Genomic DNA, 72,089 nt, shown 5'->3' with positions numbered 1-72,089 from the left:
CCTGGGAATGGTGGTAGGCTCCCATGATGTTGGAGAGGGCCTCGTGGAGAGTGGGTTCCCTGGGCCTGTCCTCCCCCTGTCGCACAGCAGCCCTCCCAGTTCCCCTGTGTTGCTGGGCCTCTGTCCCCTGAACCGTGTGCCCATTGCCACTGCCCCCAGGTCCCTGTTGTTGTTGGGGTGGTGGTTTAGCCTGGGTTCCCTGAAGTGGTGGACACACTGCTGATTGACGTGTCCTGGGGACAGAGGTATGGCCCCACTGGGTGGGTGCTGTGCTGGTGTTTCCAGAGGGGGGAAGCTCTGTAGTGGCTTGTGCCAGTGTGAGGGGAACTGACTTTTCCGAGGTCCCAGATGGGCCGTGCTGGTCGTCTAGACCCAGTTGGACAGAGCTGCTGTCATCACTGTGGGCCTCTTCTGTGGGTGGAGTGGACATGTCTGGACCCTTCTGTCCGGTGACGTTGGGTAGGGGTCCTGCAGGGGTGCAAAAGCATGATTATTGCATTTGTGTGTGCCATAGTGTGCAATGGGTGGGTGACCGTGTACCCCAGTGCTTGCATTCCTGTGTAGGACCTTGTGTGATGATGGTTTAGGGGGGTGTATGGGTATGTGCAGTGGCCATGCTTTGGTAATGGGTGTCCATGCTTTGGTGTTGCATGCAGGGCTTGGGTTTGGGATATGTGGTTTGTGATATTGGGACATGTGTGAGGAGTTGGAGTGATGGGGGTGAGGGCGAGGGTGGGGGTATGTGATGGCATGCAGGTAGGGTGGGGGATGTAATAGTTAAGATTTGACTTACCAGAGTCCATTCCTCCAGCTACTCCTGCGAGGCCCTCTGGATGCAGTATAGCCAAGACCTGCTCCTCCCATGTTGTTAGCTGTGGGGGAGGAGGTGGGGGTCCGACACCAGTCCTCTGTACCGCGATGTGGTGTCTTGAGACCACAGAACGCACCTTCCCCCGTAGGCCGTTCCACCTCTTCCTGATGTCATCCCTATTTCTTGGATGCTGTCCCACTGTGTTGACCATGTCCACGATTCTGAGCCATAGCTCCATCTTCCTAGCTATGGAGGTGTGCTGCACCTGTGTTCCGAATAGCTGTGGCTCTACCCAGATGATTTCCTCCACCATGACCCTGAGCTCCTCCTCAGAGAACCTGGGGTGTCTTTGCGGGCCATGAGGTGGTGTGGGTGATGAGTGGGGTAGTGTGTGTTGTGATGTGTGAGGTGATATTTAGAGGTGTGTTGTGTGAGGTGCGTGGATGTTATGTGAGTGATAGTGTTGAGTGCCTGTGGATGCTAGTGTTGTTTCTGGTGGTGTCTCTCTCTGGCCTTCAGTCGCAATTGTGGTGGTAGGGGTTTGTGGGTGATGTGGGTGTGTGTTTTATATTGCATTGGATGTGTGGGAGTGGTGTGTGTATGTGTATCAGGTGTGTATTTTTTGGATTGTCCAATGTGGTTGTGTTTTGTAAATGTGTGTGTATTTTGAGTGCGGCGGTGTGTACCGCCAATGGAATACCGGGGTTGAAAGACCGCCGCGTGGATTCGTGGGTCGTGATAATGTGGGTATATTCCTGTTGCCGTGACGGTGGAGGTTTTGTTATCGCCAGTATATCACTGACCTTTGGTGTGGCTGACTTGTGTGGGTGTCTAAATTTTGGGGGATTTCGGGCTTTGGGTCATAATGACTGTGGCAGAATTCCGCGTCCACAGCGGTGTGTTGGCGTTCTTCTGCACGGCGGTAAGCGGATTTTACCGCCAATGTTGTAATGACCCCCTATGTCTGCTTGTCAGGAGAATTACAATTAAATACATTCGATAACGGTTTGAGGTCCAAGGCTGGAAGTTGTTGTCATAAACAGGATTTCATCCTGAAAGACTGATATCAAATGTTCACGACAGCAGGAAAATATAACTACATTCATAAAATGCAGTGAAATGGCACAAATAGATTGTGATAGCTGGCCCCGGGGAATGGCAGACCATAAACATTGACCACACCGTAAATACTTCTCGGCCCTTTTCATGAGTCAAGCAGAGCGGAATTCTCCTGGGTCAAGCCTTGTCCCCGTGCCTGACAGTTTTCATTTGGCAAGGGGAGCATACAATGCTCCACCTTGCCAGAAGTATTGTTCTCCTTCTTTCCCCTGCGCTCCTAATCACGCTTCTCCCACCCTGCCCCAAAGGGAAGCCACTGTGCACCACCAGTTCTAAGCAGGTGGTTAATTGAAACATTAATGCCATGTAGAACTCCACACCCTCACGTGCTTTTGTCATTCCATGGATCTAACTCATAATTGGTGGAATCCCATGTGAAAATACTGCTAGCTGGTAGCAGTAAGTCTAGCTGCTGGCACATCTAGCTTGTAATCAGGACATTAATCAGCTTCCAGATGTATGTCACTTTTTCAACATAATTTCCTACGTCAGCAGATCTGCTGCCATAATGTCCTCCCATACATTCCTCTTGTCTGAATTGAGTTCTTCCCCATCCATAGGCATCTCTGCCTGGCATGCTTTATGGGATGTTAATTTTGACTCTTGAGTGCCTGCTGAACGATGAAAGTATTATCTTCAGAAGAGATGATACCCTAAATAAATTAGGAATTATTTAGGAAAACGTGTGATGATCATGACTGGAGGTTTAAATTCGATTAAAAGCAGTACACCGTGATGCATCTAATCTATAAAAGGGAGAGCAATTTGAAATTGGAGTACAAGATGCAAAATTTCACAATCAGAAAAATGTCCAAGATGTTCAGATTTTCCTAAGATGCAATAGTGTGAATTGGGGAGAAGAAAACTGCAACCTACTGGCATAGATTCTTCCAGAAGGAAAATATCATGCCATGATAAAGACATTAGGACCCCGAGAGATGGAACCATCCAAGGTCCAGAGTCAAGACTTTGAACCCTTTCTTCTATCTTGTGAATGAACAGGAAGCGTGGTGAGGCCCAGGGCATTTCAGATTAAGATAGCCCAGGGATAAAGTAGGCGAAAACAAGCTCCACCAACCGTAGAACATCAACTTGGCAAGGAGGGAATCCAAAATAAAGAATCTATTTAGCACAATACCACTGTGTGTGTCATAATTCACACACTACACGGACACAACAGAAAGGTGTTTGTAATGCCTAATGCATAGTGCTCTTTTTCAGGGAAACATTGCTTTGAGCAAGTCTTGGATGGAGCTAGCAGGCTAGAGGCTGGCTGGACTGAGGAACAAAAATAATGGATCGAACGTAGGCATATCCTCACTGATAAGTTAAAGAAGTGGTCATGACACAATGCAAATGCATATATTATCAAAGATAGGAAACTGGAATATAATAAGGGCAGACTACTACATTTTGGCACAAGTATGATATTTCCCAGTACAAATATTCGAAAACGCTGAATAAGCAGCACCTTTACCTGTAGAATGTTATCCTCTATTGTATTCTTCGTACAGAAATTTTAGAAATAATCAGCAGAAACACAGAAATTCTGAAAGCTTGCCCTGGCAGCAAAAGGCTGCTGAGATATGTCTTACATTAACGGGTGAGGCGTGGTATTACTGTGTCATCACTCAGGGTAACTACTTCCTCTCCTGGCAATAAAGGAGATGTTTTCGTAATGGTGTGGAAAAGAAAAAATATCTAGTAACTTCACTATTCATGCTCTGCGTAGTTACTGGTAGGTATTTAAGGGATGTTCTCGTAGGAAGACACAAAGCAGGAGGATTAGGTTATGGAAATGCAACGTAAATGTAAATGGTTCTCAATTATGGAACAGAAAAAGATAAGAATAATAGGATGAAGTCATAATACATGCCAAACGTAAAGCCAACAACTATGAAATCCTGAAATTTATGGAAGAGAGTCAGACCTGAAAGGTTTATGCATACATTAAAGGCTCACTTTAAAACTTAGATGGAGAAAATGTTGACGTCTATGCTATACAAACATTTTTACCTCTTTTACGCTGCCAAGCCTTTGGTAACAGCAGAGATCCCGCTGGAAAAAATGTCATCATTGGCATCAAATTGCCCAGATAGGACTGCCACGTGATAGAGCGAACCGTAGTAATAATTTACCTGTGTTCGGACGCTCTTTAGGCCGATGAATCTTTTGACTAAGTGGGAACTCTTATATCGATCAGTCGCATCAAATCAATAATCAATAACGAACATAAGCAATACCTTGATCAACATAACACTTAACAATTAATCCAGAATACATTTCGGCGAACCCTGACCTTTCAGTCAGGAATAACCACACCAGTTTATTGCAAAGTTAGTGAATTTATTTCCCTATATTAACAAAGCTAGCACAATATATATGTGTCTCAACACCAAATGATAAACATAAATGAACATTAATAGCTGTCCATAACGGCGAAACAAGTGTAATCTATGTAGCATTTGAATCACAAGGCATTCGATAATGGCAATGCAAATCACTAATACGATAATCTGTAATGAGCTAATTGCGTACATTTAGTCAGCAGAACAAGATCTCAAATTGCATCGTGCGACATATGGAATCCTCGTCTAACCTCAAATTAGCATCGGCATGTGGGACTTCATGCAAAAACAATTTAGCAACATAAATTTAGAAAACTCCTAGCTAGGGCTCTTATCAAAATCAGCAGTTGGTTACCTAAAGGAAACACAATGCAATTGTACAATTTCCTTTCATATTTACCAATTACAATCAGCATTCAAGGAAGTCTTCGTCTCACAGGTACCGTTTCTCGATCAGCATGGGACGGGGCAAAGGGGCAGGGGTGGACGGGGCAATTGCCTCACGGCGGCAAGGTAAAACTACTACTTCATGCAAAGGGCATTTCAAAGTTAAAGTCTCTAGGGCAAGAATCATTTAAAGTCTCTTTCTCTCGATTAGAGAAAGCATCAAAGTATCTCTCAAAATGGCGTCGCAGCAAGATGGGCCATAATAGCTACGAAATGACGCAATGTCGGGCAATAGCTGGTAATGGCTGATAATAGCTACTTTCTTCTCGTGCACCTGGGTTTTATAGACAACAGTTCAAATCCAGTAGGGTCTTCCATTGGAGGGTTCATAGGTTAGCTTCAAATTGTCCAATCAAAAACGACAGTTCTCAAGCTTTTATTTAAGCATACATTATCCTTGGAGATGGGTACGCACGTTGCAACATTGTATACCAATTAGTTCACTTTCAGAGCCTCCATTGTCCGCACCTGCAAATCGACCTTGGAGTAAAGAGAAAATATGCCAGGCTGGCACGAAACTTTAAGATAAGCATGTGAACGGTCTCAGTGGAAAATTTTCGTACAGCTTCAAGCAAAAATACACGTTTAATAGCACATTGGAAAAAATACGAGCATCTAAACCGTGAGACCAGGCAACTAGGCCAAAGCCTCCATTAAAGTAATGCTAAGCTAAAGCATTTCATACAAGCAAATCGTAGCACACGTTTATGATTATGTCGGATTAGTGCAATTCTAATACACCACGTTATATAAAGCGCGCTTATAAATGTTGGCAAACTACTCTAAGGGCACATTTTGTCCCCGTACAATCTTTATTAGTTCGGTTAAAGTCACACATGATTATTTCACACTACGTTTATGCGTTAATAAATCAAAACCTTCATTTTCTGCTTCATCAATCCCTCCTCTGATGACTACTGGTCATCACACAAATTAAGCCCACAAATTTTATTCCATTAAAATTCTGTCAGTTCTCTTTTCCTTTTAGTTCCCCTAGTTTGCGCTTTGTATTCTTCTGCCATTCTTTTAATAATTTTCTCCTCCTTTCTTCTTTTAATTCTTTCCATAATCATTATTATTCCCCTTTTTATTCCCCAAATTCCAAATACACAAATTATCACTATTAAAATTCCCTCTATTATTTTTAACAATATTCCATTCCAAATTCCCCCAATCCAATGTCCCACTGAAGCAAGTCCTTTTCCAACCTTCTCCCACACTCCTGGTTCTTTCAGTTCCTTCAAATCTGCACTCTCTTTTGTTAGATTAGCAAGCATAGTTTTAATTTTCACACTATTGTCAGGGATATATGTACAACAGTGTCGTGCACCAAGCATTTTGCAAACGCCACCATCCTTTGCTAAAAGAATGTCTAAAGCAAGCCTATTTTGAAGAGTCATAGCTCTTTCCGCTGCAAGTTCAGCATCTATCAGGATTATAGCACCTGAAAACTTTGTCAACATGTTATCCACTATAGTAGACAACTTTCTTATCTTGATGGAATTCAGCACAACTCCCAATGAAGGAATCATGGCTCCAAATATATCTCCTACCACAGCAGCTGCGGTCTCTCTTTTCTGGATACGATGGGATCCAGATGTCTTTTGAATCATCGATAGGTCATCCAGTTGATAAACCTTTGGGAACACTATACCCAAATAACATCTCCCCCACCATCCCTTTGGAAGACGATAATAGGCATTATACCCACAAATGTAATATACACCTGGAATGACAGGGTCAAGTCCATCCATCATGAATGTCCATTTGGCCTTAAAGATAAACGTGTGTTTACACTCACTCGCTCCTACAAAAATGTTGTCATAATAAGATTCACCTCGATATATACAAAACTTCCCTACATGCCAAGCATCTAAAGCAATTTTCCCTTGTGTCTTTATTGCAGCAAAATCATAATTATCTACTGAAGTCCTCTTATGTAACTCCTTTTCTAATTTCGCCTTCATTTGTGCCCTTCTATCATCTGTGCGATCTAAAAAGCTTATCTCTACTGCAGAGAGCGAGCAGGTAAGATTTTCCCTATGAGCGTGAGCCGTTTCAAAAGGTAGCATTGGCTCGAAAAATTCCCTCATTATCTTAGCATCCCAATCTTTAGCAATCTGGCTTAGCTGCGCTATTATAGGAACATAAGCAAAGGTAACATCATAATTTGAGTAAAAATACTGTATGTTAGTTTGACCATAAAACCTAGACATTACTATACTACATGTAATCCCGTATGTAAGAGGCATGTGGTGATATGTCACCCCTTCCTTCACTGATGTCGGTATCTGTGTACACACATAACAATCTTTCGCATCCATTGTCTCAACATATTCTGTTAGCAAGCGATAGAAAACATTATACGAAAGCTCTTTCTTATCGTGCAAGAGTCTCTCATCCAATGCTAGCCTCTTCAATGTGGTTAGTTCAGTGACAGTAACAGGAGCAAAAGTAGAAGCATCAATTCTCTCATTCTCACCCTTTCCATGCATTGCAAGCACTATTGCCATTATTATTAATACACATGCAATTACCAAGCCTATACACACATATTTACAATATTTCTTTCTATTGTTTTGCGTCATGATCTGTATAGAATCAGAGAGCTAGAAGCACCTATAAATGAAACTATTTAGCAATTCAGTTACAAAGCTGAACGAGCGCAATGTTCACACAGTTTTCTTCAGGAGGCCAGTCACTTATCGGTTAGCAGCATTTGTCTCAATTCGGCAATAACTCAGTCTTTATCGGTTTAGCAAAGTCTCAGCTGGTTGTTTGTTTCACTTTAGATTGTAGCAAGCAATGACATTCATCACCCTTTCAATCAACACTGTCCATAAAACTTTTCTTTTCTATTGGTATCTCTTCTTCTTCTTCGTTCTCGATGCTTAGAGATACAAACTCGTCAGTCCAATCGTCATTGACTGCATATGCCCATTCAGGACCGGAATACCTTCTGTTCGGTATCCTTTTCCTTTTCAATTTTGCTTCTCTTTTCGATTCTGCCTCGCTGGTACTTTCCTCTTTTGTCAAGTCTTTTTCTTCACTCGAGGTTGGTACCACGACAGACACTTCTTTTCTTTTCTCTTTTACTTTTGGCCTTTCTCCGTCGTTCAAACCTTCTCCAGTCCTTTGTTTTACTGGTGATATACTTAGTCTCCTCTTTGCACCGTGTCCATTCGATGGACCTGCGACCTTTTCTGTAGAAGTTTGAACCTTTTCGCTCTGTTCTGCCTTGTCCCCTCCCTCTGGGGAATCGATCACGTTCTCTTTTTCTTTTTCTGTATCGTCTGTTTCTGGGAAAGCCCTCCTCTGATCAGGCTCTCCTGCTTTTTCACCTTTTTCGAGCCCTTCTTCACCGTTACTTTCGTCAGGCTCTGTATCACTTTCAGCTGCTTCAGGTTCTTTGTCACCTTCAGCTGCTTCAGGCTTTTTGCTACCCTCAGCTGCTTCAGGCTCTTTGTGACCTTCAGCTTCTTCGTCGCTGTCTGAACTTTCTCCTTGGTCTTCCCCAAGTGAGTCGGACTCTTCGTTCTCCAATAATATCTCTCTCTCTCCTGCTTCTGCCTGTCAGCTTTCAGTTCGGTTTTGTTCTGTCTCAGCACTCGGCACTGTTTTATCAGGCACTGGCAGTTTCAGCGCTTCAACTTCCTCATCTGTGGGACACAACACCTTCTTTGTGTGACTGGCGTGAATCCAGTTGGGAACCCCCGCACACTTCACAGCGGTAGTTGTCGTCAGGATCACTTGGAAAGGGCCTTTCCAACGGGGTTCCAGACACGACTTTCTCACGTGCTTCTTTACCACAACCCAGTCACCTGCTTTCAGTGCGTGTCCTGGACCTTGGATCGGTGGCAAGGTGGTCGCTTCCACCTGGTGAGAGAAAGAGCGAACCACGTCAGCCAGTCCTTTGCAGTAGTCTAACACCATATCATCTGTAATATTCAAAAGCGCGTTTGCGGGAACTGCAGGAAGTCTCATAGCCCTGCCCATGAGAATTTCGTGCGGAGACAATCCAGTCTTTCTATCAGGGGTATTTCTCATTGACATTAGCGCTAAGGGCAATGCGTCAGGCCATTTCAAATTTGTCGATGCACATATTTTCGCCATTCTTGATTTCAGTGTACCATTCATCTGCTCCACCAGTCCTGATGCTTCAGGGCGATAGCTACAATGCAGTTTCTGCTCAATGTTCAGCGCTTCGCAAAGTAACTTTATCACCTCGTTATTGAAGTGACTTCCCCTATCTGATTCTAAAGAGATCGGGAATCCGAAACGTGGTATTAACTCTCTCAACAATAACTTTGCAACTGTAAGGCTGTCATTTCTACGTGTGGGGTATGCTTCAATCCAGTGACTAAAAATGCACACAATCACCAACACATACTTCAGACCTCCATGCATAGGCATCTCAATGAAATCTATCTGCATACGACTAAAAGGCCCGCTTGCCCTACCAATGTGGCTCGCGTTCACAACTGTTCCCTTTCCTGGGTTCATCTGCTGGCAAGTGACACATCGATGGCAAACTGCTTCTGCAGCTTGACGAAATCTGGGGTTAAACCAATCAGTTTTGAACAATCTTATCATGGCATCTCTCCCTAGGTGAGCTTGCCCATGATAGAACCGCGCAAGCTGTGATAAGAGACTGTTTGGCAAAACAAATTTTCCCTCATTTGAAACCCATAACTCGTCTGGTCTCTTTATACACTGTGATTTAATCCAGGAATCTCTTTCATCCTCCCTGACGTTATTCTGCAATGCTTTTAATTCATCTATCGTATCTACGACCTTCAAGGCAAATGCTTCAGCTGGTTCTAGTTCTGGCTCACTTATTGAATTCCATTAATCTCTGAGTAATATACAGTTCAAGGCACAAAATCTTGCGACTTGATCCGCATATGCATTTCCCAGAGAAACATAGTCCTGTCCTTTCGTGTGAGCACTGCACTTTACCACTGCAACTTCAGCTGGCACTTGAATGGCGTGTAACAATTCCCTTATCCTTTCCCCATTCTTCACTGGGGATCCTGAAGAAGTCAGGAAACCTCTCTGTGACCATAGTTGTCCAAAGTCATGCACAATCCCAAACCCATATTGACTATCAGTGTAAATGGTGACTTTCATCAATGCAGACAGTTGACATGCTCTGGTAAGGGCTACAAGTTCTGCTACTTGTGCAGAATAGACTCCTTGGAGCCATCCCGCTTCCAAGACACCTGTTATAGTACATACAGCGTATCCTGCTTTCAAAATCCCCATCCCGTCTCTTAGACATGAACCATCAACAAAAAGAATTTGGTCATTTTCATCAAGCTTAGTATCCATAATGTCCGGTCGGGGTTTTGTGCAAAATTCAGTCACCTGAAGGCAGTCATGCTCGACGTCTTCAGCGTTCTCAATTTCAGCATTTTCTCCAGGAAGCAAGGTTGCTGGATTCAACGTAGTGCACCTTTTCAGCTGCACATTCGGTGAGCCCAGAATAATCGTTTCATACCTTGTGAGTCTTGCTCCAGGCATGTGTTGCGTTCGGGAGCGGGTCAAAAGTATCTCAACTGAGTGAGGGACCATGACTGTTACTGGGTGTCCCATCACTATTCCTTCACTCTGAGTGAGGCTGATACCAACTGCTGCTACGACGCGCAAACACCCTGGGAGTGCTGCTGCGACCGGATCCAAAGTAGCTGAAAAATACGCTACTGGTCTGTTTACGCCACCATGGGCTTGAGTCAAGACAGACAAAGAACATGCATCACGTTCATGGCAGAACAATGTGAAAGGCTTTGTGTAATCAGGCATACCTAAAGCTGGAGCCCTGCACATGCACTCTTTCAATTCAATAAAAGCATCCATCTCATCTCCTTTCAGCTCAATTTGATCCAAAGCATCCTTCTGGGTCAGTTTCAGTAGAGGCTTTGCTAGAGTCGAGAAGTTGGGAATCCACTGGCGACAATAGCCCACCATTCCCAAAAACTTCCTCACCTCCCTCCTTGTCTTTGGTGGACTCATTTGAAGTACGCTTGTTATTCTTTCCTTCATTATTTTCCATGACCCCTTCTCTATCTGGTGACCCAAGTATTTCACTTTCTCCTGACAGAACTGCAATTTGGCAGGAGACACCTTGTGTCCATTCCTTCCCAAATGGTTCAACAGAGCAATGGTATCGGCTGTGCAGCCACTTTCTGTCTTTGATGCAACCAGTAAGTCGTCAATGTATTGTACTAGGGTTGACTCGAATGGCAATTCTAACTCTTCCAAGTCTTTCTTTAGAATCTGATTGAAGATTGACGGCGACTCAGAAAACCCTTGAGGAATTCGACACCAACTGTACACTCTGTCTAGGAATTTGAAACAAAAGAGGAATTGGCTGTCCTCATGAAGAGGCACCGAGAAGAACGCTTGTGACAAATCGATGACTGAGAACCATTCGGCATCGCAAGGGACTTGAAACATTATCACAGATGGATTTGGTACGACAGGGCAGCATTTGACTATGATGTCATTTATTTTCCTCAAGTCCTGCACGAGTCGGACCTTTCCACTTGGCTTTATTAGTCCCATTATTGGTGAATTACATGGACTGCTTAACACTTCTTTCAGTACTCCCTGTTTTACAAATTCGTCAATGAGTTGGGCAACTTTCATGAGGGTGTCTTGTGCCATGTGGTATTGTGGGGTCTGGGGAAAGATTGCATTGGGCTTTACAGTCACTTTCACTGGTTCCACTCCTTTCATCAATCCCACCTCTTTCCCTGTCATGTCCCACACTTCCTTTCCGACTGTTTCCCGTAATTCAGCTGGAATATCTTCTTCAGTTATCATCGGGAAAAGACAAATCAGAGGATACTCTTCATCTACCGTTTCCATCTCATCCCCCTCTACACTGTCCTCTTCTTCCCCATCACTGCTCGTTTGGATTGTTATTCCTTCGTTCGAACACATGATCGAACATCCCAATTTGCACAATAGGTCTCTCCCTAACAGTGCTATTGGGCTTGAGTCACATATTACAAACTGATGCACCCCTTGATAGTTACCGATGCTGACTGGTACCGGATCTGTTATTGGGTTCGTCAGGTGCCTGTTTGCTACTCCCACCACTTGGACTGTCCTCCCTGAGAGTGGCAAATTTGGTACTTCACTGCTCTTAACAGTTGAACGTGTGGCTCCCGTGTCAACCAAGAACGAGACACAATGACCCATTACTCTTCCCTCTACGTACGGACCCTTTTGATCAACTTCCAAGGATGCTGCAAGCACACAATCTCCTTCTTCTTCTGAGCTTTCACTCTCCCATACATTGTTTATTCCACTCTCACTGTGTAATGGGAACTGTTGTACGGTGCCATTTGTACTCATTACCTGACCCGAGACCTGTGGAGGAACCATCACATGCTGCTGACTCATTGGTGCCAAAGGTATTTGCATTTGCTGATTAGGTACCATGGGTAACTGCTGTTGCATCAGCTGCATTTGCGTCATCTGCATACGGGGCATCTGCATCTGCTGCGGCTGCATAGGTTGTAATCCCTGCAACTGATTTATGGTCTGAAAATTTGGGTTTGGACCTCTCATTTTCGGTCCCCTCATTGTCTGAAATGCATTGACATCATTGTTTTGCTGACCAACACCTACACCTGCACCTGCACCTTCCTGCACCACCATCGGGCACTCGCGTTTCCAATGACCGACAATTCCGCACACGTGACACGGCATCACCTTCTTCATTGCCTGCACACCCGTCACAACAGTGTTCAAATCCGGACCATTATTCACAAAACCTCCTCTGCCTCTGCCTCTGGCCTGTGGCTGAAACGCCATATTTCCCTGCAACTGCGGCTGCGGTTGCGGTACCTGCTGTTGGAACCCTTGCATCCCTTGCAAACCTTGCAGACCTGTCTGAGCTGCCTTAAGTTGCATCATCATCACCTTCTCTTTCAACTTTTTCTGTTTCACTTCAATTTCGTCGCTACAGTATTTCGCATAATTCAACACCTCATCAATCGGTTTCGACTGCCAACAAATCAAATGCGACTTTATCATCTGACTTATCTCTGGCCTCAGCCCTTCCACAAATCTGAAAACAAAATGAAGCATGTCCTTCGCCTCTATTGTTTCCGTGCCACTGTAGTTCTTGAACGCCTTCAACAACCTCTCATAGTAACTATGAATCGACTCTTTAGCCTCTTGGGCCGTTCGATCGATCTTCTGCCAATCCACATTTTTCGCGGCAACCTTCGTCTTCAAATGCTCAACCACCTTGTAGTACAAACTCATCACCATAGGTGATGGTGCACCCGTCTCCCTGTCTCTTTCTGGTTCACTTGTCGGCCAACCTACAGCTCTTTTGCAATCCTCCCACAAATCTGCTGGAACTACAATCTCGAAGAGAGTGTTCAGGTCTTCCCAGAGACATTTTGCAAGCTTCACAAACCTATCGGTCTGTTGATACCATTCAATCGGTTTCTCTCTCAGTTTGGGAAAATCATCCGTAAAAGACTGAATATCGCTTCTGTGCCATGGTACATGTATTAATTTTCCCCCTGGTGTCTCCCTCATTGGTAACATGGTTACTGTCTCTCTGCTTTGTGGTCTTTTCTCATTATGCTCTGTAGCACTGTCCCTCCTCTTTTCCTTTCTCTTTACCCACCTGCTTTCCCACTTGTCTAAGCACCTCCATACTTGTGCACTCTGCAGCAATTCTCTAAGGTGCGCCTTTGTGCCTGCTGACCTCATATGTTCAAAATCTGTGGCCCCAAAATCCAACCTGTAGCTTCTGCTCAAGTGTTTCATCTTGTCTATGTCAATCCCGTTTCTGTCAGCTACTTCCTGCAAACTTTTATGTACCTTGTTCACTTCTTTCGTAATCTTTGGACATAGGTATCTCAACTCTTCTTCCGTGTAGGACTCTAACCTATTCACACCCATAGTCCCTTCCACCAATTCTTGTGCTTCCATGTTCAGCCTCATCCTATTCAGGTAATCTTCTCCTTTCCCACTGTCTGAACTTTGTGTGGAATTCAAACTGTTGAACCACTGTGTCAGCTGTTGCGCATTTACCCCCATCAGTGTAGCATTCACATCGACTGCCATTGATGGTTGCGGCAACTTTTCAGTGTTCGATGTTAGAGGTATTATCAGTGGGGGGCTCGACCTCACCAGTGTTGACTGAGCACATATGGAACTAACTCCATCAAGGACCCAGACCCATTTGGCTGAGCCGCTATAGGAGTTATCCCTGGAGTGTTTTCTATGCACCTCCTCTCTGTCCCATTCTGCAGCATTGATCCCTGACTGCTCATACCTAAGTTAGGCTGACTATACAAAGGTACCGGTGGACCTACAGTAATGGGTAGGGATATCGCATCTGGGTTCTGTCCATTTCCCATGTTCTGAGGCATGTTCATTCCCACACCATGGGTCATCATTGCCGGCATGCCCATCTGACTCCCCGTCATTTGAGCATGTGCGTTTCCCCCCTGCATCTGCTTCTGAGGCATCAAAAACTGAGTTGATTCAGCTTGTGTCATTGTTGGATTGTGACCATTCTGTACTCCCCTTACGGTTGGATCTAGAATCATTCCTGCACCGTTGTCACTGCTGTAGTACCCTGGCATTTGCGGCTGATAATTTTCTGCTGGTTTCAGCATGGGCACATCTGGGTATATTCTCCTAACCTGCGGTATCTGCGGGGTGAACAGTAAACTCGGGTCTTTAGATCCCGATGATGCTCCTGAACTCTGGGTTTCACTGTTCCGTACCGGTGCCGGAGGGGCAGAACTGGTACTTGGACCTTGTCCATTCTCCGCATAAGGTGGTGGACGGTCGTTCAGCAATTGCATTATTAACTCCTCATCCTCTAACTCCTCTTCTCTTCTCAACTTTTCCTCGTCCTCTCTATCCTTGGAACACTTCCTGTCTGTCTTACAGGTAGCTTTCTTGCCTGTCTCTTCTTCTTCCTTAGTAATTGCGGGAAACAGTTTTATTCCCTGCAGTACATCTGACCTCCACACCTTCTGTGCATGATCCCACCTAGCGTCCGCTAGTGTCTTTTCTACCTTCCTTATCCTGTTCTCGAACTTATTTTGCTGTTGCTGTCTGGCCATTAGTTCCCAAATCGCTAGAGCCTCAAACTGTGCTGGCCTTGGAGGCACCTTCATGTCGTACATCGTGAATCTCAAGTTCTCTAGGATCCTTATATTGAATGTCCCATGTATCGGGAACGCTACGCTCCCATGTTTCTCTGTCAGTTTGTGCCATTGCTTTAGCCAAAGACACGGAGCTACCCCCTTCTCTTCCATTACAATGTAAGCTGGTGTACCCTCGGGTGGCGTCTCCTCTCCTACGCTCGCTTTAATGTAAGACTCCCCCTTCATCGCGCTTCTGAATGCTTTAAAGAATTTCATTTTCTCGTCTTTTATTTCACAAAGTTTGTAATCAATAGGTGACTTTAATTCCCGGAATACTCTTCGCCTGCCTTGCCCCTTCCAATCGAGCCCCACGGACTGCGTCCAATCCGTGCGCGACCCTTCTCTACAACCAACCTATCCCAGCGCGGCTCCAAGTGACGTCACACTCACACACACTGCGGCTGACAAAGCCTCGCGGCTAGTCCTCCTTCACCCACCTCTTTTCGTAACAACTTTTTGCATATATTGCGAGCTACCAAAAATAAAACAGATCTGTCGGTTTACTACAGGAAGGGTAACACAGTCGCTTCAGGACCTTAGGGACCTTTCACTAGCCTCGGCCGCTATTCCGTCTTTCTCGGTCCCCACGTTCGCAAGCAAATCTGACCCGCAGACCTACTCTCAACTTGTCAATGATCTGTTCTAGTGCACTTAGAATCTTGTCAAAGCCTGAAGTCGAAGTTCCTTTCACTCCCTCGACACCCGTACCGACTCGTTGACCACGCCCGATCAACCTACTAAACCGCCCAGACCACAACATGGATCAACATACTCCGGAGTCTCTTGACCTCGCAGGGCCCGTCTCAACAACAACAACCACGTGGACCTTTTTATGCACAAAGCGCCACACGCACATGAAGTTCGACGACTTCCCTACTCTCACACTCGGAGCCGCACCTCCGCTATTTCTATGAAGTTCGACGACTTCACTACTTCTACACTCGGAGTCGCACCTCCGCTATCCTCTAAAAAAAAAAAAAAAGATTCCTCGCAACCTTTTCATACACCCTGCGGCAATAAGCTGTGCAAGCGCAAAACCCTAACTTCACTCATACCATCACTAGTACCGCCAACGCCGAATCCACACCTCCATTCTCTCCATTCGCAAGCTCCGAGATCCCGGGAAAGTCGCGGTGGACCTAGCCCATCATCATTCTGTCAATCAGTTTTATCCAAGAAAAATCTAATTCAACTTCTCGAGTGGGGTCTCAAAATGCGTAACCGTTAATTCAGCACCATGTACTTTAAGAGTACAGGGTCCCAAAAGACGAAACCGTCTTCTGCTACCATCTACTGATAGAGCGAACCGTAGTAATAATTTACCTGTGTTCGGACGCTCTTTAGGCCGATGAATCTTTTGACTAAGTGGGAACTCTCCGTACTCTTATATCGATCAGTCGCATCAAATCAATAATCAATAACGAACATAAGCAATACCTTGATCAACATAACACTTAACAATTAATCCAGAATACATTTCGGCGAACCCTGACCTTTCAGTCAGGAATAACCACACCAGTTTATTGCAAAGTTAGTGAATTTATTTCCCTATATTAACAAAGCTAGCACAATATATATGTGTCTCAACACCAAATGATAAACATAAATGAACATTAATAGCTGTCCATAACGGCGAAACAAGTGTAATCTATGTAGCATTTGAATCACAAGGCATTCGATAATGGCAATGCAAATCACTAATACGATAATCTGTAATGAGCTAATTGCGTACATTTAGTCAGCAGAACAAGATCTCAAATTGCATCGTGCGACATATGGAATCCTCGTCTAACCTCAAATTAGCATCGGCATGTGGGACTTCATGCAAAAACAATTTAGCAACATAAATTTAGAAAACTCCTAGCTAGGGCTCTTATCAAAATCAGCAGTTGGTTACCTAAAGGAAACACAATGCAATTGTACAATTTCCTTTCATATTTACCAATTACAATCAGCATTCAAGGAAGTCTTCGTCTCACAGGTACCGTTTCTCGATCAGCATGGGACGGGGCAAAGGGGCAGGGGTGGACGGGGCAATTGCCTCACGGCGGCAAGGTAAAACTACTACTTCATGCAAAGGGCATTTCAAAGTTAAAGTCTCTAGGGCAAGAATCATTTAAAGTCTCTTTCTCTCGATTAGAGAAAGCATCAAAGTATCTCTCAAAATGGCGTCGCAGCAAGATGGGCCATAATAGCTACGAAATGACGCAATGTCGGGCAATAGCTGGTAATGGCTGATAATAGCTACTTTCTTCTCGTGCACCTGGGTTTTATAGACAACAGTTCAAATCCAGTAGGGTCTTCCATTGGAGGGTTCATAGGTTAGCTTCAAATTGTCCAATCAAAAACGACAGTTCTCAAGCTTTTACTTAAGCATACATTATCCTTGGAGATGGGTACGCACGTTGCAACATTGTATACCAATTAGTTCACTTTCAGAGCCTCCATTGTCCGCACCTGCAAATCGACCTTGGAGTAAAGAGAAAATATGCCAGGCTGGCACGAAACTTTAAGATAAGCAAGTGAACGGTCTCAGTGGAAAAGTACAGCTTCAAGCAAAAATACACGTTTAATAGCACATTGGAAAAAATACGAGCATCTAAACCGTGAGACCAGGCAACTAGGCCAAAGCCTCCATTAAAGTAATGCTAAGCTAAAGCATTTCAAACAAGCAAATCGTAGCACACGTTTATGATTATGTTGGATTAGTGCAATTCTAATACACCACGTTATATAAAGCGCGCTTATAAATGTTGGCAAACTACTCTAAGGGCACATTTTGTCCCCGTACAATCTTTATTAGTTCGGTTAAAGTCACACATGATTATTTCACACTACGTTTATGCGTTAATAAATCAAAACCTTCATTTTCTGCTTCATCACACGTGCCAGTTTTTTATCAACATTGCTGGTTCATTTGTTTGACGGCCGGTAAAAGAAATTGGGAAAAACAGCAAAACGGATAATTTTCCACTTTGAATTATAAACCTAAAAAACTCTATCTGAAGAAATCACTTCAACAGTTTGTCAGAGATGCTTATACTATTTCTTAATGATTCTGAAAGCAAGCAGAGGCATAACCACTCTGTCAAAAACAGAAAGCAGAGTATTTTAAACGAATTCATTGTCAACTTCCATTGTCTGACTGCTCTAGAATCTCAAAACATGAACACATTGGTGATGTTCATCTATGAAAAAGGTGTTAACACTATAACCATCACAAGTCAGTCCCACATCGAAGGCTGTGCTGGTTTAAAAAAGAGCTTTATGTACAAGTATTCTACCGCTTTGGAGCTGTGTAACTTCTGCCGGTGAAAAATCCACAATGGCAATTCCTTGGCCTCTATAGTAGAAAAGGTCCCAGGGTAGAGAAAGTATTTTAAAATTATCAATAATCAAATTATATTTTTCCTCTAAAGTGACACTGTTCAGGTACCTTGGTCAAGGAGAGGGGTGCCGAATTGCTCACAGGCGCCGGGAAGAGCAGGTCATTCTGGCTGCACTATAGAAACTGACTATTCAGTGTTGCAGCACATGTATGATTTAATAAAATCAACATCAGACTGAAATTCGGGTTGAGTGTTGGAGGGCCCGCTTAGCCACCAAACACCTGCAAGGGACCTTGAAAAATGTGTCTAGAACCTGCAGTGAAATACATCAAAAGCTTAATGCTATTGAAGAGAGGATGGCAGCACTGGATGGTGACCTTGGTGCCCTTCAAGGTCAGGTGGAAACACATACAGAGCAGTTATCTGACATTATGGGAAAAATGGAGGACTTTGAGAATCACCATTGGCATAATAACCTCTGGGTCAAAGAAGGGGTCGAAGGCAGTGATATAAGGGCATTCATGATCAATCTGCTCAAATGGGCCTTTCTATATTTGGCTACCTGGGACAGGGAATTTGAAATCCAGCGGGTGAACAGGTTTCCGCTAATGCAGAAAAAACAAAACTACTCGGAAGTGGCAAATGCGAGGCATCCTAGAGCTGTTTTGGAATTTTTTGGCAATTTCATCTTAAGACAGGCTATTTTTAAAGAAGGTCCACCCAGATGCGCAACAAAGGCATAATGGCCAAACATTCTTTGCACGCCCTGACTACTGTCATGCCACGGTAGAATGAAGGTAGCGGCTTTGGCAGCTGATTGAGCCATTTCAAGAAGTCAATGGAAGCATTTTTGCTGACCCCGGTTCGATTGAAAACTAATTTCAAAGGAAGAATCAGAACTTTTACTTCCGAAATATTGGCTTAGGAATGTTTGGATGGTTTGACTTATCCTCATCAAGTGACTTGGATTCCTGGGTTGGTAACTAATGAAATGAAACTAATGCAATGAAACTAATGTTAACTAATGAAATGAAACTAATGAAATGATGTTCCGACAAGACTGAGGTCCTCATCTTCAGCTCCACTCCCTCCGCATGGGACGACTCCTAGAGGCCGGCCACACTGGGAACCGCACTGACACCCACTGACCACGCACGCAACCTGGGATTCATCCTGGACTAGTCACTATCTATGAGCCACCAAGTCAACGCCATCTCCTCCTCCTGTTTCAACACCCTCTGCATGCTTCGTAAGATCTACAAATGGATCCCCACTGAAACCAGAAGAAAGTCACCCAAGCCCGCGTAAGCAGCAAACTGGACTACGCCAATGCCCTCTACGCATTAACCACAGCCAAACTCCAGAAAAGACTGCAAAGCATCCAGAACGCCCCCGCTCGCCTCATCCTGGACATCCCCCGCTACTGCCACATCACAGCTCACCTGAGAGACCTGCATTGGCTCCCCGTCAACAAGAGAATCACCTTCAAACTCCTCACCCATGCTCACAAGGCACTGCACAACACCTTACCAGAATACCTCAACAGATGGCTCTACACCCGACCCGACAGCTTCACTCCATGACCTTGTCCTCGCCACCATCTCAGGCATCTGCAGAACAACCACCAGTGGCAGATCATTCTTGCACGGGTCAGTAGTGCAATTTACAAATTCCCTGATTGATTGATGTTGAACTGGTCTCTTCTTGTATTGGACTAGCTCAATGCTTGATTTTTCATAAAAGGGGGGGGGTCACAGGGGAGATCCGGTGGTGGGCACTACACAGGAGCCATCACCTAGGCCATGCTAGGCCTGTTTGCCTCATGAGTGTGGGGGGGGTGGGAGAGGGATGGGGCAGGGTTACAGTGGGGGCAGGGAGGTGCTGTGGGCAGGGGTAGGGATTTGGGGGGGTTGGAGATATGGGGAACAGAAGAGAGCCACGGTGGAGATTGTCACGAGGGGTGGAAGCTGATAAAAGGGTCGTGTTAATGGCTGGTTTGGCTCAGGTAGCCTTGAAGAATGGAAGAGTAAGGGATATGAGTGGCCAAAGAAAGCAGTTGGGGGACCTGGGAGAGAGGGGTGACTTCCTGGGCCAATGACAGGAGTCCTTTGAAGATCGGGAAAACAACTTGCTAGCACTATGGCAAAAATATGGATAGCTACTATAAATATTTGTTGCATGAACAACAGGGCAAAGTGAAAAAGGGTGGCAGAAGACCTAAGAGCATTAAAAGCAGATCTCTACAGTCTCCAAGAAACCCACATACAGCGAACCAATTAAGAATCTGTTAGAAACAATAAGCTCCGATCACATGCACCACCCAGGGTACTTGAACTAGGGGGTGGCTTTATTAGCCAGGTGCATGGTATGTAACTTCAGACGTTGTTCTGCCGACAAACTAGATGGGCTATAACAGAATGTAGGTATGGTGGCGGGGTCCTTTCTTTATGCACATTGCATGGCTCAGATGATTTGGAAGCGTTAGATTTTCTCTTTATAGAGCAAGCAGCATGGCCTGCACCATACATGGCAAGTGGGGATGTCAATTTCAATGGGTCTAGGTTCAGTCTTAGTTTTAAAGGTGACTCTATGGCTGGTTGGAAGCCATGAGTGCATAGAGATCTCTGTAACTTCCAAAAAGGGATTGGCCTGGTTGATGCCTGGTCTGCATTGAAAGGGTCTGATCCTGTCTTTACAAACTGTTCCTCCCCCCACATCGATCCCGGCTGGATTATTTTTTCTTGTTGTCGGAGCTTATACCAGGTGCTCACATAGAATTATTCCCTGTGTTCCGTCTGATCACAATCCCCTTGTGATAGAGCTATCTTAAGATGGGTCAAGCAAGAAACGGTGGAATTGGTTGTTTGAGAGGGGGTTCTATCAGATGTTGAGTATATTCAATGAATTAATACATGGATCCTGGAATTCTTCAAACTAAACAGAAGGAGTACCTCTCTGGAGGTGGCTTGGGATGCTTTTAAAGTGGGACTACGGAGGGAACCCTGAGGTATAGTTCAAATTGCCAGAGACAGAGTCAGATGTATTTGAAGGAACTCTAGTTAAAGCTGAGTAAGGCTGAAGTTTTTTGGTCAACGTTATTAGGGATGGGGCAGATCCTGCTGCAGTGCAGCAACAAATTTCATTGGCTAGGGCTGCAATTAGTGTGAGAACAGCGGAAAAAATAGTGGGGAAGTTTCTAGCTAGGCGTCAAGAATGTTAGAAGTATACTGAATGGGTTGGACACTTGCTTGCAGCTCGTAGGCAGCAGCAGAAGTTTGAGGCAGGATATATTCAGGAAGTTAAAGACGTGAAAGGTGATCTGGTCTCGGGTCCTAAAGGTATAAGGAAAATGTGTCAAATGTATTATGAGTGGCTCTATCAGGCATAACCTCTGGGGAGGGTCAGACCATGGAGGGGTTTTTGGGTAGCATAGCTTCGGCTGGCACCATGCAGTAGGAACAGGCCTTCTTGGGGGCTGGGTTTACAGCAGAAGAGCAACAGGTGGCTCTCCTTGAATTGCCCTCAGGGAAGGCTGTAGGGATTGACCAATTCCCGCTGGAATTCTACAAGACTTTTACGACGCTGTCATTACAGGTTCTGCTCAAACTTTTTGTGCAGATGCAGCAGAGCCATAGACCCCCAGAGTCCTGGTCAGATGCCAACATTGTGGGTTTTCTTAAAAAAGGGAAGGCTCCATCTGATCCAGGATCATAGTGCCTTATAATGCTAATTACCTGTTGGATAGTTACCAGATTGGTATTGGCTCGCCAACATGGATTTGTTCCCGGAAGGGATACTACAGATCATATCTGCTGGGTTATATTGCTTTTTGATGCAATCAGGGTTGCCTGCGAGCCCATGCCCCTCCATCCTGTTGGATGCAGAAAAAGCATTTGACAGGGTCAATTGGCATTATCTCTGGCACGTCATGGGCTCGTTTAATTTAGAGTCATGCTTCATCAGGGCTGTTCAAGCTACATATTTTAAACTGGTGGCCCGGTTATTGATGATGGGGTGTCAATCTGAGCCGATTTCAATAGGAAGGGAACTCAGCATGGGTATATGTGTTCCCCTTTGCTTTTTACACTATTTATTGATCTTTTAATTCGTAAGCTTGAGGCTAATTCAGCATTCTCTCCAGTGCCTCGACACCTGATTAAAATGAAAATATTAGAATGTGCCTATGATGGAGCAGTTCACTACTAACCCAGACTCAGCTCTGCGGGTGATTGAGCTTGAAGCTGCTAGATTTGGTGAGTTCTCTGGATACTCGCTAAATAGTAATAAAAGCCAGCTTGTGGTGAACTGATGAGTTGATACTCAAGATGCTCGGTGATTGAGCATGCGCTGTACCTTTGGATTCAATGTGTGCCAATGTTGATCAGACAGCCACACTAAATCTAGCCCCAATTGTTGGGAAAGCCAAACAAGATTTTGGGAGGTGGAATAGCTTGCACTTTTCTATTGTGGGTCAGCAGAAAGTGCTCTATCTTTTTTGTACTATACTGCTAGAGTTTGAGAACTTTTGGTTTAAGGCTATGGATGCAATGATTTCCAGATTTATAAGAGCATAAGGAAAAAAGGGAAGAGCAAATAAATTCTTATCGCTGTCCAGGGAAAGGGGTGGCTGGGTACTCCCAATCCTTAGGCTGTATCAGATGGCCGCTGCCCTGCAATATATAAGGCCCTTTCTTGATAGGACCCTTGATACAGCCATCAAATATATGTCTGGCATTTATCAGCCCCTAATTGGGCAAAAAGCTGACAGATGTCTGTAGAGTGGGGCGGAACCCAGCTAATAAGAAGGGTAGATTTAGGGTGTTAACTGCAGCCTGTAAAGACTGTGCCAATTGTTGGAGCAGAACCTGTTTAGGTAGACTTACTTGGTACACTTTAGTCTATATAAACCCACTGTTGCCAAGTATGCTTCGAGATACTTGCCTTTACATGTGGTGGAGGCAGGCAGTGTCCATAATCGGAGATGTTTATGAAGGGTCCAGTCTGGTATCATTTAAGGAACTTCAGGAAAGATTTAGGGGCACTGAGTGCACTTCCCTGCCCCTTACGATGCCGTACCGCCATCCTGTGTGCATCGTATTTAAAATATGGTGCACCATGGAGCAGGGTAGAGGGCAATAGAATAATTTTTCATGACGCTATTGATGTACTGTGCAGGAGTAGTGCCACAATATTGGTGCTACTCCTGCACAGTACATAGGGCCCCATTCTAAAGAATGGCAGTCCCTTGGGGATTTCAGCTTCGTTGGGCCACATTAACGTAAAAAATAATGACATTAATGTGGCATATGGTGGCTCTAGAGCATTATAAATATGTCCCTTAATTTGAATGGTAGAGCCTTTTTAATTACCTGCAAATTTGTGATTCTTTAAATAAGAAAACCGGTGGGGCTTCTGGATTCTCAAAGTCCGAACTTATGATTTGCCGTGATTTCAAAATATACTAATTTTAGTGGGTCAACACCTGAAAAGGAAGACAGCAGAACTGATCTTTCTTATTACAGCACCACAATTTTAGAGCTACTTGGAGGAGCAGAGGTTTTCCGTGCCTGAAGACTAACCATTGACCGCCCTTTCTCTCTGTCAACAGGCTATGCATGACACTGCCGTACCATCTGGCTGACTAGGAGTAATGCCACTACACCTGCTGCACCAATGACCACTTCAGCTTTGGGCAAGCATGCTACATCAGAGGAGTCCCTCTGATCACACTCTCTTGATTCTTTTCCAAATTTCTATGCTGCTGTTTGGACTAAAGATTCCTTACTTTAGGGGGGTCTGTCTTTTACTTTACCCCCCATTTCTTTCTCTGAAATATAAGCACGACTCATGCCCTGAAGAAGCCCGAACATCTTTTGCAAGCTGCTTCCTGGGTCTGAAACATAGGTCCTAGTCAAAGAAGCCAGTACAGTAGTGTCATACAAACCCCAGTTATGGCTGTTTATTTATGAGCTTCCCATATCATTTTTTTTCAAGGGATTTTATTAATTAGTTGTAACAAAATACATAAAAACGACCATGACACCATGCAATAACAGTTAATTGTTAGGGGTAAACGCAAAAAGGAAACATCAGAGTTTCCCCAAATCACAAGTGTGCAAAAGTAATCGTATCCTGCAGTACAATCATATGAGACGTACCAGCAGCCACTGAAAAGCCATCTGGTATCCGTCAGCGTCCATATGAGTAATTAACCCATTCTTGTAGTGCCAGGTAATTGTGAATTGAGCCCCAGATATCACTATGCCGTGCTTTAAGGTGTAAGTTCTCAATATATATTTCAGCTTGGTCACAGCATTATACCATTTCTTGAACCCCTTGGTCATTCCTGTGGATGGCGTTATGGATCTAAGTCATTGCCACTCTCCTTTTGGCCAGCAGTAAAGCCATATGAATAACACATCTTGCTGTTGTGGACAGATTCATAGTGGTGCCCAGCTATGCCATGGACAGAAAGGGAGTCAAGGGAAACTTCTGCAGCCTATAAGCATAAACTTTAGTCCAGTACTTGAAGACTTTGGGGCAAGTTCACGCTAGATGAAGACAAGCCATACTGGGTGCATTGCACTTTACAAATTTGTGTGTAAGTTCCTAATATATATTTCAGCTTGGTCACTACATTATACCATTTCCTGACCCCTTTGGTCATTCCCGTGGATGGCGTTATGGATCTAGGTCATTGCCACTCTCCTTTTGGCCAGCCGTAAAGCCATATGGATAACACATCTTGCTGTTGTGGACAGATTCATAGTGTTGTCCAGCTATGCCATGGACGGAAAGGGAGTCAAGGGAAACTTCTGCATGCAGCCTATAAGCATAACCACTTAAAGCCAGTACTTGAAGACTTTGGGGCAAGTCCATGCTAGATGAAGAAAAGCCATACTGGGTGCATTGCACTTTACAAATTTCACTTTATTATTCAGGGCAAATTTGACAACGCACTGTGGAGGATAGTAGATTGGGGGCATACATTTAAACTGAATCAGTATGTGTGTAAATGAAGGGCATGTTTTAAACCTTAAACCAGCTGACAGCAGTAAGACCCACATCTATCAGATAACTGTCATCCCAGTTCTGCCTCCCACTCCAATCTGGACCCCTCGTGGTGGTCTTGGCACCAGAGACCAATTCGATCAACCGGAGTAGCTATTTTTGTAACCAGTACAAAGTCAGAGGGTGACTGTAGAAAGTTCATGAAAGTTTGCTTAGCAGTGGATCAAAAGCCACAGTACAGTAAACCAACTGAGGGGAATTGGTAAGTCTATTTTTAAACGCCTGTGAGCTTATAAGGTTTATGTTGGGGAATCCATCTTCTAGTGTACCTATTTCTGCCTTGGTCACCTGTGTGACAAATTTTCACGCATATCAGGAGCAGTGAATTACAGAGAGCAGGCAGTAGTGGGGAGCAGTGGCGGTTGCCACTCAACGACGGTGGTGGGGCAGGGAGTGGGTGAGGGGGTGGGAAAAAAAGAAAAAAAAGCTTACCTGTGGGGGAGACACATTCGTCTCCACTCCGTCCTCGTCCTTTTCCTGTTCCCAGGCTCCCAGCCAATCACAATGCTGATGTCACCAGCAACAGCAGCATCGTGATTGGTCTGAGCAGCCTGCTTTGCCACTCAGACCTAGATTGGGAGCCTGGGCATGTCCTCCAATCGGCTGTGCAATACAGATGAGTACAGAACATGCAAAGTGTGCGTGTCTGTATGGCCGGTCCAACACGGCTGACCAAACAGACATGCACACTTTATAGTGCTCATACCCCTCCTCGGGCCCCCTCCCTTCAGCCCAGCCCCACCCCACCCCTTCTCCCAGGAAAAATAACATTATAGTAATTGACTGTTATTATCATTTTATTTTTCCTCCCCCCACTATCCAGTGGGGCGACACTCCTCTGTCTTGGCAGAGGAGCCGCCCCCTGCGTGGAGGATAGCATCTCATAAACACGGGTCTGCAACAGTTTCCACCAAGCTACGCATTATCATTATAAAATTTGCATTGAAAACCGTTATTTATGAATCTGCATCTTAAGTAGTAGTTATTTATAGTGTGTCCATTTCTACATAAAACCCTAAAAAGGTAAATAAAGCAGTCCGATGATGTACAATATTTTACGTATTTCACTCCCTGACAGTTGTTAAACGAGCAAGCACATCAGGACCGTTTAACAGACCAAAATCATAAAGGCTGAGCCTTTACTGCGACGAGTTGTAACACTGTTTCATAAATGATTCTACTAACTACAGCTGGCATTTTGATTGGTAAGGTTTTGTTATACAATCCAACATCCAGAAAGTGATGAGGGATGGAATAACCAAGTGCAACCTCAACTGCTTGGAGCGGAGGTACAGTGCACCTCCATGATAGTCTGACATGAAGTGTACCATTTCATTTTAAGTAATAGCAGGGCCACTGTATCCACTCTACTTTCTATTCAAGATGGCGTCTGCCAAAAGTAGACTGACCTGCACGGACGACTAAACTATCTTGTGGTAAAACGACAGAGCATAATTAGGCCATCAGAAGAAGGAACCTCTGACCCCATAAACTGAATCCTAAGGAGGAAATAGCACTCACTATATATTGTTAATTGACGACATTGATGGAGGAAAGGTTGTATTGATGCAGGTAAACAATTTTCTATGCAGCTGACACATGCGACACAGTGCATAATGATGTGTGTGCACTTCTGCAGAGAGAACTCACATTTATAGTTGATTTAATAGCAATGATACACTCTGAAGATCACAATACAACATGGCAAATTTCCGATAAGCACACGGGCATAAGTACCTCCAAGAAAAACATATGCATCAAGAATATGCACTGCACACACTGACATGATATAGAAAGCTCAAGAATATTTTCAGATGTTAAAACTCATCTTAAAATATGGCATTTCAAAGAATTTTTCCAGCATATTTCTGATTTAATGTATGCCAACCATATTTGTATTGCTGCCTTACTTGGCCACTCTTCAAGAGCCCTCTTTTTTCAGGATTGTACCCCTTAAAAAAACAATCTCATGGGCCCCAATTATAAGTTGCACAATACTGGGGGAGTGGTAAACCTGCAGCCATAAATCCCGGTACCATGCTGAAACATCCGACCATTACCTTTCAAATACGAGATTATCCCCTTAGAATGATGAATAATCTCGGGAGCCCGAGTTTACTGGGCAAAATTCCTTATGATGTTCACTTTTGCTGTAAGTAAAGGAGAAGGGAAGATGCTGTGGAGGGTGAGGTAATCCTTGGGAGACTGTAGTCAGGCAGGTGGTGGAGGGGACTTTTGCATGTGCTGAAGCAGATCTCTTAGAAATTATTAATGAATGTTTATGTATTTTTAGTAATGATTTATGTAGAAAAATGAATAAAGTAGAAAAATAATGTGCACGTTTGAAATTGTGACCTCGAAGAATGGCCACCAGTGTTCATGAAATGTACTAATTGAAGATTAATATGTATAAAATATTGAAAATGTATTAGATTAATGTAGTAATATGTAATATTAAAGGTTATGAATTATGTTTTAGTTAATTAATTGTAGGCCTTAACTTAGCGAGTGTCTTTGCCTATTTTTACCAGGCCTCATGCAGAAGCTGTATTTCTTAGCGTTTAATAGAAAATGCTGACAGGGTGAACTAACTATGTGTAAAATGTGCTAGAGGTTCTTTCCCAGGATGCAAACAATGAAGACACTGACTGGAGACTGGAGACGAAGATGCAACAAATTTGCTACCTGATGAGCTGGATGACAAGAAAATCATAAAGCAGACCAATCAATCACGTGTGTGGTGTGAAATACTAGAAATCATAGACTTGGTTTATGAACATTATTGGACAGAGTAATAACGTACGATTATTTGACCAATTGAAAATTAGGGGATAGTTTGAGTGACTTTGATATAACAACGCGACAGAGGAAATTTAGACAGACCATGAGACCAGAGATCTAGAGTGACTTTGGGAGAAGAAGAAATTTGAGATTCTGTCATTAGGCTCATACTCTCTGACTGAGAGCCTGATGTTTGCTGATTGATCGATGACCTGCGGACGAAGACTGATTCTGCTTGACCCATACAGTGGATCTGTAGATATGATAATGTGACTGAATTGCATTCTTGTGCCTTTTCTTTCTAGGTTCCAACTGCCTGTCTTAATAGTTTTCCTGAGCTGGATGTTTCCTAAATTTGTGTTCTAAATTGTTTTTGCATGAAGCCCCACATGCTGATGCTAATCTCGGTTAATTAAAGGTTATTCACATGATGACTGACAAATTGCAGGGACAAATGGTTTGACGAACTATTTTGCTGAACCCTACGGATGCCTTAGTAATATTGAAATTATTTTCATTAATGGATTGTGCTGATGCTTTTGAATGCCTTGTAATTCAAGCCTTGATGAGATCATGCTTATTGCGTCTTTTGGTTAACAATTGTTAGAAATTGAGTCTTTGGTTTGCAGTCAGGTTAGCCCCTGTCCAAGCAAGGGCCCTCACTCTGGTCAGGGTAAGTCACACACAATCCAAATTATCCTGTGCCCACCCTTTGGTAGCTTGGCACTGAGCACTCAGGCTTAACGTAGAAGGCAATGTGTTAAGTATTTGTGCAATAAATCATGCTATAACACAGTATAGCACCACAAAAATACACCACACTGTGTTTAGAAAAATATATAATATGTATCTGATAAGATGCAGGTCAAAACGATTAAAATGCAAGAAGTATATGTTGAGATCTCACTGTAAAAGTGATGTAAAGTGTTGTTAGTCCTTAAAAAGCAATAAATGTCTCTTTTAAGCACAAAGTACCTGGTTCGCGTGCAAAATCTCCGCAAAGAAACACAGAGGAGGAGAAGAGTGGAAACAAAGGGGGTGTACGTCGATTTCTCGGGCCACACACAGCGATGCGTTGTTTAGTTTTCATGTAGGGACAGCTGTGTGTCGATTTCCGGTGCTCGTTGTGAATCCTCTTCAGGTTGGGGGGTTCTCAGTTGCCCCAGGGACGTTGCGTGGATTTCCGGGGCTGACAGGACGAAGTCACAGGGGCTGTGTCGATCCAGTGGGCGTTGCGTGGAAATTTCTACCACACAGCAGCTGCTGCATCGATTCCTCTCTGGAAGTTGGGCTGCGTAGTTCCGGGCTGTGCATCGATCCAGTGGGCCGTGCAACGAATTTCCGGTCGCTACGCTGGCGCTGCATCGATCTTCTCGTTGCTAAGTCAAGCTGCATCGTTCTGTTTGGCATGCTGTGAATCTTACACCACGGTGCATGCTGTTCATCGTTTCTGGAAGACTGTGCGTCAATTTTCAACGCAAAAGGAGTCCTTCTCGTATAGATAAAATCTTTTTGGTCCTGAGACTTCAGGGAACAGGATGCAAGCTCTATCCAAGCCCTTGGAGAGCACTTCTCACCACAGCTAGAGAGCAGCAAGGCAGCAGTCCTTCACAGAAAGCAGTCAGGTGAGTTCTTTGGGCAGCCAGGCAGTTTTTCTTGGCAGGATGCAGGTTCTGGTTCAGGTCCTCTTCTCCAGGAAGTGTCTTGTCAGGTAGAGTGTCTACGTCAGAAGTGTCTGAATTGGTAGGGTCAGAAACCCTGCTTGAATACCCAAATGTGCCTTTGAAGTGAGGGAGACTTCAAAGAGTGGCTTAGAAGTGCCCAAGGTCCCCTTTCAGTTCAATCCTCTCTGCCAGGGTCCCAATAGGGAGTGGAGCAGTCCTTTGTGTGAGGCCAGGCTACAGTCGTTTGACATGTAAGTGTCAGGCCCTCCACCCTCCCAGCCCAGGATGACCCATTCAAAATTCAGATGAATGGAAGTGAGGCTGAGTATCTTGTGTTTGGGGTGTGTCTGAGTGAATGCACAAGGGGGCTGTCAACTAAACACAGCCAGACATGGATTGGAAGGCACAGAAGGATTTCAGTATAGAGAAATGCTCACTTTCTAAAAGGGACAAGGACTCACAGCAGTGTAAAAACAAATTTAGGAGTTTTACACTACCAAGACATGTAAACTACACAGGTACATGTCCTGCCTTTTGCCTACACAGCACCCTGCCCTATGGTTTACCTAGGGCATACCTTAGGGGTGACTTATATGTAGAAAAGTACTTTTAAAAGGCCAAGTCGAATTGGCAGGAAAACTGCACATACGGGCCTTGCAATGGCAGGCCTGAGGCAAGGTTAAGGAGCTACTTAAGTGGGTGGCACAAGCAGTGCTGCAGGCCCACTAGTAGCATTTAATCTACAGCCCTGGGCACATATAGTGCACTTGACTAGGCACTTACAAGTAAATTAAATAAGCCAATTGGGTATGAGCCAGTGTCACCATGTTTTAAGGAGAGAACAGATGCACTTTAGCACTGGTTATCAGTGGTAAAGTGTGCAGAATCCTAAAGCCAGCAAAAAGGAGGTAAGAAAAAGAGAAGGAGGAAGGCAAAAAGTTTGGGGGTGACTTTGCAGAAATGCCATTTCCAACAACAATTATTATTAATTGCATTTGATTTGAATTGGAGATTAATCTACATGACGTTAGCATTGTTAATAATAGGGAAATAAACGTACTAAACTTTTAATTAAAGGTGTGGTTATTCATAGCTTAAAGGTCATGGTGTGTGAAATTTACTGACTCCATTGATTATTGAGTTGACAAATGATTATTGTGCATTGATCATTGTGTTTCTGCTCTGGAAATATGGTAAGAACATCTTAAACGAGTCAAAAGGTTCATCAACCTATATGCGTCCCCTTGTAAGTTTACTTATTAAGGACCGATGCGCTAACAGACGTAGTAGCAGACTGATGGTTAGTCTCTTTAGGAGCTAGCAGGGAGTGTCTGGAGCAGGTTATGGGTTCAGTATTATTGCGATTTGGATTTTGTTTCAAAATGGCATTTGTAGAGAAAATGATGTTCCCTTAAGCCTAGAAATGACTTACCCAGATCCTGGATCCAGCTAGTAGTGTTGGGTATGTTCCTGGAGTTCTAGTGATAGAGTGAGTGAGATAGGTTGCGCTTGAACACCTTAAGCAAATCACAGGTGAATTGTGACGTATGGGAAGATTTAGGGAGTTTTCATTCTCTAAATGAGGTTTTAGTAGGAGTGTGCGTAATCTGTAGTATGAGAGTAGGGAAGTCGTCAAACTTCATATGTGTGTGGCGCTTTGTGCTAAAAAATTGTCCACGTCGGTTGCCGATGTACGGACCCTGCGCAGTCTAAGACTCCGGAGTATATTGGAAAAGTGTATGAGACACTTGGTTATATGTGTTGTAACCTGTCTGGTTTAGTAAGTTGATCGGTCGTGGTCAACAAGTCAGTGTGTGAGTTAAAGTGGGCGAGAGGAAATTTCAACCGAGATTTGGCGAGTCCTATGTGCACCAGAACAGACCCATTGATCAGTTGAGAGTAAAATTCACGGCTCGAATTTTGCTTGCGAATCCGGGAAACTGAGAAAGAGGAATAGTTGAATGAGCGAAAGGGCCATCAGTGAAAATCCGTAAAGTTTCTAAGGCGATTGTGTTACCTTCCTGTAGTAAACCAGCAGATTTGTTTTCGGTTATCGTTTTTTGATTGGTGCTCGCAATAATTTGCATTCGTTTTGTGTGAATTTAAGTTTTGGAGGACGAGCCGCAAGACTTTGTCAGCCGCAGTACGTGTGAGTGTGACATCATTGGAGCCTCACTGGGATAGGTCGGTTAGTGAGAAGGGTCGCACACAGATTGGCAGCCATCTGTGAGAGCGAAATTAGTCAAGAAACATGGGTGAAAGGAATCTTGGGAGTAAAAGTCATTTCCTGATTTGATTTTGAATACACAAAAAGTAGAAAAGATGAAGTTTTTCAAGGCATTGAAAAGTGCCCTAAGGGGAGATACATACATTAGAGCAATTGTAGGAGAGCCTGCCCTGCCAGAGAATATACCGGCTTACATTGTAATGGAGGAGCAAGGTGTCGCGCCATGTCTTTGGTTAATACAGTGGTGCAAGTTGACAGAGAAAAATGGGAGCTTAGCTTTTCCCGAGAATGGGACGTTTAATTTGAGAATTTTGGAGCAATTGCGGATGGCGCTATATGAATCGAAGCCCCTTTCAAGAGCAGCACAGTTTGAGGCATTAGCAGTTCTGGAGCTGGTAGCTAGACAGCAACAGCAAATGAAATTCGAGAGGAGAGTAAGAAAGGTAGAGAAGTCTTTAGGGGTGGCTAAATGGGATTGGGAGCAGAAAAGGTGGAGAGCGGAGACATTGTAGGGAGTTAAGTTGTTCCCAACAATTATGCAGGAAGATGAAACGGAAGGAAAGAAAGCAACTAGAAAGTCTAATAAAGGTCAGTCCGAGAGTAAGGAAGCAAGAAAGTCTTCCATAGTAGAGGAGGACTCTTTTGCTGAAGATCTTGTTACAGAAATACCGAGTGATCAGCTACCAAGTATGCAGTGCATGACAATGGTCCGAATACTAGTGTTGGTGCAACAGCCCCGGCACAGGCAGTGGGGACAGTGAGCCCAGTGCAGGTTAATACTAGCCAGATACAGGGTGTGGTTCAAGGTAGTTCTAATGTGTTGACTACTCCAGTAGTTCAAGCACAGATGCATCTGCCACCTATACAGAGAATGTATCCTGATGTGCCTATTTTAGAAATGACTTCAAACTTAGTGGTGCCTACGGAGCAAGCGGTTCCAAGACCACTGTTGGTTCAGACTGAGCGGACTCCGATTTCGTTGCCCCAGGTACAGCCGCAGGGGATGCCAAGATTTACACCAATTACAGGGACACAGTCAGACTTGACTCTGGTGATGAATCAGAGTATGGGAGTTACTCTCCCACAATATTCAGGTGCCAGAGCAGCCCCAGATGCAATATCGCTGCTGATTACTGTTGGTCTAGTGGTACCATTATTTGCGCAGAAGAAACCAATTATGAATGAACAAGGAACGACGTCCCAGAGTCTACTGAGGAGGGGACCAGATGAACAATTACAGGTAATCTCATCTATGGGTCAGACCTTTGATGGGCCGAGATCATTGTTGGATCTTAGTCCACTCGTTGCACTTCCAGATGCTGTGAATGGACTAAGTGCAGGTCAGAACTTAAAGCCATTGACACCACAGACACCGAATGTAGTGGCACAACAGGTGCCACTGGTGAACATGAGTAACATTTCATTGCAAGGATTGCCAGCTCAGCAGTTGACCGAATGGTTAGACAAGCTGAATACTCCACAGAATGCTTCCAAGGGAGAAGAGCAAATTAATTGTGTCATATTGAGCATGGAGGTGGGTGAACTAGTCGAGGGAACAGTGGGGGTGAATAGATTACAGTTCTACACGAAACAGAGATGAGATACTTATGCCTGAGATTCACAAGAGAGGTGGGCGAGGTACAACAGAGATTAGCAGACTTGGCAGAAAAGCATGGCATAGAAATTGAGAAAACAAAGAATTTGAAGAGAAGTTACAGATTAGATTTTGAGGCAAAGGATTTTGAACAGATGAGGTCAGCCGGAATGAAAACTCACTTTAAGGAATTACTGCAGAGTGCTCAGGTTTGGGGAACATTAGAGAAGTGGGAAGGCAGATAGGTAAAGAAAAGAGACAAAAAGAAAAGAGAGTCTCTAGAAGTGACCGAAATTGTACAACAGGACAAGGATCTGGAAAAGATTTTACAAATGAGAGAAATCCCAGTGGGAAATGTTGTTCACATTCCTTGGAGTAGGAGTGATATTCTATCATTTACGAATGATTACCCAAAACTGAGATAGAAGCCAGTAGAGAAGTATCAGCAGACAGACAGGTTTGTGAAGCTCACAAAATGTTTGTGGGAAGACTTGAACACATTACTGGAGATAGTGGTTCCAACTGATTTGTGGGTTGAGTGCAAAAGAGCTGTAGATTGGCCAACAAGTGAAACAGAGAGAGATAAAAGTACAGGTGCACCATCTCCTGAGGTGATGAAATATTACTATAGGGTGACTGAGTTCCTGAAGATGAGGATTTCGCCCCAAAACTTTGATTGGCAGAGAATTGACAGAACAGTGCAGGGGGTGAAGGAATCCATACATGCGTATTATAAGAGATTGTTGAAGGCATTCAAGGAGTACAGTGGTAAAGAAGCAATCGAGCCAAAAGACATGCTGCATTTTGTGTTCAGGTTTGTAGAAGGATTGAGACCTGATATAGGTCGAATGAATAAGAGTCATTTGATTTGCTGACAAACAAAGCCGATTGATGATGTGTTGCAGTATGCGAAATACTGTAGTGATGAGATTGAGTTGAAGCAGAAAAGGTTGAAAGAGAAGGCAATGGTGCTGCAGATTAAGGCAGCTCAAACAAGAGTGCAAGGAAATTTTGTGCAAGAGATACCACAGCAGCAGGGAAATGTCATGTTCCAACCTCAGATGAGAGGTGGGGTCGTGGAGGCAATTTGAATCATGGTCCGGAGTTGAATACTGTTGTGGTTCAGAATGACGTGCAGGAAATGAAGAAGCTATTACAGTGTCATATTTGAGGAGCCGTGGAACACTGGAAGCAGGAGTGTCCGATGATGGTGCAGGAGGGTGTTGTTCAGCAAGGTAACAATGTCAATACATTTCAAAATGTGAGAGGGACAAGAATGAGAGGTCCAAATCCAATTTTGCAGAATAATGTTAATCAAGTGCAGAATTTTCAGCCCATGCAACAGATGCAAATGCCTTGTGCACAAGTATCACAGTTGCAGCCGATGCAGCAGACGGTTCCTGTGGTACCTAGACAGCAAATGCAAATACCTCAAGCCCTGATGGAGCAGCAACAGATGATGCTTTCTCAACAGGTCACAGGTCAGAGACAAGACAGAAGTAGTAACGCAGTACACCAATTTCCGTTACACAGTGAGAATAAAAATTAATGCTGAATGGATGAGTCATAGTTCCGATGAGGAGCCAGGTATGCTTGCGACTTCTCAAGAGGTAGATCAGAGAGGCCCCTGTGTGAGGGGAAAGGTAATGGGTCACAGAGTCTCATTTTTGGTGGATACTGGAGCTACACGCTCTACAGTAAGAAGTGCAGAAGTCCCAAATTTGCCCCTTTCAGGTCGAACAGTTCAGGTTGTGGGAGTAGTGAATCAGTATTTGACAAGCCCAATTACAGATCCAGTGCAAGCTGAGATTGGCAATTTCCAGGGACTGCATAAGTTTGTAGTCTACGATTCGAGTCCGGTATCCCTACTGGGAAGGGACTTGCTGTGTAAGACAAGGTGTCTGATTACTTGTTTGAACAATGGAATTAGAATCCAGACAAATAGTGATTATGCGAAAGACCCAGCCCCAGAAACTGAGTGCAAAACTACAAATGAGGAGTACCCATTGATTGAGTTTTTCCCAATGTTCACAGTGAGAGAGTTTCATTCTGATTTGCAGGGAACAGTGCAAGAAAACGTGCAGGATTTGACAGGGAAAGAAATGGGTTTGTTCAAGGGAGTGGAGCCGATTAAAGTTACCTTGAAGCCAAATGCAGTGTTCCCGGGGCTTCCACAGTATAACATGCCACAAGATGTTTTGATGAAAGTGGCTCAGATAATTGCAAATTTTGTGAAGCAGGGAGTTTTGAAGGAGGTGTTGAGCAGCCCATGTAAGTCACCTATAATGGGTTTGAAGAAGCCATTTGTGGGAAGGTTTGAATTGTTCAGTATTTGAGAAAAATAAATGACATTGTGGTTAAGTGTTGAACCATAGTGCCCAACCCAGCTGTAATAATGTTCCAGATTCCATGCGATGCAGAGTGGTTCACAGTGGTTGATTTGTCACAAGAGTTATTTTCTGTGCCTCTTCATGAAGATAGTCAATTTCTCTTCAGTTTCAAATTCTTAGATCGAGTTTACTGCTGGTGCAGACTTCCTCAAAGGTACACAGAGTCACCTTCTTTGTTAAATCAGATCTTGAAAAAGAATTTGGAGTTGTTAGAGTTACCTCTCTAATCAACTTTGGTACAGTACATTGATGACTTATTGATTGCATCCAAGACAAGGGACGAGTGTAAGTACGACTCAATTGCCCTGTTGAATCATTTGGAAAAGTATGGTCATAAAGTGTCACCATTGAAATTGCAGTTTTGTCAGAAAGTAGTGAAGTATTTGGGTTGCTAGATTGAGAAAGAGTTGAGGAAAATATCCAGAGAAAGGATCACAATGATATTGCAAATAAATCCCCCGACTACACAGAGAGATGTTAGGATGTTCCTGCCAATGGTGGGCTATTATCACCAATGGATTCCGAATTTTTCAGAAATTTCAAAGCCATTGCAGAAGTTGATTCATAAGGATGTAACCGACCCCATAGCGCTAGATAAGAATAAGTTGAAAGCGTTCACTGAGTTGAGAGTTTGTGCAGAGCTCCAGCGTTGGGTATGCCTGACTACACGAAACCTTTCACATTGTTTTGTCATGAGCGTGATGCATGTTCATGGAGGTGCTCATCTCCCAGTAGCATATTTTTCAGCTACATTGGATCCAGTTGCAGCAGCCTCACCAGGTTATTTGCACGCAGTTGCCGCAGTTGGTCAGAGTCTTTCACAGTGTGAAGGAGTAGTGATGGGCTATCCCCTGACTGTAATGGTCCCTCACTCAATTGAGATTTTACTGACAAGGATGAAAACCCAATACATGAATGGTGCTAGGCTGACTAGATATGAGACAAGCACTTTGGGTGCTTCAAACGTGACACTGAAAAGATGTACAGTGCTTCACCCAGCAACTTTACTTCCAAGTGATACTACTGAAATTGAGAGAGAGGAAGATGTTGAATATGATTGTCTCAAAGTAACTGAGTTGTGCACAAAACCGAGACCTGACATTAGAGTTACCCGATTGGAAGAAAATGACCAAATTGTTTTTGTTGATAGTTCCTGTCTAAGAGACAGCACAGGGACACTAAGAGCAGGATATGCTGTGTGCACAATTACAGGTACCTTAGAAGCTTCTTGGCTTCGAGGAGTATATTCTGCCCAGGTAGCAGGATTGGTCGCTCTTACTAAGGGGTGCCATGTTTCTGCTCGATTGAGAGTCACCATCTACACAGATAGTCAATATGGATTTGGAATAGTTCATCACCAGTGAGAAATGGTGAGAGGATAAAGGAGTTTTTTATATGAAAGTCAACTGCCTGAAGAAATTGCTGTGGTGAAATGCAGTGCACATTTAAAGTCACAGGACTACGTGTCCTTGGGAAATGGATATGCAGATCAATTCACAAGGTTTTACGCATTGAACTGTATATCGTTCAAAGACAAGTGGGAATTGTTACCGGAAGAAGACACAACATGTACAAGTTTTGCATTAAAAGTAATTGACACTTTAGAAGAGCTAAAATCATTGCAGAGTAACATTGACAAAGCGGAAAAACGTTCACGGAGTAAAATGAAATGTGTTCAAAGACAGGATGAACTGTGGGTATCTGAGGAGGGTAAGCTGGTTTTACCAAATAGCCTGTTGTCTCAGATGGCAAGGTATTATCATGGTCAGGCACACATTGTGAGGGATGCCATGGTTTTTCTGTACAAAATTGATTGGTTTAACCCCAAGTTTAGACAAGCAGCTGAAGCAATTTGCCATTGATGTATCATTTGTCAGCAATTAAATGCGAGGAAAGGGACAGTGGTTAATTTGAGCCACATTGGAAGAGCAGGAGGTCCATTCAGCAGAATGCATTTGGATTTCATTGAGATGCATGTGTGGGGAGGTTTGAGATACGTGTTGGTGATTGTGTGCATCTTTAGTCCCTGGATTGAAGCATACCCTACAGGGAGGAATGATAGCCTCACAGTAGTGACACTGCTGCTTAGGGAACTGATACTGCGCTTCGGATTTCCAATCCCTTTAGAATCAGATAGGGGAACACACTTCAATAATGGGGTGATTAAATTATTGTGTGCAGCTTGAAAATCAAGCAGAAATTGTATTGTAGTTAACTCCCTGAAGCACCAGGACTAGTGGAGCAGATGAATGGTACTTTGAAGTCAAGAATTGCAAAAATGTGTGCAGCTACGAATCTGAAATGGCCTGATGCATTACCCGTGGTGTCAATGAGAAACACACCTGACAGGAAGACAGGATTGTCCCCCGTGAGATCCTCATGGGCAGAGCAATGAGGTTGCCAGCAGTTCCAGCAAGTGCACTTATGAACATTAGAGATGATGTGGTGTTGGATTACTGCAAGGGTCTGGCTGATGTGGTCCGCTCCTTCTCTCAGCAGGTGGAGGCCACCACACTGCCACAGATCCAGGGCACAACCTAAAAGCTGGTGACTGGGTTGTTGTCTGGAAGCATGTGCACAAGATGTGTTTGGAGCCTCTTTGGAATGGACCGTATCAAGTGATTTTGACAACTACGACTGCTGTGAAGTGTGCAGGGAACCCGGATTGGATTCACGCAAGTCACACGAAGAAAGTGGCATGTCAATTGGATCATGAAGAAGTGTTGTTGAGAGTACCAACAACTGTACGACAAATTACAGCACCAGAACAGGAGCAAAGAAGCACAGAAGCTGAACCTGAGCTAATTGAAGACGGTTCTATCACTCCTGTGAGAGACAAAGGTGGAGATCTCCAAGGGAGTGCTGAGGAGCCTATCTCAACTGAACCAGCAGGAGAGCCTTGTACTGAGGGGGTTCTCCCAGAAGCAGACAATTCAGAAAGACAGACAGAGCAATTGCCAGATCCAGAAGAGGAAGGAGTGGAGGTGGATCAAAGTCAAAGTGATCTGACTCCTCCTGAACCAGTTGCAGGTCCGTCAAGAGAAAACACCACAGAGAAAGAAAAGGATTAAAGTTTATTCCTGAAGAGAATATCAACAGAAGGTACACAAAAAGGAGATAAGTGGCCGAATTCCCAAGTGGTGAAAAGGAAAGAGATGATTGTCGAACCAACAATAGATACTCAGAGAAAAGAAGAATTAAGTAAAGGAAAGTTGAATGGTGATTGAAAGGTGAAAAGAAAGAGAATAGCAAGTCGAAGATATGCAGGTCCTGAATGGGCATATGCAACTACAAACAAATGGCAACAAGAGTTTATGTCTTTTTGTTTTGATTGAGAAGTTCCAAGTCAATATTTTGAGGTGACCTGAAAAAGATCAATGAACTGAACTGTTGAAACAATATGAGAAATATATTTTTTAAAGAAACTGATGAAAGTAACCGGAAAAGACATTGATAACCTGATTTGACTTTTGAAACCTGATTTGGACAAGCTGCTAACTGATTTTGACAAGGAAGAAGGTTTCTGGAAGTAAAACTGAATTGGTGAAAGAATTGTCTATTTTTTATATTTGCTGCAAGTTTATGAAGTTACTTCTGCTTTCCGATTCTTTACAGATCATGGCAGACGTAGATAAGCAGGTTAGGGATGCTAGGCGCTGTAAATATATGAGCATTGGTTTGGCAATTATAGTCCTCATTATGACTACCTCCACGGCGATGGCAGCCAAAAGACCGTCGGCGTGGCTACCAGCTGACCGCCATATTATGACCTTAGCCGGAATTCCGGCAGAAGGATGGCCGAATTCCAGCTACGGTCAGGGCGGCGGAAGGCGGTAAGGTGGCACTGCTGCCAGAAGCAGCGCTACGCCAGTGGACCGCCGCAGACCGTATCATGACCCATGATACGGTCTGGTGGTGGTCTGTTGGCGGATGCTGCTGCTGGCAGCAGCGCCCTTTCCCATCTCCTGCCCGAGGACCTCCTGAAATCAGGTAAGTTGGGTGCTCCGACTGGGGAAGAGGTTAGGGGGTGTTGTGTGTCTGTGTGGAGTGTGTATGTGTGTGTGTTCGTGAATGTGGGTGTGCATTGCATGTGGTATCTGTGTGCATGTGTGGATGTGTGAGTGTGTGTATGTTGTGTTGTGTGAATGCGTGTGTGCTTGTTTGTATGTCAGTGTTTTTGGATGTGTACGTGAATGGATGAATGCATGCATGGGGGCAGGTGGGTATAAGTGTGTGTATGAGTGTGTGTGATGGTGTGTGAAGGTGCGTGTATGTTGGGGGTGGGTCTGGAGATGGGGGAATCTGGGGAGGGGGCTAGGAAAGACCCCTATCAGTGACAGCGAAGGGATTCCCTGTCACTGATAGTGCCTACCGCCATGGTTTTCGTGGCAGTAAGAAAACCACGAAAACCATGACGGTATGCGGGGTCATAATCCAGCGGGCGGGCTAGTGACGGCTGCCTGGCTGGAGACTGAAGTCTTCAGCCCGGTGGCTGTTACCGCCGTGGTGGATGGAGTGGTACATTGGCAGTTTGGCTTGAGCCAAACCGCCAATGTCATGTTATGGGGAAAAGTACTGCCAGCCTGTTGGCAGTACTTTTCTCCATAATACCGCCATCCGCCATGGTCATAATAAGGGCCTTTGTGTGGAATATTGATCAAAGTATTGATTGTGGGAATGTCTGTTCTGGATGTGAAAGGAGCCAACCATACTTCTGCTTTTGAGACTACTACACTAACGGCTTTAGAGAGGTTTAAGTTAGATGAGAAATATTTGCATGACTTTACTAATGATCAAGGAGAACTTTCTTCAAATTTTTTCTATCACTTCTTGATTGAGTATGTTGAGACGATGGATGAAAAGGATTGTCTTGTGTGTACGCAGATTCCTTCATCAGTTGAGGAAGGAGTCACCTATCATAGTCTTTCACTAATGCACAGGATAAGCTGCAGTCTGCTACTAACAAGATTTTATAACCAGGAGTACGTTCAGTATTTTTACTCGAATCATGATCTTGTGTTTTCGTTTGTTCCTATTATAAGATATTTGAGTAGAGTAGCTAAGGATAGTGACATAGGCCCTCATTACAACCCAAGCAGTCAGTGTTAAAGCGGCAGTAAAAAAATTGGATTTTGACCATGGCGGTTACCGTCATCCAAGACCGCCACTTTAACACACCGACTGCCAGGGTGGTAACGGCTGCTGGGCTGGAGACTTCAGTCTCCAGCCCAGCGGCCGTCACAATCCCACTCTCAGAATTATGACCCGACCTACCACCACGGTTTTCGTGCCAAACTTACTGTCATGAACACCATGGCGGTAGGCACTATCAGTGCCAGAGAATCCCTTCCCTGGCACTGATAAGGGTCTCCACCCCCTCCCCAGAGTCCTCACTCACCCTCCTCTTCTGCCCCCTGCACATATACACACCCACACGTGCACCAATATACACACATGCACACATGCGCATACCCACCACCACCCATGCATGCACACATACATACTCACACACACCAACACACACCAACATACCTTGTCACACACATACATTCAGAACATACAACACTCACAATCACTCATTCACGTATGCATCCTACGTGACATACACCCACATGCACACATACCAAAACATACACACACCCCCCACATACACACAACACCCCCCACTCTTCGGTCCGAGAACCCGACTTACCTGCTTGCAGGGGGTCCTCCGACTGGAGACTGTTCGCGGCACGGCTGTCAGCAGCAGCGTCCAAAAGCAAAACACCCCCAGGCCGTATCATTGCTCATGATACGGTCGACTGTGTTTTGCTGACGTGGACGTGCTACTGTCAGCAGCGCTGCCTTACCGCTGTCCGCCATCATGACCGTCGGCGGTGTTCCGCCAGCATTCTGGCGGAATACTATCAGCAGTCATGATATGTGTAGACGGCTGGTAGCCACAGCGGCGGTATGTTGGTGGCCGTCGTCGTGGCAGTAGGCAGTCAATACCGCTAATGTTGTAATGAGGGCCATAGTATTAGTTAGAGGATTCTTTGAGCCTACACTAACGTTTGGCACAGCATATACTCACAGAAGTAATCTCACATGCTTGCTTATATCTTTAGAGAAAAGCTTCTTAGATCATACTGATGACAGGAGAAAGGCATTGAAGGAGAAATTAGAAAAAGGCTTAGAGAAAAGAACTTACAACTATGATTATGCTTACACTGCAATTAAAACGCAAGGGAAATTAGCTTTAGATGCATTACATGTAGGGAAGTTTGTGTATATAGGCCAAAATTACGCACTGACTTTATTTGTGGGTACGAGTGAATATAGGCATGTGTTTTTGTTTCAGATAAGTGGACATTTATGTTGAATGGGCAGGACCCTACAATTCCAGGGATATATTATATTTGTGGACTTAACGTTTATTACCTTCTTCCAAGAGGATAGTATGGGACATGTTATTTGGAAATAGTTTTCCAAAAGATTTACCAGATGGAGAATTTGAAAAAGTTTCCAAAGATGACAGAACTACATCATAAGAGACAGTGGAGGGGGTCCTCTTCTGCTATAGTGGGAGATATTTTTGGTGCAGTGATTCCTTCAGTGGGAGTCATCCTGAATTTGATCAGGATTTGAAAGTTGTCTATTATTGTGGATAACATGCTGACAAATTTTTCAGGGGTTGTACTCCTGATAGATACTGCATTGGCTGTGGATAGAGCTATGACTCTTCAAAATCATCTTGCTTTAGACATTCTTTTAACGAAAGATGGTGGATTCTGTAAAATGATTAATTCTAGGCATTGTTGTTCTTACATACCTCACAATAGTAAAGAGATGAGAGACTTAGGGGGTCATTTTGACCCTGGCGGTACAAGACCGCCAGGGCTAAAATGACAGAAGCACCACCAACAGGCTGGCGGTGCTTCTAGGGCAATTACGACCGCGGCGGAAGCGCCGCGGTCGCACTACCGGGGCCGGCGGTTTTCCGCCACAATGGCCCCGGCGGTAGTAATCCACCAGGGAGTCCCCCTACCGCCAGCCTTTTCCTGGTGGTTTGAACTGCCAGGAAAAGGCTGGCGGTACGCGGAGTCGGCGGGGCCCCTGGGGGCCTCTGCACTGCCCATGCCACTGGCATGGGCAGTGCAGAGGCCCCCTGACAGGGCCCCATGTGACTTTTCACTGTCTGCAATGCAGACAGTGAAAAGTGCGACGGGTGCAACTGCACCCGCCGCACGGCCGTAACACCGCCGGCTCCATTTGGAGCCGGCTCCTATTTTGCGGGCGAGATCCCCACTGGGCCGGCGGGGATCTCCTAATGACCGCGGCGGGGGTGCGGCCTCATTGGCGGCCGCACGGTGGTCAGATCTTGGCGGGCGGCTGTAGCTGCCCGCCAAGGTCATAATGAGGGCCTTACATACTAATCTGACTAACGCAAGTAGTGATTTGAGAGAAGTTTGGTTAGGGGTTTGATTTGGTGGGAAATTGGTTTAGTAGTATTTGGAATGGGGTGCTATTGAAAAGTTTACTTTGGTGGGAAATTGGTTGAGTAGTATTTGGAATGGGGTGCTATTGAAAATTTTACAGGGAATATTAATTGTCATAGGTTGTCTATTAGGAATATGAGGATTATGCAAATTATGTAAACAAATTAAATTGAAAAGGTCTAAAAAGAATCAGAGGAGGGAAGAAAAGAAAAGGGAAATCATTTATAGGGAAAATTCAAGGAGAATACAGAATGTCAAAGAAATAGAGTTGTAAAATTGTGCGTGGTAAATTTGGTGTGATGACATATTTAGTCTTCAGAGGGGGGATTGCTGAAGCAGGTGTCTTATATATTAACGTAGAAAAGTAATATGCACGTTTGAAATTGTGCAACAACAAAGAAGAGAGCGGCTAGAGTGAAGTAGGAGGTTCGGAAATAAATTCCTGGTCCTGTGTATAGTACTCCGTCAAACATGTAAAACAAAAATGTATATACACAGTTCCACTACAAGGGTATGAGCCCATGATTCAAAGGTTCCTGGGTGTTCAAATCTTTGAAGCAAGAGCCCTCACTCACCATCTGGTGACATGCTTAATCATAGGGCTGTGCTCCTCGTCGGGCCGGCACTGCAATGCTTGACAGGCCCCACAGGGGGGCTCTTTGTCGGAGATCTTTTCAATGGTAACCAGCCGGTCAAAAAAGGTGTAGTGATGTAGGATTGGTATGAAAAAAGGGTGCTGTTAAAAATGACTGGAGGTAAAACATAATTTATTGTGATATCCAACCTCTGTCAAGATTAAAAACAGGAGTGAGGGGAGACAATAAATTAAGGTCTAAACTCCCCTAATAAAATAAGAAATAAGTGTCAGTAGTTATCACTAATTCCCTAAGTTTAGAGTATAGTGAAGTAGATACAGGATCCCCTGTACGATTCTTAAAGCATGGTCAACATGTTTCTCGCTTAACAGTCTTAATGATCTGTTGCGATTCGTCAGGACCAATACACCTACCTAATCCTTAGAAAAATAACCCATATTTGGGGGAATGATATTTAGCAGGATCCTAGAATATTGAATAGAAAAAACATGATTGGTAAACAGGTAGCGAACACTCAATTATGTGCAGTCAACAAATCAAGGCCCATACTCGTGAAATCTCGCTTCCGTGATGTGCAAAAACAACAGTGAAAGAGAAAAATTTATTTTAAAATATACAGACAAAGAGGCACATTTGCCACAGGTGCTTACCCTCCTCATATTAGTAGATGTGCCCCATCGGGGAAAGTACCAAGCTTGGGTGGTCCAGTATGGTCTAAGTATATAGATGTAAAATAAAGAACTGTTAGACTGAAAACATACATCATGTCAATAATAGGTTAGGCCAAGAACGTCCCTCTGAAAAAAAATATATCTGTGATGCATATAAATGGTACATCCTAAACTCTATTAAAAAAAATAAGAAAGGTGTCTAATCAAAACAGTTTATTCAGTATCAATCAAGTATAACCCCTTTCTTGGCAGAGAAAATAAATATGTCTTACACGGTGTGTAAACAGAGAAGTCAAAAAAATACCTGATCCAATCAGGTAAACATGAATAGACATGGTCTAGACTCTCCTACAGGGAAGTACCTTTCTATCATGCCATGTGGTGCAATGCATAAATAATACATTCAAATTAAATCGAGAAAATAGTATCACAAATCTAAGAAGGGCTGGACAAGCATGTACGTATTATAGGTCCAGGAATGCCTTCAACAGGATGATAGGCACAGGTGTTAAACTTCGGCGGGACCTAATGCTGATGTTTGAAAGGAATAAAACTCCATCCCTCATACGGATGTAAATCATGATGCAAGTACGAAGTGCGTAAAAATGTAGACACCGGGACCGTAGTTTGCGGTCCCGGAAGCGGGCGTATGGATGATCCCCTCTGAATTTACGCCGGCTCGAATAAATTCAACCGGCTTAATAAACCGGGGAGCCAGTACAACAAAAGCAGGGATATCCAAAAGATATTAAAAAGAACATATTCAAAACGTGAGACAGGAACCCTGCACTTACTTGTAACTAACCACGATTGGCGGTTACACATACTTCGGCTTGGAGCTCCCGGTACACTGTGGCTCGGTTGGAAGGTGGAGCTTTTGAGAGAAGGGAGATACATAGAAGAGGAAAAAGGACTATTGTGTCTCTGCCTCCTGAGAGGTAGTAGACACTAAAAAAGTACAACAAGAGGGGAGGCCATATTAGTAGAGGGAGACAAACCTCCGGACTCCAGAAGGACAGCAAATCAATGTAAAGAAGACACTATTATTAAACCAAAGTCCTGGGATCTGTGTCATTATGTCAATGCTTAATGTAGTATCATGGGGACCAGAAAAGATCGTCAAAAGAATATAAAGAAATTAACATAATCAGGAGAGGCCTAGTTCTTGTAATTTCACAATCAGTTATAGGATAATCGAATTGATCAGAGAACAGGAAGGGGGGGTACTCCTACCTATGAATGAAACTGTTCCAAGGTATATCATCATTAAGCCCCACTTGGTGTGTCTTCAATCTAAAAACCCAACGTTGATCCTTCTCAAATAACCCGGTAGTACTGTCTCTGTTATCCTTAACTGTTTCCAGAATGATCCATCTCAGGTCATTGTGAGTGTGATTCTTTTCAATGTAATGGTTTGTCATATTTGTGGCTGACCTATGACACCTGATAGCGCAACGGTGTTCATTCATGCATGTTTTTACCATTCTGGTAGTCATGCCTATGTATTGTAAGTTACAAGGACACGTAATCATGTATATACAATTCTTAGTGAGGCAGTTAGTATGTCTTATTAACTGCCATTTCCTTGGCTCACCCAAATCCAATTCTTGAGTGCTCGTAGTGAGCTGGTAAACATTACATCCACCACAAGGGTGGTGTCCTCTAACACCCAGCCAATTCTCAGTAATGGAAGCGGCAACTTGGCCACGAGGTCTCGGTCTAGTGTGTACCACAAGATCCTTGATGTTCTGGGTTTGTTTAAAAGCAAAAAGGGGGTGTTCTAGAGATTCCCCAGTGCTATTAAGAATAGGCCAATGTCTCTGAATGATCTTCTTAATATGGTTACTCAACGGAGTAAAAGTGGTCACGCATGTCATTCTAGGCTGTCGGTCATGTGTCGTATTGGTTAACAAAGTCTCTCTAGGAATGTTACTAGCTCGTTTCTTGGCCCGTTTAATGATGGACTTGGGGTAGTTGCATTCCTTCAGCTTACGACATAAAACATCTGCTTGTGCATGAAACTCAGCTAACTCTGAGCAGTTTCGTCTAATCCTCAAAAATTGGCCAAAGGGAAGATTACTTCTCAAGGCCTTAGGGTGGTGGCTGTCATATAGAAGAAGACTGTTCCTATCAGTAGGTTTGTGAAACACAGAGAAGTGTAAAACTCCGTACAGCAATGTGATACCTAGGTCAAAGAAGAACACTTCTTAATTAGAAAAGTTAGCGCTAAAATGCAGGTGGATATCCAAAGTATTGACCCACTGCGTAAAAGCTTGTGCCTGTTCTACATCGCCCTTCCATACTACCAAAATGTCCTCTATGTAGCTCCGCCACAGTCTGGTATTGGAGAAAAAGGGTTGTGTTGGAGTCAATATATGACGTTGTTCAAAAGTGTACATATACAAACAGACTAGACTAGTCGCAAAAGTGCTTCCCATAGAAGTACCTTGTATTTGGTGATAGAATTGATCTTCAAATTGGAAAAAATTCTCTTTAAGAGCGAGACTGGCACACTGCATAATGAAGCTGATAGGGGTGTTATAAGTCCAGGTCGTTGACTGGAGTATATCTTCTACTGCAGTTAGGGTAGCTTCTTGTGGTATATTGGTGTACAGTGCTTCAACATCGAGGCATATCAACATGTCGGTGGTGCCTTTGTTGTTAATATCTTCTAGTAAGATCAAAGTGTCTTTAGTGTCTTTCAAAAAAAGTAGAAGTCTCTTGAACAATGGGCTGGAAAAAGAAATCGCAAAACTTGGACAGACGTTCATGAATGGATCCTATCCCTGATACAATGGGGCTGCCAGGTGGTGGGTTGCCTTTATGGATCTTTGGAAGACAGTAGAAATAGGGTACTTTGGGGTTACTAGTGTCCAAGAACTCTGCTTCTTGTTGAGTGATCCAATAAGCTAGCTCCGCTTCAATAATCATCCCACGAATTGTACGTTGTAAGCGTGCAGTGGGGTTAGTAGATATGGGTTCATAGTATTTGCTGTCACTAAGCAATCTGAGACATTCTTGCCTGTAGAATGTGGTGTCAAGCACAACAATCGCGCCCCCTTTATCTGCGGGCTTGATTGTAATGTCTGGTTTGTCGGACAGAGACTGGATAGCTGCCCTTTCCATTCTAGATGTATTCTGAAAGGGATGTGGAGGTCTTAATTGTAGGACTTCATGGCGTACCGCCTTTTCAAAGGTAAGCACTTCTATCGGGACCGAAGTGGGTGGGGGCATAAAGGTGGATGGATTCCTCAAGTTAGTGTCACCCCTTGGATCAGGTAGAGGAAGGTCTTTGAAAAAGAAGTGTAACCGGACCTTCCGGAATCAGGCAGCGATTTCACAGTTCAGTCGGAATTGATCTTCCTTGGGGGTTGGTACAAAACCCAAACCTTTCTCAAGGACTGAGAGTTCAGATGGAGACAGGAGAGTACCTGATAGATTAACAACTAAGGTTTCTTTTGTGGTATCACACTGCGGCCCCTGGTTATCATTTGTGGTTCTTCTTGCGCCCAATGCACGTTTCTGCCTCTTCTTCTGTTTCTGCCTCTGCCTCTGCCCCGGCCTCTTCCTAAAAAAGGATTGTAGTTATACTGTGGCTGGGGTTGGAAGAAAGGGAATGAGGCTTTTTGCCAAGGTGCTATCTGTTTGTAGGGAAACAGTGGGTTGAAAGGTGCAGGGGGGACATAGCGATTCTGATTAGATCTATGTCCATCATCGCTACTCCATTCATCTGAACTAGAACCGTAGTGAGACGCCCGTGGTTTACGTCGAGGGACATCAGAATCATTTGAAGTCTCCGGGGCTCCTTCACATTGATAGTCATCCTTAGTGTATGGGTAGATCTTCTCTCTATTGAATTTCTTGATGTCTTTCTGTAGTTTATTATTCTTTTGTCGTGTTAAGTATTCCTTGGTCTCATCAAGATCCAAATTAATCTCTGCAAGGTGGGATTTAAACTGTGAGAGTTGAACCATGGTCTTGATGGATGTTTCTATAACAGAAATCTGAATGGTGATGGTATCAGCCAACCGTTTTGAGGTACTGATAATCAAAACCAACCAGTCACGAGTGCATTTCCATGAAATCTGTGCCCAATCATTCCGGAATTGCAAATCTTGTAAAAAAATCCTTCTTGATCAGTTCTTTTTTTAAAGTTGATAATTTAGCCCAGTCTTCCTTAGAGCCACCAGAAGGACCACTGCTGTCATCTCCTAGTATCGATAGAGTCTGTAAAATGGCTTGTACCATATTTTCGTCGAAACTCAGACCTTGTTAGTCTGCCATAATCACCACCAACTATATTATATTGGGGTGAAGTGGAAAGCCCCGCAGCCCAGCAGCTGCACAAAATCATCCAACAACAAAGAAGAGAGGGGCTAGAGTGAAGTGTGTGGCTCGGAAATAAATTCCTGGTCCTGTGTATAGTACTCCCATCAAACATGTAAAACAAAAATGTATAAACACAGTTCCACTACAAGGAACTACTAGCCAATATTCTAGGTTCCTGCTAAATATCATTCCCCCAAATACGGGTTATTTTTCTAAGGATTAGGTAGGTGTATTGGTTCTGACGAATCGCAAAACATTATTAAGACTATTAAGCGAGAAACATGTCTTCTTCACTATACTCTAAACTTAGGGAATTAGTGATAACTACTTACACTTATTTCTTATTTTATTAGGGGAGTTTTGACCTTAATTTATTGTCTCCCCTCACTCCTGTTTTTAATCTTGACAGAGGTTGGATATCACAATAAATTATTTTTTACCTCTAGTCATTTTTAACAGCACCGTTTTTTCATACCAATCCTACATCACTACATCGTTTTTGACCGGCTGGTTACCATTGAAAAGATCTCCGGCAAAGAGCCCCCCTGTGGGTCCGGCAGGCATTGCAGTGCCGGCCTGATGAGGAGCACAGCCCTATGATGAAGCATGTCACCAAATGGTGAGTGAGGGCTCTTGCTTCAAAGATTTGAACACCCAGGAACCTTTGAATCATAGGCTCATACCCTTGTAGTGGAACTGTGTATATACATTTTTGTTTTACATGTTTAAAATTGTGACCTCGAAGAATGGCCACCAGCGTTCACAAAATGTACTAATTGATGATTAATATGCATGAAAATTGAAAATGTATTAGATTAATGTAGTAATGTGTCATACAAAGGGCTATGAATTATGTTTTAGTTTATTAATTGTAGGCCTTAACTTAGCGCGTGTCTTGGCCTAGTTTTGCCAGGCCTCATACAGAAGCTGTATTTCTTAGCGTTTAATAGAAAATGCTGACAGAGTGAACTAACCGTGAAATGCTCATTGTCTTTTTAAAATGCTTAGCAGAATCTTTCAGTGAGAACCAACTAACAGGAGACAACGTCCTTAAAAGTGTAACAACTGTGTGTAAAATGTACAAGAGTATCCTTCCCAGGACGCGAACAATGAAGACACTGACTGGAGATGAAGATGCAACAAATTCACTACCTGACGAGCCGGATGATGAGAACATCGTAAAGCAGACCAATCAACGACGTGTGAAGTGTGAAATACTAGAATTCATAGATTTGGTATATGAAAATTATTGGGCAGAGTAATAACGTATGATTATTTGACCAATTGAAAATTAGGGGATAGTTTGGGTGACTTTGATATAACAACGCAACAGAAGGAACTTAGACCTACAATGAGGCCAGAGATCTAGAGTGACTTTGAAAGAAGAAAAAATTTGAGATTCTATCATTAAGCTCATATTCTCTGACTGAGAGGCTGATATTTGCTGATTGATCAATGACCTGAGGACGAAGACTGATTCTGCTTGTTGGCCCATACCGTGGATAGGTAGATATGATAATGTGAATGAATTGCATTCTTGTGCCTTTTCTTTCTAGGTACCATCTGCGCTGTCATAATAGTTTTCCTTAGCTAGATGCTTTCTAAATTTGTGTTCTAAATTGTTTTTGCATGAAGCCCCACATGATGATGCTAATCTGGGTTAGTTAAGGTTATTCACATGATGACTGACAAATTGCAGGGACAAATTGTTTGACAAACTGTTTTTCTGAACCCTATGGATGTCGTAGTAATATTGAAATTGTTTTCACTAATGGATTGTGCTGATGCTTTGGAATGCCTTGTGATTCAAGCCTTGATTAGATCATGCTTCTTGCATCTTTTGGTTAACAATTATTATTAATTGTGTTTGATTTGAATTGGAGATTAATCTACATGACTTTAGCATTGTTAATAATAGGGAAATAAACGTTCTAAACTTTTATTAAAAGGTGTGGTTATTCATGGCTGAAAGGTCATGGTGTGTGACATTTACTGACTCCATTGATTGTTGATTTGAATTATGATTATTGTGCATTGATCATTGTGCTTCTGCTCTGGAACTATGGTAAGAACATACTAAATGAGTCAAAAGTATCATCCCCTATACGCGTCCCCTGGTAAGGTTACTTATTGAGGACCGACGCGCTAAAACATGCTGTACCTGTGCCCATGAACGTCAGTTCACCGAAATGCCAGGGGTAGTGTAAGTGATATTACATGATCTTTTAACTTTATTTTCACTCAACCACACATGTTTACACTTACACACACACATGCACAGGTACGCAGACTGTCTCTTTCACATAATCACACACTCATCAAAAGCACGCACCCAAGATACATGAAAAAACATGTATTTTACTTACCTTAGTTGCCAGGGAAGGTCTTTCTCCAGTTAATTGTACTCCAGTTTTTACACTAATAGTGAATAATGAGGCATTATTCACTATTAGTGTAATAAACAAAATTGAGATCAAATAAATAGAGTGGAAACAGAGAGAAAACTAATAGAGTGGAGTCACAGCCAATGCCCATAAGGACGACCTACCATGTGTTCCTTTTTACAGGTTTTTTTTCATGTCAGTTAAATCTGTTCCTTAGTTGATACACAGTAAATTCATGTATGAGAATAGTCGCCCAATCATAATTGAGCGAAGTTGATTTCCATATGGAATTTTTGCTCTGTATAACTCATAACAATTGAGGTTTTTAGTTTGTGTGCATATTCCTAGACAATATTTCATGCATTCTTAACATAAGAATACAAACATGTGGCTTACGCTTGCTACTCTTGGATTTCTTATATTTTTGTTGCAGTTTTATATAGGTTTAACTCGACTCAAAGATATTGGAGAGCTTTACATGAGCACCAGTTACATTACATATTCTTTTTTTTAAAGCTACTGAGAAATTAAGGAGCAGATTTAAGAGTCCTCATCACCACTTCAGTGACGCCTTAGCATCATTTTTCTGACGCTAAGGCGGCCCTAGGGTGGCCTTTTCCCCACGCCAAATTTAAAAACTGGCACAATGAATGCATTGCGCCACATTTTGCAACCCCTTGTGCCATGTTATGCCTGCGCGAAGCATGATGTATGCAAGGGGGGGGGCATTCCCCCACTGGGGAGGGGAATGGCACAAAGAAATCTAAGAGATTTCTTCGAGCCATTTTTTGCAGCATTTTTATTGCACAGAGCAGGAGTGAAAAGGAGGCGCACCATTGTTTTCAACGGGCCTCAATGTGCTTTGCAGGATTAGCGTCAACATTTTTTACGTTAATCCTGCAAAGCGCAAAACTAGCGTCAAAACTTTTTACTTTAGTTCCCTAACTAACTCCATGGCCTACCGTATCTTATTTATGGCGCATTAGGGGGTGCTAAGGGGCACATGAAAAGTGGAGCTACATTGGATGCAGCACCACTTTTCTTAAATCTGTCCTACGTGACTTACCCAGGATAGTGAGTGAATGCCAAGACTGAGTCCTGGCTCCCTAGTTCCCGAGTCGGCAGGTCTAGCTGCTAGGCCACATCCTCTCCAATTCGGGTAACTTACTGCCCACTTCTACCAGAGAATCCAAAGTGTGCACCATTGTACACCAAGCCAGGGGCATTTGTGGTTTTAAAGATAATGGTGCACATAAATGTCAGTGATTTCTTGTCTAAACGTTTCATGTACCAAACGGTTTTATGTCACAAGGATGAGAGAAGAAAGATATAACCTACCTAATTTAATGTGTCTTTGCTGACAATCAAACAAGTCATTGAGGGTTCATTTGTAGTGAAGAGAAATACGCCAGGCAAACCCTTGGCATTAATATAGTGAGTGCTACCCAAACTCCTACCACATTGCACATTTGGTCATATAGGGGCAGGTTTTTGGAAAGTGGTCTGCATTGAGTGCAGCGCCAGTTTCCCTGCGCCCTTTAGCATCCCTCTACCACTACCATGTGTGCGCCATGGCGCAGGGTAGGGGGCAATAGCGTCATCCTTCATGACGCTATTGATGTTCTCTGCAGGAATATTGGCACAGCCCCCTGCAGAGTACATAGGGCCCCATTATAAAGAATGATAGGCCCCTTTTAAGGCCTGCTCTTGATCAGGCATTAAAATTACAGTAAAAAATGGCCAGAGGATTTCTCAAAGATTTAGTTATGCCATTTTTCCGGCTCCCCTAACTGGGGAATGCCCCCTTTGCATACATTATACCTGGCACAGGCATAATGTAGTGCAAAGGGTTTCAGAGTGGTGCAATGAATGCACTGCGCCACTCTGTAAATACGGCGCGGGGATTTTGGCCTTGATGGGGGATATTAACGTCAAAATAGATGATGGTAATGTGGCTCAAGGTGGCACTAGGGGCCCATAAATATGCCCCATTGTATCCCTGCCCTACTCGGCTTCATCATTGTGATGTTGATAAAATGAGGAGGTAACCCCCTCAGTGGCCATGCTAAGAAATGTACCAAACATAACCATTTGGACTGTCTCAATCTTTCTATCCTTTCACATCAATAAAATGAGTTCCATTTACATGGCTAATAATAAGATAAGGAGTTATTATCACAGTCCTTTGTTTCTTGGAAGCCTGCAGGGATGGGGGCATAATCAGTCGCAGAACTTACTATCCTAACAGCTGTTCGAAGTGACTGGACAAACAGGAAATCTTACATTTGGTAAAGAGATCTTCCTGTTATCAGAAGTAAAGACTGAGCAGCATTGCCTGCGCTCCAAATTTAGAGTGTTACTCACTACTGAAGATGGGCAATTGCAAAACACATGCCTAGAGATTGAAAGTACTGCCTGCACTGATAATGGTGAATACTAGCAAGTTCAACTAATATGAGTGTTATCATGTACTGAATTTACCACAATACATCTAGGTGAATTGTGTGACGGTATGCCAGGCAGTGACTTCCCACCCCCCTTTCTCTGTCATTAGAAGTACACAGCTCTGGCTGAAGCCCTTTAGAAAGATAAGCTGGCTATGATGCTTGCTGCAGAAAAGAGTGTGGTACTTGCAAATTTCAATCCCATTATATATGCTATTGGGCTACGGAACCTACTTAAGAGATTTGTGTGTAATATGTAGGTCATAGGTTTGAATAATATCATGGCCACATCATCCTTTCTATCTTTAACCCCTTCGCTGCAAGGCCTTTTCCCCTCAGGTGCCAGGCCTTTTTTTGGCAATTTGGGCAGTTCGCGCTTAGGCCCTCATAACTTTTTGTCCACATAAGCTACCAATGCCAAATTTGAGTCCTTTTATTCCACAATCCTAGGGATTCTAGAGGTACCCATACTTTGTAGGTTCCCCTGAAGAAGACCAAGAAATTAGCCAAAATACAGTGAAAACTTCGATTTTCAGAAAAATTGGAAAAAGGGCTTGTGGTTTTTTCACTGAAAATGGCATCAACAAAGGTTTTGCGGTGCTAAAATCACCAGCTTCCCAACTTTCAGGAACAGGCAGACTTGAATCAGAAAAAACATTTTTTCAACACAATTTTGGTATTTTACTGGGACATACCCCTTTTTGATATTTTTTGTGCTTTCAGCCTCCTTCCAGTTAGTGACAGAAATGGGTATGAAACCAATGCTGGATCCCAGACAGCTAAACATTTATGAAAATTAGACAAATTCTGAATTCAGTGAGGGGTCATTTGTGTATATCCTACAAGGTTATCCTACAGAAAATAACAGCTGAAATAAAATAAAATTGAAATTGAGGTAAAAAAACAGCTATTTTTCTCAACGTTTTACTCTCTAACTTTTTCCTGCAATGTCATATTGTTTAAAGCAATATACCATTACGTCTGCTGGACTCTTCTGGCTGCGGGATATATAGGGCTTGTAGGTTCATCAAGAACCCTAGGTACCCAGAGCCACTGAATCCACTGCACCTTGCAATGGGTTTTCATTCTGTAGAGGGTATACAGCAATTCATTTGCTGAAATATAAAGAGTGAAGAATAGGTATCAAGATAAACTTTGAATTTCCAAAATGGACACAAGATAAGGTGTTGAGAAGCAGTGGTTATTTGCACATCTCTGAATTTCGGCGTGCCCATACTAGCATGTGAATTACAGGGCATTTCTCAAATAGACTTCTTTTTTACACAATGTCTTACATTTGGAAGGAAAAAATGTAGAGAAGGACAAGGGGCAATAACACTTGTTTTACTATTCTTTATTCCCCCAAGCCTCCTGATAAAAACAGTTCCTCACTTGTGTGGCTAGGCCTAATGCTCGCGACAGGAAACACAACATGGACACATCACATTTTCCCAAAGAAAACAGAGCTGTTTTTTGGAAATTTCCTAACTGTGAATTTTGGCCTCTAGCTCAGCCGGCACCTAAGGAAACCTACCAAACCTGCACATTTTTTAAAACTATACACAGATGGGGAATCCAAGATGGGGTGACTTGTGGGGCTCTGACTAGGTTCTGTTACCCAGAAACCTTTGCAAACCTCACAAAATGTGGCTAAAAAACACTTTTTCCCCATATTTCAGTGACACAAAGTTCTGGAATCTGAGAGGAGCCACAAATTTCCTTCCACCAAGCATTCCTCCAAGGTTCCCAATAAAAATTGTACCTCACTTGTGTGGGTAGGCCTAGTGCCTGCGAAAGGAAATGCCCTAAAACACTGCAGGGACACATCAAAATTATCAAATACAAAACTACCTGTTTTTGCGAGGGGGGGTGTCTGCGTTTTTGGTCCTGGGCTCAGCAGCCATCTAGGGAAACCTACCAAACCCAGACATTTCTGAGAACTAGACACCCAAGGAGTCCAGGGAGGTGTGACTTGTGTGGATCCCCCAATGTTTTCTTACCCAGAATCCTCAGTACACCTCAAATTTAGCTAAAAATAAATAAATATCCAACATTTTCGTGTTGGATCACCTCACCAGGACAAATTTCCTATCACCCAATGTTCCCCTCAGTCTCCCGGTAAAAATGATACCTCACTTGTGTAGGTGGGCTGACAGGGAAGAGCCAAAACTATGTTGAAATTTAGGGGAAACAAAAGCGGGTCCAAAAGGGCAGTTTGTAAAAAAACATTTTTAGACTGACAATTGCAGCAGAATGTTTATCGATATAGATGAGACACTGCTGGGTGGTAGGAATTTTGTGGATTCCTGCAGATTCCGGAAGGTTCCATCACAAAAATGTGGGAAAAATGTGTGATTTCCAGCAAAGTTGGAGGTTTGCAGGGCATTGTGGGTAAGAAAATGGTGCAGGGTGCATGGGAAGCACACCACTCTGGAATCACCCAGATGTTTAGTTTTCAGATGTGTCTGGGTCTTGTGGATTTTTTTACATGGCAGCGTCTCAAAGTCCAAAAAGTGCAGCCTTCACCATTCCAAGTGGGATGATTTTGAGAGTTTGTTAAGCTCTCGTGGCCCAAGTGTGAAACCAAAACCCCAAATAATCAAATGTCCTCTTGCTTGCCGTGAGATAAGATGTTTTAGTGTGCGGAGGGAGAACAGAAAGACTTTTACCCCCTTTAGTTGGGGTGGGGGCAAACACAGGCACATACTGGTTGCTAGACACCACCCCACTATTTTATATATTTTTTTTAATTACTTGGCTTCTAGTATGCTTTGAGCCCCCTCCCCCGGGGAGTGGATCCGGGGTAATTGCCCCATCTGCCCACCAGTGGGCAGAACAACTTCACCCTCATATTTTGGAAAAATAAAGTCTTCCCTGGTCTCTGGTGGGCTTTCTGCCCCCCTTGGGGGCAGATGTGCCTTCCAAAAATAGGCTGATCTGCCTGGCCGACAGTAATGTGCCCCCCATGGGTAGTGACCCTTGCCCAAGGGGCAGCCCCCCAAACAAAACACACACACATATACACACACCAATCCCTGGTGCCTAAGAAGTTTCTGCCCTCCTGGGGGCAGATCGGCCTAATAGAAATAGGCCGATTTGCCCCCAAGGGGAGCAGAAATGGCCTAAAATAAATTTCCCCCCCCAGGGGAGAGACCCTTGCCCAAGGAGTCACTACCCTTGTGTGAAATTGGCGCAAAAAAATCCCTGGTGTCTAGTGGTTTCTGCCCCCCTTGGGGGCAGATCAGCATAGTAAAAATAGGCCAATCTGCTCCCAAGGGGGCAGAAATGGTCTAAAATAAATTTGCCCTCCAGGGGAATGACCCTTGCCTAAGGGGTCACCCACCCTAGCATGAAATTGGTGCAAAAAATAAAAATCCCTGGTGTCTAGTGGTTTCTGCCCCCTCTTGGGGGCTAATTGGCCTAACAAAAATAGGTCGATATGCCCCCAAGGGGGGTAGAAATGGCCTAAAGACAATTTGCCCAGGGGAGCGACTCATGCCTAAGGGGTCACTCCCCATATATAAAAAAAAGTAAACATAAAAATAAATATATCCCTGATGTCTAGGGGTTTCTGTCTTTGGGGCAGATCAGCATAATTATAATAGGCCATTCGGCCCCCAGGGGGGGCAGAACGGCCTAAAAATATTTTGCCCCCTGGGGAGTGACTTTGCTCAAGGGGCCACTCCCCTTATGTATACACATAAATAAAAAACAAAACTCCCTGGTGTCTAGTCGTTGCCTAAAATACATTTGCAGCCCCCCAGGGGAGCGACCTTTGCCTAAGGGATCGCTCCCCTTGCAAGAAATTGGTGCAAAACTTTTTCCTGATGCCTAGTGGTTTCTGCCCCACTTGGGGGCAGATCGGCTTAATAAAAATAGGCCGATCTGCCCCCAAGGGGGGTGGCAGAAATGGCCTAAAATAAATTTATCCCTCAGGGGAACGACATTTGCCTAAGGGGTCTCCCCCCTTGCATGAAATTGATGCAAAAATATAAAAATCCCTGGTGTCTAGTGGTTCTTGCCCCCCTTGGGGGCAGATTGGCCTAACAAAAATAGGCCAATCTGCCCCCAAGGTGGGCAGAAATGGCCTAAAGACAATTTGTTGCCCAGGGGAATGACCCTTGCCTAAGGGGTTGCTACCCACATACATAAAACAAAAAAACAAAAAAAATTATCCCTGGTGTCTAGCAGTTTCTGCCCTCCTGGGGGGCACAGCGGCATAATTATAATAGGCAGAAATGGACGGAAAATAAATGCCCCCCTGGGGAGTGGCCCTTTCCCAAAGGGCTGCTCCCCTTATGAAATGGACAAAAACAAAAAAAAATACCCTAGTGTCTAGTGGTTTCTTCCCCCCTTGGGGGGGTGGGGTTGAAGGGGAAACGATTCCCCTTCCATCCCTGTGCAGGGGAGGGGGGTGCCAGGCCCCTGTGGGGAGTGCTAGGGCTTCCCCTGTGGACCCCTGCCTGGATGTAACGGTTACGTCCTGGGCACCCAAGCAGGGCTGCCCAGGACGTAACGGTTACGTCCAAGGCACCGAGGGGTTATGAGGAGAAACAAATTAGTATTTTGCTGCATTATTATTTTTGTGTTACACCTGATATCCTTGTGAGTCATGAATGTGGCGGGGAGTGTCTGTGCGTGCGTGTGTGCCTGTGTGTAAATGTGGCGATGGTGATGCGTGTGTTTATGCATGTGGGTGGGGTGTGGGGGGTTGTGCATGGGTGAATGTGTAAGTGGTGAGGGGGGTGTGAGTGAGTGCGTGCAGGTGCGTGTGTGTATGGATGTAATTGAAGGGAGGGGGTGGAGGATGGTGAGTGTATGCATGTGTGTGTGATGCAAACCTCCAGTCCGGTGGGCCACGGTAAAGTGGCGGGATGGGTGGGGACGCGGTGGTTTGGCAATGGCCAAACCTCCCCGTTCATAATATGGCAGTCTGCACCGCTAGTCCCACGGCGGTGAGACCGCCACACCGGCCCTGGTGGTCCATGGACCGCCAAGGTCATAGTGAGGGCCAGTATCATAAAAGGGGACTAGATGTTGTTGGATGGACCACCCTGACCAAGTGCGAGTGGTGGAGCTTTCAACTACCACACTTGCACTTCAAAGGAGCTGCCTCAGCAAATACACAGAGAACTTCACACAAGAGTTTTGTGACTCTAGACATCCTTAGACCAGGGTAGGTGAAGGAAGGAAATTCCAGAAATAGATGAGGTGAGTCGAGAAGTTTCTCCCCCTTTAAAACTTACACTAAATATAAATATTGAACCCTCAGACCAACTCTTCAGTACACTCCTGGAACTGTGGATACTACAGAGGGGACGCGCGCAGGAGGAGGAAGTCAGCTCCAGCAGCGGCACAGGCATCAGCTGGGTAAAGGGGGCGGGACCAAGTCCCCCTTTAAAACTTTGCAGCGCGCCTGCTTTGTGGGACTGCTTTGCGTCCTTCGCCCGTCAGCGCCCGGAAGAGGCCAGGCTGGGCCACTTCCCTTCATTTTTATTTTTTTCTGCTGTGTTTTTTAGTGGTGCTGAGCGAGCTTCCTGTACTCAGCATGGAAAAGCGTAAGGTGCGTTCCAGCCCCGACCCAGGACTAGCCAAGTCTAAAACTTCTAAATCCAATAGAGCAACGGAAATCCACTCTATTTGTGTTTATAGAGAAATCGACAATTTAATAGAGGAAGTGGAATATATCCTCAAGGAAAAAGAGGGTCATGCTCGTAAGAGACTGAAACCTGGAACCTTATTGCCGTTTTTAACAACAGGATCTAATACCTCTACTGATGTTCAGCCCTCGACAATTCCAGTCCAAGCTCTTGTTTCTTCTAGTTTGACTTGTTCGACTAACTCTCCTCCTTTGCCTGACTTTGTTGCCAATCCGGATGTAACTTCTTTCGACCCTATCCTCAATGGGATTCCCTGCGCAAATCGGTTCTCTGTTTTGGATCAACCAGATTTGGCGGGTGCCAAAAAGATTTTGTCTCCTGTGCTTCCTAACATTAATTGCGACTCTCCCAGAGAAGACGTTCTAACAATGGTTTCTAGCCTCAAACGTGAAATTGGGGAGCTGAAGGGCCTACTGTTTGAGGTCCTCAACCTCTTCAAAAAGTCTGATTCAATCCCTCATTGCACTTCTATTTCAGTGCCAGTTCAATCTGCTCGTCCTTCGGTTTCTGTTGCACTGCCAGTAGCTTCTCCATTGCGTTGGGAATTCAACAAGGGACACATTATGAAAATGATTCGGCCCCACTGCAAGGGACTTTGATACCTTCCCTCTCCAACTCTGACCAGTCTGTGGCCCATTCTATTCATTCGCCCAATCAAAACTGTATCTATATGTGTAATGTCCCCCCTCTTATGTCTCACATGAGGGAAAATACTTACTCTCTTATCAATAAGGTGTCGCATTGGATCCGCCATGTTAGGGGCTGTGGCTCTATTATCCACGCTGATATCGTTTCTGCCTCACGTGCACGTGATTGTCCGGATGGGCGGGACATTATTAAACGTAATCTTGCCAGCCCCGCTTTAGTTACGGGGCTTCTGCAGATGGAAGCCTGCAACTTGCTAAGAACGGACTCTGACATATCTTTTAGAGAGAGTGTGCCCGCTATGGGAAACAAGATCTTACCCTCTTGTCCACTCTGGGTCAAGACAACTCCTCCTAATGTTCCTGTTTTTGTTGCCCACTCCGTTTTGTCGTCTTTCCCTGTTGAAGGGGTTACCTTGGCCCGCAATCCTAAAGATGCTAATACCCGAGACCCTGTCCTTCCGGAAGACACATCCGATGTGGATTGACTACGCTTCCCCAATTCTTGCAAACTTAGTGTTCCACACGCCCAGGCCGCGTCACTTCAAAGAGTTTCACTCGGCTTGGGTGCTAACACTCTAAGGGCTCCATCTTGCACTGCCAATGCGATTTCCAATCTAGCACCGGATGCTGTCTCTTGTACGCCTGTTTGCAGCACCATGCATGCCCTAGGGAAATTCTGTCTTGGAATGTGGCAGGCATCAAGAGTAAATTATCTGATTCCGAGTGGGGGGCTTATGTTGAATCCTTTTGCATCTGTATGTTCCAGGAAACTTGGGCTACGGACTGTGTGTATTGGGCAAGGCTATTGTTCTTTTACTAAAAAAGCAATTCAGTCTCCTAGGGGAAGGGTGATGGGGGGTTTATGTACCTGGGTTAAGTTGACTGAGGTGGGCAGGGTAAAGGAAATCGCTGTTGACTCTTGCGACATCTTAGCAATAGCAATATGGCCAAATTCAGGCACTCCTGTGTTATGTATTAATATCTATAACAGACCAGGCCCCTCTAACTATCAGTCTGACACTATCCATCTCCTGCATAATCTTCTATCTGAACTTCACTTCAAATATCATGTTATTATTGCAGGTGATTTAAATGTTCAAATTGACCTTAACTCAGCTTTTGCAGAGTCCACTCAGGCTGAAGATGAAGTGTGGAATGTGCCCCCGCTTTTAAGTCAATCAGCGTCATTCACTCCTTCCCCCAGGGTGTCGCAGATAATAGATCTTGCAGTAACATATGGCCTTCGTTTTGGAAATGGTCGATTTCCAAATGATAATCCTGCTAGACCTAACTTTTTTTGAGGCTTTTATAGCAGTGTTTTGGATTACGTCATCTTCGATCTACGGGTCTGGCATTTTATCATTAATGTAGAGGTGGGCTCATGGTGTACTAGCGACCACGCCCCTTTACAAATAGCATTTAACGCAACTCTTTTTACAGGGCACGTATCGCTCCATGTACCGGATGCTCCCAATGATTTGCTGGAATTGTCCAGCAATAGGCACGTGGTGAGATGGCCTTCGTTTCTGAAGTCCAATCTGCTTAACGATAAGCTCGCAGCCTTAGTTTCCGGTCATCAGCTTTTTGATGACTCCACTGTATTATCTTCTCAAGAAGTTATGTCTTTTCATGTGGCTCTTTTTGCGGACATCAAGGTGCTTTTTACCAAATCTCCTACAATCCAAAGGAAACCTTCCGTACCCAATTGCAAATGGTTTGATAAGGAGTGCCGGGAGGCCAAGAGCCTTTTGTCTAAAGCCCTAAAGTCTAAGACTCGAGATGTTATCATACATGCGAGAAGAAACTACGTTTCCACTTGTAAGTTATCTAAACTTAAGTACGAGGGAAGCCTATGGGAGAGCCTGGCGGAGGCGGCCAGTGCTCGTGATGCCAAGGTCTTTTGGCTCTTGGTTTCACGTAGAGACCCTGCCCTTTCATTTGTTCCCGAATGTCACATTGATGAAGAATCCTGGCTCTCTCATTTTGGGGAACTGTACGGCTCTTGGTCAATACCCCTACTGATTCTTTACTGTGTTAACCTGCTGTGCCGCCCCTTACTCTAAAAGAAACAGAGCTTGCAATTTGTGCCCAAAGATCAGTGAAGGCTCCTGGCCCTGACGGTATCCCTTCGGATCTGTACAAATCAGACTTATTTACATGGACCCGGTACCTCAATAGGGTATCGAATATTGCCTTGACAACTCGATCTTACCCGGATTCGTGGAAGGTGGCAATTATTGTCCCCATTCACTAAAAAGGAGATAAGAGTTCCCCAGGGAATTATAGACCCATTAGCTTATTAGACAACTTGCAAAAAATATTTTCTTTCCAGCTGCTATCCAGATTAAAACACTGGATAACAAAAAATCAGGTTCTAAGTCATCTTCAGGCTGGATTTAGGGACAAGGTCAATACCATCGACCAGGTCTTCTGCTTTATTACCATCAAGTGGAAGATCGTAGACGCAGATCAAGGCCATTTATTTGTGGCCTTTGTTGATTTGAAATCTGCTTTCGACCTCTTCCCGCGCACTAAGCTGTGGGAGGTTCTGAGAAATATTGGAGTCCCGGGTTCCATGATTAATATTATCAAAGATCTTTACTCTAACAACTGTGCCAAAGTTTGCTGGGGTCTGGCTGGTGATCTGACCCCAGCTTTTCCAACAGCCCGTGGTGTTAGGCAGGGGTGCGTTCTTGCGTCTACCCTGTTCCTTCTGTTTATTAATGCATGTATCCCATACCTTCTAGATTGTCATGGTGATGCCCCTAGTTTGGGTGGGCAGAAGCTCCCTTGTCTTCTTTTTGCGGATGACACCTTGCTACTCTCTCGAACTGCTATGGGCCTTTCTAGACTGCTCTCTAAGTTCTCAGAGTTTTGCATGGATCATGGTTTAGAAATCAACTCAGCAAAAACAAAATTTATGGTCTTCGGGGACACTAGGCGTAAAATGAAGAGGCCTGTATATTTAGAAGGCGTTTCCTTGGAAAGAGTGGGCACCTTTGATTATCTTGGCATTAAATTGTAAGATTCCCATCTTTGGCATGCCCACCGCCAGAAATCACTACTGTGCTTGAAGCAAAGGGCGGGTGGCATTGTAAGATTTGCTTCTAGATCTCCCAAATTTGCAATGCCTCCTGCCCTTGAAATATACAAATCTCAAGCCAGGGGGGGGCTCTATATGGTGCTGAACTCTGGGGCCACTGCAATCTGGCGAATCTGGCAAGGGCAGAAAACCAATTCTTGAAAATGCTGTTAAAAGTTCCCTCCAGCACTCCATCTCTGCCCATCCGAATGGACTTAAATCTCTTTTCAATCTCGCAGATTGCCTCTTTAAGGCTCCTGCTATTCTGGATCCGGTTATGGTCAACAGACGCCCTCATTCCATTTCGATGCGGGCTTCTCAAACTGGTGGGCTGTAAACCTATTACCAAAACCAAATGGTGTGCCTATGTTGAACGGTCCTTAACTCACCTCGGTTTAGGGTCCTATTGGTGGGATCCTTCTTCCATTCCTAAAAATGCTGTGCAGTTGCTGAAGGATGCTTTTTGGCAGATTGCTCAATTTGCCAAGATTGTTCCGTTGTCTATGTCTGATAGTTACTTATCAGTCAAATGCCATTACAAATTTGAGTGCTTTATGGATGCAGCACTATCTCCATTTGCACGCGCACTTTTCATCAGATTTAGATTAGGGTCTCTTCCTTTGTGCTCTCTAACGCATAAATGGTCCAGCTCCACCAATAGATCTAAGTTCTGCCAGATGGGCTGCAAAAATGAAGAGTCTGTTCCACATGTTTTTTTTCATTGCTATGCATACCACAAACAAAGAGCTATTTGGATCACCGCCCTTTGTAAACATATAAGTGTCAGGTCTTGCTTTCATGCCGAGAGAATTTTATAATCTGATCCATGTGTCCAGATAGTTTTACCTGTGGCAAAATTCCTTGAATCTATCTGGCGTTTTAGATTAACGATTTTAAAGAGCAAGACTGGGTAGCTAATGTTTAGATTTATTTATGTATATCTATTGAACTCTGATGCATGATTTCAGTTGTCAATTTGCAGTATATAGATATTGCCTCATCATCGTATTGACTATTTATGAATTCAGGGAATTGGTCTCTTGTTGAGTGGAACTTTCTATTACTGGAGATATATATTTTTCTGTTTACCTTGCTGGATTTTAACTTTCTTCAATTTTTTTAAACTTTTTTATTGTATTTTTATCTTTAGTGTCTCTCTTCTTTTAAAAATTCGATGTGTATTGTACTTTTATGGTATGTTTTTACTTACCGAAATAAAGTAAAATGATGATGATGATGGATACTACAGAAGAATGACTGCCCTGCTGCCAGAGGACTGCCTTGCAGCTTGTGGTCAGCCTGAACTTATGGCTTTTCCCCATTCTAGCATGACAAGATGACCGACAGTGGGCTTTGTGCTTTTAGGTACTATTTTCACCTAGATCTTTAAATGTACATACCTCCAGTTCTACTGATTGTTTTTTTGTCATTTTATTGTCAAATAATGTATTTAGTTGTATTTATAAATACTTTACACATTGTCTTTAAGTTAAGTCTGACTGCCTTTGTGCCAAGCTACCAGAGGGAAAAGTACAGTTTAAGTTATTTACTTTTGTAGTTCACCCTGACAGTGATTGTGGCTGTTGCTTGAGAAAGAATCCCCCCCCCCCAACCATCACCCCAGTTTCTTTCAATTTTCATACTTATTCCTTTCTTTATTTGTTTTGTTAGTTTTATGAAACGCTGTAATCTTCTGTTTACTTCAGAGGGTTGATTAGGCTGAAATAAGCTCCGAGCATGTGAAGAAGTTGGGCTCCATTCATCAATCGGGGGTGAGCCTCATTCAATGTTCCTCACCACCAGGTCTGAGCTCTAGTCAAACATTAGTTTGAGTAGTTCTATTTTTAGACATTTTCCAAAGGTCAGGCAAGTGGTGCCCCTGGATTGCACGTATTGATACCCGTAAGACCCAATGCTCTTACAATTGAGTACGACTGAGTTGTGTAAAGCGTAAGGTTGCAATTACAGCACCATTTATCAACACAAAGAAGGTAATTTGTTGTGTGGAATGAGCTATGTAAATAGCTGATATTAACCATCCTCCCATAACCCCCCAATAAAGTCTTGCATTTTTAAAGGGCTTGTCTAGTCTAACTCCAAAAGCCAAATTGACTACTTTGTTCAAGCCCATAGCCAATTAGGGTTGTTAAAGGGGTTTTGTCTGTCAGCATTGAGTGTAAGCAGGCAAAACAAGTCTTTTGAAGCCTACACCCGTAACCTGAGAGTCATGGTATACATTGCTCTACTACTCATGGTTGCCTATGCCTAGTCTTTTGAGAGAAATACAGCACACACAAAGGGTGTTACTCTGATTGCAGCATTTTTTGTTTACTTAGGATGTAAACACTGTAACCAAGTGCATAGCATAGACCCTCAAATCTCTCTTGCTCCCTGGTAGTATTGTTTATCAGTGGCTTTTCGCACTTTCACTCTTTAAAACCTTGGGTTTCTGACCAGTCTTGAGAGCAGTGGCACACTGCATCCTTACATGTCAATATCCAAAAGTGTTCCCCACACTCAGGGCCTAACTTAAATATTGGCAAGTGGTGACAGAATTCCCTCCCTCACAATATTATGGTCTACATGCCCACTCTAGAATAGCAAGCCTGTCCATCATTATTATTTATATTGTTTTGACACTCAGACATACTTGCCTCTGTCCTCTTTGAGGGAATGTTCTGGCGAGGACTACATCTGGATTGCTAACTGCCCATCACCAACTTAGAGGAAAAGGACCAAAGGAGTTTCTGAGACTTTATTTTCGTCTAACTATGATGATGCTGTGAGGGTAAACTGAGCTATTTCAAAGTTTGCAATAACCATACAAATCTGAAGTAAGAACTTTCTCCATTACATTCTAATGACTGCTGTATTATTTTTATAATTAAACAACTCACTCTTCCATACACCTGTTTCCAGGACTGCTATCAATCTGAATTTCGTCAACCTTTGTACAGATTACCTACAACTCTGGCTTAAGGTCACAGCAGCCTGTGAAAGCATCTCACATCTCACTTACCATTGCACCTGCCCCTTGGTATTCCTTCTTCCCCAATTATAATAACTTGAAATTACTTCTAAGTTGCTTCCTGCCTATCGTCAGTCTTCCCATATCATCCTCCACCTCTAACATCGATGTCGGTCAGACAGGTATTTTTTGGCAAGTATGCCTATTCATCATTTTAGTGAAGCAATTGTACCACAATATTAAGATTTTAATATAAAGCTGCTCATTTATCAACCACACAGTATCGACTACAACCATATTATTAAAGTGAGTCGATTTCTCCTTAGACAAGTAAACCTACTCATCTGTTGTCAGTAGATAATATTGTGGAGTCAATATATATGTTTGATTTTATTGACCTCTACATTTTCACGTGGAACTTGTGTCCGTATCTGTCCATGGCCTCCCCCATTTATGCTGTGCTGGCCATCTCTCAATAGGTACCCCTGCCTATACCCTTCAACCAAAACCTAGCTCTTGCACCCCTTGCCTTAGTAGGGCATAAGGAATTTCTCCAAGCTCCCTTACGTTGGAACAATCCTTAAATCTGTCACCACCTTAAGCACTTGCAAAATAACACTCAAATGATGCTACCTTCAACTTGGAGTATGTTCCTTTTCACCAACTCCCAAGACTATTGTGAGTTCCTCCGAATATATCATGCCCTCTTCTTGAACTGCATTGCATAGTGTTTGATACTATTGCAGAAATCAGCATGTAATGCCTCGCTCAACACCGACTCCTCCTAAAAGCGTTTTTTTAAAAATATACTCCATAAGTTCTTAAATTAATATAACATCTGTAGAGCATTTATCTTGGAGAGATGCAAGATAAGTAATTTGAAATCATTCGTATTAAACCAAAACCTCAAACAAGTTAATGCCTAATTACAAACAATCATGCCAAAGACCGCATTTTTAATATAGGTGACTTCATCATACATAATCACATCAGTGTGTTTTTATCGTGTATTTTGAGCACATTTTCCATTGTTTCAACTAGAAAATACATTTCACATTGTATCGGAGAGCTTTGGTCCATTAAATAAAAGCTCCTTATCATGGTGAGGCGGTTGTTGTGTTGTGAGTTGAAAGTTAAAAAACTGCATATGATATGTGCATGGCAATTATACTGTTTCAACTACATCGAACTATCATTACATGTAAAATTAAGTATACATTTACTATTCTTAATTTCCCATACATAGAACACTAATTATGTACTTAATACAAGGCAATGTGCATTCCCTGTATAAAAATACATCCCTAATTCCTTCTTGCAATCGGATCGTGACATTCATTGTCATCTGGAATAAGGAAATGGAGGAGCTGCTCAGCTGTATTGTGTTATTATACTGCAGTTCTGACATCACAGAGTCCAGCTGTCATCGCCAGCGCCAATTGAAAGTGAGACATTTAGCATAAGTACAGCTGCAGTTTAAACAAGGAAAAGGAAACCCGAGTTTTCCTTCTTCTGATCTGTTTTCCTAAAAGGGAAAACAATCAGAAAAAAAATTAGATATTTATGGAAACATGTTTATGTTTTGCATTTTATAATTTATCACATAAATATAGAATAGCTCCATGTGTGTATGCATTCTGACCTGCAGATTTTCTTTAATGTCACTTTTATTAAACTGATAATGTCCTTATTGAAACACATTACTAAATGCTTTTTGGTATGTTTAATTTCACACTACAAATTCTGCTTTTATGCTTCTTGTCTGCAACCATGGTATCTCAGAATGTGACAGACACCAAAGATTTAAGTGTTTTTTTTGAGAGGGTGATGTCTGGCCATGTATTACAAGGAATAAAATACCCTCTGATGTACATTGAAAGTATATTGCAAAACACCTGTTCATGGACCTCTTTGGTGGCTTAAAGTATCCTTATAATATATTGCTGGGGACACTTTATCCCATATGTTTTAAAATGCATTGGTAAGTTAAAGTAGTGAATGTGCAATTACCATGGGTGGATATTTTCGGCTACAGTAAAGTGACATATAACCCAACCCATTGCATATACCAATTGCACAATCCTGATGGCAGTCCTTACTTTGTGAAGTGGTTGCCGGTGAATGGTCCTGACACACATTTTTGGAGGTGCAACTGCTTTCATTATCAGATTTTATCCCCCTGTGAGCGAGAGAAGGGTGGGAAATGAAAGTAAAGAGGAAGAGAAACACATAAAAACAATGACTATGGTAGAAAGCAGAAATGAAAAAGAACCTGCAGAACTGAGATAGAGTGAAAGTGTAGAGTGGTGGGAGCAAGAGGCATGAAGTGGATCCGAGGCTAAGCCGCTTTGGTACTCGGCAACCTGGGCACTGAGTCGCTCTGGCAGTGGACCCCAGCATTTATTTTTTCACACCTTAAGTACTGCCTGTGTGTATATTATCTTTAATAGTGCACTGCATAAGCTCATATATAAGAAAATGAGTCCAATGCTATTGTCCTCAAACGAGGGATGGGTTACAATTATGAAAACCTTCCTTAGACCAGAGAGAGCATTTTCATGTTTTCTGCATGTTTTTTTTGCATGGGCTGTTGCCTGCAAAAAGGAACTAGTCACAATTTCCCTTTTTTAGTTTTGTTTTTTCTTACTGTTTTGTGTCCTGTGTGACAATTATGCTGACATTGTCACGAAACCGAGACCTTGTTCTAAAGATAAATATAGTAGCTGCATTCAGAAAATATTTTCACATTTATATTACATTAAAATGATTTTGCCCACCAGTCTCCAGATAGTCGTTCTGTTAATTGGTTTGCTATGTTATATTGTGTTATCAGCATTACAAAGGCACTGGGTATCTGCTACTTGATCTTCCTGCATATTGAGCTACATTTTTCACATTCCTCCAAGATTTATAGATACATTCAGACTTCAGCTCTCTTCTCCACTACTGTGTTTGCAGAATATCACCCATAAAGAGCAAATCTAAGCTCTCTACTCTAGACCCTATAAACTCGAATCTTCGGCCAAGACGTTCCCAATATCGTTTTTTCTTTTGCAAACTGACGTAATGTGCTAATATGCACTTTTTCGTTAGCATATATATATATATATATACCAACCAACTCCTCGAAGTTGGAGAAGTTTGAATAAAAGCGGAGTGAAATTTTGCAGTGAAAAAAGCAAACAGTTTCAAACAATGGAAGAATTGAGGGGCATATTTATACTCCGTTTGCGCCGAATTTGCGTCGTTTTTTTCGACGCAAATTTGGTGCAAAACTAACGCCATATTTATACTTTGGCGTTAGACGCGTCTAGCGCCAAAGTATGAGGAAAGAGCGACATAAGTCCCCTGGGCATGGCCATTGGGCAAGGGGGCATGACTCCTGTCTTTACTAAGACAGGAGTCATGTAAATGGCGTCTGGGCGTCGTTAAAAATGGGGCAAATCGGGTGGAGGCGATTTTTTGGCGTCAACCTGACTTGCACCATTTTAAGACGCCCTAACGCCATTTTCCCCAACGCCGGCGCTGCCTGGTGTACGTGTTTTTTTTCCACGCACACCAGGCAGCGCCGGTCTGCTAGCGCCGGCTAACGCCATTCAATAAATACGGCGCCCGCATGGCGCTTCAGAATGGCGTTAGCCGGCGCAAAACTTTTTGACGCTAAACTGCGTTAGCGCAGTTTAGCGTCAAAAAGTATAAATACGGGCCTAACTATCTTACAAAATGTTTTTGTGGGATTTTTTTCAAATAATACATTTTTGTGGCAGAGGGGAGGCAGGGAATTGGCAAAATTTCTAGAATGTGGCAAACGTTGCATTTTTGTCACCTTCTAAATATGTTGCACACCCCAGAAAACTGACAAGGCAACCGGCATCAGTTCTAGGGGTGGGGGATGAATTGCGTCTGCCTGAGGAGTTTGCAGAGTTTTACCCACTCTTCGCTCTGCCCATAGTTCCCAAAAACTCTGCGGAGTGGTGCGGAACACAGGTTTTCCTCTCGCTCATGCTCGCCAACTGTTGGTTGGAGAGCGAGAGTGAGAAAAATCAAATAATAGACCACCTCCCGGCAAAATTTCTCAACACAAGTGGTTGCGGCAGGTCGCAGCTGCTTGTGTTGAGGAAGTTGCCGTTCGAGTAGAACATTTACTTGAGTGACAAAAATAAGCAGTGCTCTCTTGCACGGTGATTTCACAAAGTGGGACAAACTTCTGGTGTTAGAAAGCATTTGCAATGCAATGGGTCTCGCATTTGTTTGAGTTAGAGCTATTAGTGCTGTAAACTCCTAACCGGACATTTCTTGCCACATAACTTGAAAAACAAAAGAAAAGTAAAACAGTTGCACATAAGCGAGCCGATTCACAGCGCCATGGCTGCCATGAGCATCAGCGATAAGAAGAGGCACAAAAGGAAAAAGACGTTAGCTCGCAGTCAAACTTATCAGCAAAAGTGCAATTAGCCATGTAACAGAGGTGATAGCCAAAGCAGTAACAAAACCTCCCCAAGAAGGTACAAACCTAGCCCATTTGCCAATGTCACCAAATGTTTTTTTGAAGGGCAAGCCCACGAGCGAGTGATAGTGATGGGCGTGGGGTGAGTGTTGTTAAAAGCCAAGATACATACCAACACATGGGAATAGCAGCGGATGCCCCCTGCTATGCTTGACCTATAAATCAGAACAAGCAGCGTGACTTACTGCACTCTGCCACTTGCAGAACTTGACATAGCGTGGCAGAGTTTTTTCTGCACTTCATGGAGTTCCACCAAGGCCTAGTCAGTTCTTTAGGTGCTAACGGTTACATTGCATGTTCTCAATCATTTTCCCTAAACTGCTTTCAGTGCGCAGGTGGGGATTATTATCACATATTACCGGTTGGAAAGCAAAAGTACATTTGAGAGAGAAGACTGCCATATTTTTATTGATTGTATTATTTTATTTCATGCTTTTGCTCCCTGGCAATGAGTCTTGGGAAGTGAGGTCTTCTGTGCATGTGCTGCAATAACGAAGAAGCAAAGCTATTTGAAACACAACAGACCTATTAAAGTCAAAGGGGCATATTTAAGAGACTCTAGCGCCACTCCAGTGCCACATTAACGTCATTTTTTATGCTAATGTGTTGTTAGAAGGCCAAAAACGCTGCACCATATTTACAAAGTTGTGCAATCGATGCATTATGCCACTTTGTAACCCTGTGCGCTACATTATTCCTGCACCAGTCATAATATATGCAAAGGGGGCGTTCCCCCATTAGGGGTGTCCAAAAAATGGCGCAAGGAAATCTAAGAGATTTCCTTGCACCATTTTCTTCGGCACTTATAATGCCTGCTCAGAGCACACATTAAAAGGAGGCTTCCATTGGTTACAATGGGCCTCTGGCTCCTTTGCAGGATTAGTGTCAGAATGTTTTATGCTAATCCTGCAAAGCGCCAGACTAGCATAAAAAATTCTGATGCTAGTCCCCTAACTACGTAATATGGTGTGCCATATTTTAAATATAGGGCACACAGGGTGGCATGGGGGGGGGGTTAAGGGGCGTAAGAAAAGTGGAGTTGCAGTGTGTTCAGCTTCACTTTTCTTAAGTATGCCTCAAAGAATCCTAAATCAGCATATCCATATGGGTGTTGTCCCTGCACCCTGTTCTATTTTCTCTTCAAGCCCAATTGTGTGGTGGCTTGAATAATTTGTGCATTTGTTCATATGCAGCCAGTCACAGGGTGAGTGGTCGTGACCCAGAAGAGCCTATTTGCCACCGGGATTTTTTTGAAAATGTATTTTTGTGCTATAGAACTTCAGTTTGGACACTAAATCATATTATCATTCAGATCCTTATCTTCCTCTTCCCAACTGAAAGAAGTATTG

The sequence above is a fragment of the Pleurodeles waltl genome, chromosome 7, assembly GCF_031143425.1.
Source record: "Pleurodeles waltl isolate 20211129_DDA chromosome 7, aPleWal1.hap1.20221129, whole genome shotgun sequence".
In the NCBI taxonomy this organism is placed as follows: Eukaryota; Metazoa; Chordata; class Amphibia; order Caudata; family Salamandridae; genus Pleurodeles; species Pleurodeles waltl.
This window is presented reverse-complemented; position numbering follows the sequence as displayed.